Source organism: Hemibagrus wyckioides, unplaced genomic scaffold, assembly GCF_019097595.1.
Source record: "Hemibagrus wyckioides isolate EC202008001 unplaced genomic scaffold, SWU_Hwy_1.0 Contig20, whole genome shotgun sequence".
Lineage (NCBI taxonomy): Eukaryota > Metazoa > Chordata > Actinopteri > Siluriformes > Bagridae > Hemibagrus > Hemibagrus wyckioides.
In genome coordinates, this window is record NW_026690781.1 from 225498 (window position 1) to 297586 (window position 72089).

The 72089-nt window shown below is 39.3% G+C and overlaps 1 long non-coding RNA gene and 3 other non-coding genes across 4 annotated transcripts; all 4 read left to right on the forward strand.

The window, feature by feature from the left end:
* Window positions 1–15209: 15209 nt before the first annotated feature.
* On the forward strand, window positions 15210–17862 carry LOC131350091 (uncharacterized). The gene is made up of 6 exons (XR_009204130.1): window positions 15210–15226; window positions 15320–15568; window positions 16175–16272; window positions 16386–16595; window positions 16710–16787; window positions 17483–17862. It is a non-coding gene; the product is annotated as an uncharacterized LOC131350091 (long non-coding RNA).
* A 23531-nt stretch (window positions 17863–41393) lies between these two features.
* On the forward strand, window positions 41394–41465 carry trnah-gug (transfer RNA histidin (anticodon GUG)). The gene has a single exon. It is a non-coding gene; the product is annotated as a tRNA-His (tRNA).
* A 109-nt stretch (window positions 41466–41574) lies between these two features.
* trnar-acg (transfer RNA arginine (anticodon ACG)) lies at window positions 41575–41647 on the forward strand. Its single transcript has one exon. It is a non-coding gene; the product is annotated as a tRNA-Arg (tRNA).
* A 328-nt stretch (window positions 41648–41975) lies between these two features.
* Window positions 41976–42047, forward strand: trnae-uuc (transfer RNA glutamic acid (anticodon UUC)). Its single transcript has one exon. It is a non-coding gene; the product is annotated as a tRNA-Glu (tRNA).
* Window positions 42048–72089: the final 30042 nt, after the last annotated feature.

The window sequence follows — 72089 nt, forward strand, 5'->3', positions numbered from 1 at the left end:
TAAAACAACAGCCAAGTTCACTAGCAGCTTAACTAACATTAGGCTAAACATTATATTTATATTATATTTACCGATAAAATGTGTACAAATTACAACAAATAGACATGTAGATATAATTAGTCCAACTATTACAGTGTAATTTAAATCGGTAAAAATCGGCTAAAGTCCGCTAGCGCGCTAGCTAGCGGATCACAAGGCTAATCATGATTTAGTGTAAAACCAGTAGTCATGGTTGTTAAAAGTGACCTACTAACAGGGTAAATATTTCATTGTGGAAATAAAATAAATTCTTAAACCGAGCTTAATGATTTTATTGTGTAGTTTAAACCAGTAGCCAGGTTCGCTAGCACGGTAACTAGCATTAGGCTAATTCACGGCAAGATGAGGTGTCTTGTGTGCTACATAACATTAGACTGTAACACTGTCACTTTAACATGATTTATTGTAGAAACAGTGTGGCATTAAAGGATAAAGATCATCCTACCTTGAGGACACTGAGTGTGTTCAGCAGGAGCAAATTATAAAATGTAAAATATATAATTTGTAAATGCATTTTTACGGACTTCACTTCCTGGTTTCCGTACAGTTCGGTTTTTCTCGGAGGTTTTCGGTAGATGCCGTAAACAGGAGTTTTTTTTTTTTTTAAGGTCGTATCGTCTTTAAACTGGTCCTACAGCTTGAATTCTAACTGTACAGCTACATGCTGCCTTAAACTTCAGCTATGCTTCACTCCCTGGGCTTCCCGGACATTTCAGCTTATTATTATGATTATTATTATTATTTATTCATTATTGACTCTTGTTACTAGTTAGTGCTGGTTTATACTAGTTAGTGCTGGTTTATACTAGTTAGTGCTGGTTTATACTAGTTAGTGTTGGTTTATACTGGTTCTGAAGGTCGCAAGATTTGGATTATCTTTTGGCATTTTTGCTACACCCCTGTTTGGGATTTCTCTGTACTCCACTACTGGATTTGACTCCTACACCGACTCTACAGCGCAGCGATGATGAACTTCGGGGGAGGAGCCGAGCCTCAGCACCCGGATGTGGATCCCGAGCCCGGATGGAGCGGACTGTACGACCCCTGGAACGGTGAGTTACTGAGTTTCCTCTTTTTCCCTTAAGTATAAAGTCTTTTAAACACCGCGTTATTACAAAAAACCGCAATCAGGAATATCGTTTTATATGATTAGATGGTTTTGAGAAATTCTGTTCGGATAATCTTTATTCGGCTAATCGCTTTACGTACCCGATCAGTATGCTAAAGCTAGCGGACAAAATGGCAGACTCCAGTGAAACGAGCAGGGAAGAAGAAAACAGTGTTGATGTTTTCAGATATGTTAACATCAGCTTTTCATAAAAGTCCCAATGTTTACTTAACGTTTGTTAAAGTTTACTAAGTCAAGCCGAGGAGTATTAGCAAAGATTAGCTAGACGGCTAGTTAGCATGTAGCTAAGTAATTGTTTTTCAGTGTTCGTAGTTTTTTTTGATGGAGTGAATAGAATAAGTTAAAATACTTACAATAACATGAAGTAACTTATTATTTTAAGGATTTTTCATTGTCCGTGTTTGTCGAGTTGTTAAAGCGGAGAGAGAAAGGGGCTGTGAGGAAAGGCAGCTAGCTGAACAAAACCAATCGGTACAAATAAATGGAGCTAGTGTGGCAATGTAGAGTGCAGCTTAGGCAAAAATATCAAGCTGTTTGTTTCAATTCTGTTCAGCAAGGTTTTGTTTCTAGCTGTCGTGAATAAAATAGTTAGGAGTAGTGTAATTTACGATAAAGGGCGAATTTTTGAGAGGAGACACAATTGGACTCAAAGGGGATGTGAAGCACTGGAGTAAGAAAGTGCTAAAGTAATAGACTGTAATAGAAATGTATTTTAATCTGCATTTTTTGGGGGAAGATATTTTTAAGCATTGAAATAAGTGCACAGTGTGACTAACAGTGAAGCCGTGATACTGGAAGAGCCCTGTATAACACCTATAAATGCAGCTAAAATGTAAATACTGTAAATGTAAATAAAATAGTTTTTAATGCAGTGTTATAGGAAGATTACAGTAATATAACTTGTGTAAATACTTCTTGTTTTGATAGTGAGGCTTTCCTGCTGTATAAAACATACACAGTGCTATTAAAATAAAACCCCATCCCCTTTGAGGAGGCCACCACCTTCAGGGAGTCCACAGCCTTCAACAGTTCCTTTGCCCCAGCCTTATTTCAATATCGACATCCACAACATTGTGGCTGGTATGTACTATGCTCCTGCCACAATGATAACTCCTGTCCCACGCCAGGGCATAAGGAGGAGGCGGGACGAAGAGGATGGCAATCAAGAAGCCCCTCTGAGTAGACGGCAGCGTGTGGATCCTGATGGGGAGATGGAGTTCATCAGGATGCCTGGACTTGAGGATTTAGAGAGTTTAATCAGTCACATGTACAGTGAATTTACACAAGCTACTAATGCTACAATTAGTCTGTTTCTTCACAAATTAACTAGCAAACTAACTCACAGGTTTATTAACTTTTAACCATTAGAAAGAAAGGAGAGAAAAATTTACAAGGTCTCTCTCTACTACCTTATAAATTTGGCCATTTTAATGTTTTACATTTAACAGAAAATATTAGTTGTAATTAAACTTACATGAAACTAATTTATTGCAGAAGCTGTGGATTTGCTGGGAGAATCATCAGATACTCCCTCAGTCCTCCAGGTATGTGTCAGTAAAATATTTTAACTACATTTGAAACGTGTAGGCTGCTTTTGTCTAAGTGTTTGTGTGTGTGTGTGTTTGTGTGTGTGTGTGTGTCTTAAGGTTGTTGAGCCAATCCTGCTTCAGCTACCCACAGAAACTCACTCCACATCTTCATCTGTTGTTCTGGTAACCAAACCTGTCATTTATTTACTAAATCTGATCTCTGGATCAGCTGCTGGATCACCTGCTGTAATGTTGAGTACAACACTGCAGACTCCTCCAACTCCCAGTCTGGGGTATTGTACAGTGCTGCAGCTGAGATACAAACACACACACATCCTTCTTTACAAGTTCTAATGTTTAGTTTCTCTATTTCTAGGCAGTGGACGTTAAGGGATACTTCCTCGGGATGATAAGGGGTCCTGAGAGTGGATTTGCTGGTTTAAAACCACCAAGACGCGCTACTTCGACCAGCTGGTAATCACCATCTTTGTTACTCTGATGAAGAGAATTGATATTAATGATTATTAGATGAACACTTTTGAGAAGTAGATCTTGAGTTTCAGCTAATTGTCATTTGCAGGGATTCCCTTATCAGACCACCATCGAGGACCATTTCACTGCCATACAGGTGAGGGATTATCTGTTGTGGCGTCACAAAACTTTTGTTAGTTGCAGTGACTAATTGTGTTCACTTCAAATTGTTCTCTTAAGGCTGAATATGGGAAGGTTACAGAGCTCCTTTCCTGTAACCGGGTGGAAACCATCATGGAGCCACTTGAGGATTATGTGGTAAATTTATTGCAATGTCATGAAGTCTTTATTGTAGATAGTAACTCTTGGAATTTTGTACACATATGGGTCTGCAGTGTTCATTTATATATATTTTTTAATTTAACAGCAAACCTTTAAAAAGGTGTCCTGCACGTTCCTGCATGTGGCTAAAGATGGTCAGGTGAACACCTCCACCTGGGAGCAGGAGCAGGTTGACTCTCCCCACAGTGATTCAGAGGAACAGTACGACTCTGAGGTAATTCTGTGTTTCAGACCTGATGTGTATCTACAGATGCTGCTATTCCCCTGAATGGGAGGCTGTAACATTTACTGTGTGAGTTTTAATGATTTATTGCTAATGTGTCTTGCAGGAGAGTGAGGAGAGCCTTAGCCAAGAGGAGATGGAGGTGCCCTTTACTTGGTACGCTTCTCTTCACAGTTTAATGGTATAAAGGAGTAATGTATGTTTAATACACTAAGCATGTAAAGCTTTTGTTTCTTAGGGACCATCTTACAGAGAGAGGGGTAACTGATATCGGCCTGAAGCTGCATGCTCTCCGTGAGGCGTTCGCTGTGAGTAAAACCTTTGTTTAGCTGCTGTTTTTGCTCAGGGGAAGTTCACTCTGCTTTGACTTATATTATGTGCTGTCTTATATTCAGATTCATCTTACCTGCATCCACAATCAGAACTTCTTGTTCGTTATGGGGAAGAAGATTGTGATGCGTCTGGCAGCAGTTAACAACCAGGTGACTTCAGAATGATGATAGACTGTTTCCTTGTGCAAAATACTTTCAGTTACTGGGCTTGAAAATGATGTAGTTGTCAAACAAATGTGGTAATGAGTAATTAAGGAATAATAATTAAAATAACAAGCATCAAAAGCTAATTTTATAACAATCACAGCCTGCTAAAAAAAGGACATTCTTAGGATAAATATTAAAATAAAATGTACATAATGAAGAGGGCTCTGGGATATGCAGTAGTTGGACATTTGGCCCATGTCATACATCATCTGTGTATCTTTAGTAAAGTACTGGACATGCTGAGGCTTACATACTGCTTCATTTTAGGGTTTAAAATGAGTTTCCATGTTAAAAAAACTGAAGCCAAAGTGATTATTTTGTTTGTTTGTTTTAACAGGATGCAGGTCGTGTACAGCTGGACTACGAGGCTCTGATTCGTTTCCTGAAGACTCCTTCTTATCAGGACTCGATTGCAGCAGAGCTCTCCGGGTCCTATGTAAGCTTATAAATGCTTGTGTAACATGACAAATGTTTAAATCTACAAGATTTTGATGTGATAGAAAACAGGACTCCATTATGTAAAGCTAATTTCTTCTTGTAACTTTTCTCTTCTGTGCAGGTCTACCACTACAACTTCGTGGACATCTTTTTCGAGCTGCTTCTATTCGGCTATTTTACAAACAGCTCAATACCTGAGACAGTAAGAGTCTTATCAGGAGATTTAAAAGCCATGCTTGAATGTAGTTTCAGAACATGGTTTATTTTATCTCATTTTATTTTTCCATGTTGTTAACCCTGATATGACATGATATTAATGGAGCTTGTCGTCTTTCTTTCCTAAAGCTTAAGGGAGGATTCTTGGAGCGCCTGTTTGCACTCATCAGCATGTGGGAGGTAGACGTGTGGAAGCCTGCAGCAAGGACCTACTTTAAAGTGCTTATTGTAAGTGTCTAATATCTTCTGATGCTGTGATCCACAAATTTTCAGTATTGTATCCTAAACTCAGTGACACTATGTTGGATTGTGACAGTGATGATGTAATTTGTCTATAGGATCAGCTTACAGATCTCGCTGAAGTGCTGTTTACTCAGCCCCCGGAGTTCTACCAAGACCCAGCAGCCTTAGCCAGCAAACTGAGACCTTTCCTCAGACAGTGTGTCCAGAAGATGATGGACATTTTGTGGAAACTTATCATCCCTTATCAATGTATCCCTCTATCCTTGTCTATATAGATAACTGCTAATAGTAATTAGTATAAATAGTAGCTGCAAATAATATTGTAGTAAATAAACTTATAGTTGTATAGTGTTTATATAGTTTACTTTAATAAATGTTTTCATTTGCTCCTATTACCGTCTCATTCTGATTATTTTTAGTCGTCAGTATGTCTATATAATTTTCCTTTAAAAAGCAACACAACACTAAATGAACTTTTCACTCATATACAAATCCTTTTTAAAGAACTTCAGAAACTTTGGTTTACTAAAATGTGAAAAATGAAAAATAACATCCAACAAAATTCAGATATTTATAGTCTTGGAAAGTTTGTTTCCAAAATGTAGAAAAATCTGTAACATTTGGGGAATTGCACATTTACATTTAAGCATCCAGAGCACAGTTGTGTATAAAAAGTCTGAAATCTTGAGATAAAAATCTGAAAATCTAAATTGTAGAGGACTAAAAATGTGGATTTACAGTTTACACCAAATCACACCACTGTAGCACATCATTTATAATGCAGTTACTCTGAACTCTCAAGGTTACTCTTTAAGAAGAAATAGTTTATAATATCAGTAGTTTCTTTTCACCTCCACATTTTGATCCTGTTTTTGTGGGTAACTATTATTTTACATTTTGCAGTATTTTACATTTTGCATCTGAGGATGTGGACTTAAACTTTTTGTTTGTGTAGAAATGTAAAACTGTGGAATACAGAGGCAATTAAAGCACACATTCTAGAGTTCACTGTGCCTTAACCCATAAGAACCCAGACCCCTTTCTCCTTCAGGGAAAATGATGGGGGACATAACACAGACTAAATAGATGCCAAATAACTTTTTTTTCAAAATACCACCCCCTACTGTCAGGGATCTGTAATGTTACATAATAGCTGTATATTAGTCTTTCATTTCATACACTCTCTCTCTCTCTCTCTCTCTCTCTCTCACACACACACACACACACACACACACCATCTCTCTGGGTCTATGTAAACTGTAAGCTGATTATAAAGACACAAGCTAAGTGCTAACTGAGCTCTTCTCTTCTTACCTGGAAATAAAAATCAACAACATGGTGGCATATGTTTCGTATATTTATTTAGCTATTAAATAAAATAATAATTAATAACGACCTTATTTGACGAGGCGCAAGTGGTAAAATAATGTTAATAAAAAACAGGTCAATTCCATATTTTTAAACAGCAGAGTGCGCAGTACCGGATATTGATATGTACACCGACACGTCAATGCGTCCGCCATATTGGAAGGGGCGGAATTACTATTTCAAAACTGAATGCAATATTTAATCCTTGTCTGTGGTGGGATTCGAAACTTCGAGGGGAATTGGGAATTTTTGTCATTTTTGAGTAAAAAAAAAGCACATTAAAAAAAAAAAGACAAATCAGGCGCACCTCTCTTTGGTTTCTTACTTTCTTTCTTTTCTTCTCTTTTTCCCTCCTTCCCCACCCGAAACAGACTATTGATACGAGCGCGTTTTCTTGTTTCTTGTTTAATTGTCTACTGTAGTGTTTACTGTAGTTGTTCTACTTAGTGTGGTATGCATATGTTAGGGGATGAAATAATGTGTAAGGTTTATTTCTTTTTTTTATGAATGTATTTTTCTCCTTTTGTATTGTTGTATATTTATATTTGTATATTATTATGTATTGTTGTGTATGGGTTCTGCTGTGGCTCTAATGGCTATTTACAGATTGTAATTAACAGCCCGCTGCAATTGGCTGGTGGGGATGCGGTGGACACTGCTGCCCTTTTAAGAAGCGTACAATGACGAGTTGGAGCTATCGGTCGTTAGATCGGTGTTCAGGCACGTGGGTGCCAACGGAAGTGAATCTTCCGGTTGCGCTGTAGCGCGCAGGTGGTGTTGGCGTGAGTAATGGAACTCCCTTGGTGAAGGGAACGTGGACGGCTCGAGGCCGAAGCTGAGTAGACGAGTGACCGGAAGTGTGAGTGAGTCGAGGTGCAGCAAGTATGACGGTGACTGCGGGTTTCAACAGGACTGGATAGCACGGGGTTGCCCAGTCATAATGTGAGTATAATGTGAGTAGTGTTTGATCTTTTTCAAGCAGTTGATGGCTGAAGACCTGCATTTGTTTAACATTGTTTAAGGTTATAAGTAGAGACTGTGACAGAAGTTCAGGTCCAACATCCTAGCCTATAGAAACCCTTTTTCTTTTTTTCCTGTTTGTGCACTGTGGCACTGGCTTGGGGTAGACTGTGGTATATTGTATGCACAAGGGAATAGTAGTAATAGCTTTTTACATGTGAAGTGGGTTAGAGATACTGGCAGTGTTTTGTCTTCTCCTTTCCTAGTGGTAAGGTGATTGGAGCACCTGTAGCAGTGGAACTGAACCAGGACGATTGCTGCTGGCCAGCAAGACATCATACACAGACTGCATATGGACTGTATCATCTCCTGTGAATCATCCCTTTTTATGTGTTTGCTATTTTTAAAGTATCTTTCTTATAAATGTTTCTTATAAAGGAGTGCTACACAATTATGTAGCTTGGGCACATAGTGTGTTCAGTCTATTGTCATGTACACTGCACAGACAGCAAAACCTCCATGCAAGGAGGTGGTTTTGTAATATGTATTTCTTTATAATGTACTCGAACAGATCCCCCCCCCAAACACACCAGAGCAGTGGTTCTTCCCTCTGGAGACACAGTGGAGGGGGATTCAGTGACTCTGAGCTGTAGCAGTGATGCAAACCCTCCTGTTTCCAATTACACCTGGTTTAAGCAGAGTGCAGCTGCAGACACACTGCTGACAACAGGCCAGAATTACAGCATCAGCTACATCAGCTCCCAGGACAGTGGACTGTACTACTGCACTGCAGTAGTTTACATAGAATCAAACAATGTTTCTTTACTGCAATCTGTAATAATGAGATTTAAGTTTAATCAATTTTGCATTTACAGGCAACCATGGAATCAACCCCTCTCTCAACAGACATGGCATTGAGCTTTATGTAGCCATAGCTCTCGCTTAACAGGAAACCAGATGTAATCCAACATCTGGTGTAATGCTCTAATGGAGAACTGTGAATATGTTAAATATAAAATTCAAAGGTTTCATCGTATGCTAATTTTGTCCTTGGTTGCCAGTTCTTCATGATACTGTGGTTTAGGCATGCAGGTGAGGATGTGAAATCTGCTGGGGGAAGCCACCACCCCTGCTTTTGGAAAATTGATGAAACACAATTTCATGTGAATGAAACATTTCAGTTCTACATTTAACATTTCGACTGGAAATTTCTACTTATGATTTACAATTAACATTTATGTTTTAAATGTAGACTAAAATTTAAATAATATAAATGTTAAATCTAAATTTGATCTAAATCTTTAAATATTAATATTTATTTAACACAACATTTAACACTTGCATTTAAAATGTACAGTAAAATTACATGGGTATGGATATCACAATTAGATAGTGTGCTAACAACAGTGCTGATTAATTTCTCACTGTCTAACATCAGTATTTTTAGTATTTATTTATTTATTTATTTATTTATTTTTGCCTAGCTATAGGGAGTGTATAAGGGACAGAAAATTGTAAAATCAAAAAAGGAATAATGTTTATTAACTCATTTCTTATATTTTTCTGTTCTTCCTGCAATAGAAATATATCATTTTAAAAACTGTAAAATGTTTCTAAATATTTAGATTTTCATTTATATATATTTTTTTTTTACTCTATTTAACATAACATGAACAGTTTTAAGATTTAATGTAAATTTTTAAAATAAATCTAAATGTTAAATGTAATGTTTCACCTAAAGTTTCAATTAGAATTTTACATAAAAAGGAAAAAAAAAATTTAATCTCAATATTTAGTATAAATTATAAATAAAAATGTTAAATCTAAGAGTTTAATATAGAAAAGTTTTGTTCGATGTTCAAATTCTTATATTTGGTGCTCCACATGTGCTGTCTACATGTTAATTGCAGCAGTGTGATGACAGCATTTATATTTCAGTCACAAACATGTTATTTATTTCTCAAGGTTCAGAGAAGTACACAATCTTAAAGCCCATCATAGAGGGACTGTTGGTCTTCCTGGCATTAACACTCATTTTGAACCTCCAGAATAAAACAGACCAATAAATACTCATTTTAACTTCACATGTGCTTGTGGTTTCTCAGAAAGAGGAAGTGGAGCTCAGCTAATGGCCACAGCAGCACTGGTGAGAGTGGACAGGTGAGTGTGGGTGAAAGGAGGAGGGACTGTTTGATCATGTGATCATGTTCAGATATAAACTTTATCCTGTGCTAATTTTCAACCACGGTCTGCTGCTGTGTTTGCAAATAGGGTTAGGGTTAGGGACTTCCTCCACACACCAGAGAGGAAGAGGAAGTTCAGTACACTGCTGTGGACATTAGCAGGAGCACTGCTGCCATCCAGTGAGCAAATTATCATCATTACACCAACACTAACTGTGCTGCTCAGTCAACATCAAGTTTTTTAAGTGACCTCTATTTGTCCCACAGACTTGTGGCAGATGAAGCAGCTGATGATCCATCTCAGATCTACAGCAAGATCCAGGAAATCCTCATCTAAAAGCTAAAGAGGAGGAACTTCAGGTTGCTGGAAGAAAGCTGAGAGAGATGTGGTGATCTGTTCTGTAAATCTGTTTTAAACCGACATTGCATCCAAATCAAACAGCAGAAGAGGAATGACTTTGGTGTTTTATTACAGTATTATTGCTTGGATAGAGTTTTGTAGTGCTTACTGTAGTGCTGAATGCTGTTTTTAACCTTCAAATGATCCATACAGTTCAGGATTTTAGGAAATAGAAATTGAAATAAACAGTTTATTATCCACATTAAACATCTTTAGTTTATTTGTTTGCCTGTAATCTAGCCATGGGGTCACAGTACAGTGACTTCTGCGCCGGTCCCAAGCCAGGATCAATAATGAGGGTTGCATCAGGAAGGGTATCTGACGTAAAACATTGCCAAATTTAACCATGCGAATTGTCAGTACTCTGAATTTCATACCGGATCGGTCGAGGCTGGGTTAACAACGACCGCCATCGGCGCCGTTGACCTGCAGGGCGCTGGTGGAAATTGGGCTACTGTTGGTCGAGGAAGTAGAGGAGGGAGAAGAGTGCGTAGACTGAGAGAGAAGAGGGAAGGGAAGAGTGTAGGACTGGGAATAGGAACTCTGAATGTTGGTACTATGACAGGGAAAGGTAGAGAGCTGGCTGATATGATGGAGAGAAGGAAGGTGGATATACTGTGTGTACAGGAGACCAGGTGGAAGGGTAGCAAGGCTCGTAGTATAGGAGCAGGATTCAAGCTGTTTTATTATGGTGTGGATAGTAAGAGAAATGGGGTAGGTGTGGTCCTGAAGGAGGAGTTTGTGAGGAATGTTCTGGAGGTGATGAGAGTGTCAGACAGGGTGATGAGTCTGAAGTTAGATGTTGAAGTGGTGATGCTGAATGTTGTTAGTGGTTATGCCCCACAGGTAGGTTGTGAGTTAGAGGAGAAAGAGAGATTCTGGTGTGAATTAGATGAGGTGATAGAGACTATTCCAACAGGTGAGAGAGTGGTGATAGGAGCAGATTTTAATGGACATGTTGGTGAGGGGAACACAGGTGATGAGGAGGTGATGGGCAAGTTTGGAGTTAAGGAAAGGAACCTTGAAGGACAGATGGTAGTGGACTTTGCTAAGAGGATGGACATTGCACATGGACAGGACTGAAGAGAATAGACAGGAATACAAGGAGTTACAGCAGCAGGTTAGAGTTATTAAGGATAGAGATGGAAAGGTGCTCACAAGTGAGGAGAGTGTACAGAGGTGATGGAAGGAGTATTTTGAAGAGCTGATGAATGAGGAAAATGAGAGGGAAAAAAGAGTAGTCAGGGTGAACTCTGTGGAACAGAAAGTAGATAAGATTAGAAAGGATGAAGTCAGGAAGGCTTTGAAGAGGATGAAAAGTGGAAAGGCAGTCGGTCCTGACGACATCCCGGTGGAGGTCTGGAAGTGTCTAGGAGAGGCGGCAGTGGAATTTTTAACTAGTCTGTTTAACAGGGTTTTAGAGAGTGAGAAGATGCCTGAGGAATGGAGAAGTGTATTAGTGCTGATCTTTAAGAATAAGGGTGACATGCAGAGTTGCAGCAACTATAGGGGGATAAAGTTGATGCGCCATACAATGAAGCTATGGAAAGAGTAGTGGAAGCTAGGTTAAGGAAGGTAGTGAAAATTTTTGAGCAGCAGTATATCAATTGAAAGCCCACTAGAGGGAAGTTTTGCAATCATTCCCAGAGAATATTGCAATCTCCAACATTAAAAACTGAAAAATGCGAGTTCCACAAGGAAACCATCACCTTCTTGGGGTATGTGACCTTGAGGAGAAGGGTGGAGTTGGACATGAGCAAGGTGAAAGCTTTCACAGACTGGCCTGAGCCAACCATGGTCAAAGAGTTGCAACATTTCTTAGGATTTGCGAACTTCTATCGGTGCTTCAACTGCAACTACAGCCTTGTCGCTTAGACCACTAACCTCCCTTCTGAGGGGAAAACCTAAGAAACTCGGCCATATCTGCCTTCCAGACACTGAAACAGAGGTTCACCACTGTACCCATTCTCCACCATCCAGACCCCAAGAACTCCTTCGTGGTTGAAGTAGACGCATCCAGCTGTGGAATAGGGGCAGTTTTGTCACAGCACCATGGAGCCCCCAGGAAAATGCACCCTTGCGCCTTCTTTTCCTGGAAACCTACGCCAGCCAAAGCCAACTACAATGTGGGGAATCGGGAGCTGCTGTCCATCAAGGCAGCACTGGAGGAATGGCGACGCTGGTTGGAGGGAGCATATCATCCTTTCATTGTGCTAACCGATCATCGTAACTTGGAGTACCAATCTCATGGAGCTGCAGTAACCAGAAGTGTTTGCGGTGCTCTTCAGGTGTTTGGCGAACACACTACAGGACTGCCCACTTGATGCTGGAATACACCAGATGTGTCCTCAAGCTGAAGAGGTGGTAGGCTACAGCAGCTTCTGGAGTTCCCACTTGCTCTCTGCCTGCTCCTGAGCAAAGAGAATCATCACGTTACCTGCTGGTTCAAACCACCTCCTGTCTGTCTCCACCGCCACAGTAACACATGATGAAGACTTTTTTCTTTGTTTGTTTTTATCCATCAGTTTAATTCTTGATTTTATTCGGTCATACATTGTTGATTAACTTTCTAATACAGCAGCTCTGACATTTATTTTCTGCTGTAGTGCAAATTAGAAGTTTATATATATATAAAATACATTATGGATGATGCATTTTATCATGTATATGAGAGAGAGAGACTAAATTTGATCTAAAAGCACTGAAGTATGATGATTGGGCCACATTTTCTATGAGGTTTAAACACAGCTGTATTCAGACAATTGTCTGTGGGAAAAACACTAGCTATTGCTTCATATTTTCCTTTTACTTCACAACTGGTTTTGCAATTTTTTTTGCTGTGGTTTGACAAACAAAATTAAAAAATGGACTCCATCATGGTGTATTGGTGTACTTTTTACAATAAATACATATATAATACATATTTTCTAAATGTTCAATACTAACATTTAAATAGTGTATAGGTATAGGTTTATTTCATTCTTACGGTTAATGACAGGACAGGAACTTCCATCACACACTTTTTACTTCCCATTAATTACATGTTGACTCCCTCATAAGACACACACACCATCATCATATCACTGTCCACTTCCTCAAATGTATCTTTACAAGAAGATCCAAAAGTAAGAATACGTTCTTTCTAAGTGGAACTATAGACATTGAATCCAGAATGTTGCTGCTGCTGATCCTGTTGTTGAATATTACAGGTAGGGTTGCTCTTTTCGTCACCTGTTAATATGAACCTGTCTCTGTTATATGGTATATGTTGGCTCTGTGGGACTTTGTCTCAAAAGTCTAAACTAAAGAACTCCACATCCACTTAATCAGCCCTGAATAAAAATGTACTATAGGTGACAAGGGACAATTATTTGAGGTTTAGGGAGGTTAAAAGTGGCATCTAAAGACTCCTGTGACTGTTTATAAAAATCTGTAAAAAAGCAAAATCATATCTTTTGACAGTGAATAAGATTATTATTATTTTTTATTTTCATAAACTGTATATATAATACACTTTTGTTCTGTGTGTTGTGTTAATTATCTACAAGTAACCTTTCGGATGTGTAAAATATTTCACTGGTTTAAACCAATAATCCTCTGTGTATCTACACCACAGCTGCTGAGTGGTTGTGTAATTCGTAGTGGTATAATCCGTCATAGTTCACCAGACCTGATAGATGATATCAGTAACGAATCACAGTGACAATGACTGTATGTTTTATTTCTCTTATACCAGCGCACCCTCACCAGCTGCCATTTTTTCTACTCTTGAAGGAGAAAAGGGGAAAAAATGCAGCTTTGTTATGTTGCTGAGAGACTTTTTATCTTCCTCAAAGGAAACTGTGTTCATAACAAACATAAAGCTGTTTTAATTATATTTTAATATTTCATGTAAACGATTCAGTTTCAGTGTCAGGGATCCAGAACCTGAAAGTGTCATGCAGTCATGAGAAGATCTGTGCTCTGAGGGAGTCGTCTGTAAACCTGACGTGCTCTTACTCAAATATCAACATCACCACTGGATTCTGGTTCAGCTTCAAAGACTTTAGACTCCGACTACGCCGGACGTGTGAACTACACAGAGATGACAAACTCAAGATCAACAGACCCGAGAGAGAGAGACGCGGGGGAATATCGCTTCATGCTCATTACGGATAAAGGAGAGAAATACGTGAGCTCAGCTGGAGTTACTCTGACAGTTACAGGTAACAGAGCAGCTAGTCTGGAATAAACTGTGTTGTTGTACATGTCTGTGATGAAATATTCACCTTTAACTTCATTTAGATCTGCAGGTGATCCGTCACTACAAAAGTCAAGCTCTAATCTGCCACACTTCCTGTCATCTAACCTTTGCTGCTAATGTGTACTACTGGTACAAGGATCAATACATACAGGATAACAAAGACACCCAGGGAACTTTCCCTTTAAGCAATGATGAAGAAGTCAGTTACTCCTGCTCTGTTCACGGCTATAACAAGATTCGAGCTCCTTCTCTGTGTGAGTATTCATTTTGCTGCAATGAAATGATTTGTGGGTTAGTTTTGCAAAGTCCCTACATGGTCCCATAGAGAAATTTGCATAGATAATAAATAGGTTGAATCTAAAACATGTTAAGAGAAAAAACACTCACATACAACACTGTCCTATAAACGTAATGTCGAGCTGTAACTAATTTAACCTAATGTAAAACGGCAATGTGCAATTGTGAGAATCAATCAATCAATCAGCAGGTAGGCAGCGAAAGCTTACTCCTGTTATGGTTTATGAAAGAGGCTGAAGCTTTTAAAATCAATTTTAAACCATCTCTTCATGACCTGTTACCATTTCAGGTGTTGGAAGGAGCTGTATGAGGGTGACCTACCCAGACAAGAGAGTTTGGAACCTTTGGAAGGGTCTTCAGTGGAAATTGTGGAAAAAGTGCTTTCCAGTGGACAGAGTGTTAAAGAAGTATTCTGGCATTCTTCTAAGGACTTCAAGGACCTGATGCATGAGTTTACTAATCGAGTTGAATATGTGAAGCAAGACAGAAACTGCACTCTGAAAATGAACCAGCTGAGAAAGAAAGACTCTGGAGAATATCGGCTTAGAGTAGTTTATACATCTAACCGAATCTCGGGTAGACCTGGAATGGTTCTTAATGTTACAGGTTAATATCCCCCACTTAACTGTCTCTACATCTGGTCTCTCTGCATCATTGTACATCTGTTAAATCCCATTCCTTTATTTTGTGCACGTTCAGATCTGCAGGTAAGACTGAGTCACTATGCAGGGTCATCAGAAGAACGGACGACAGTAACGCTGAGCTGCATCACGTCCTGCACTCTGTCCAACAGCCCCACTTACCTGTGGTACAAGAACGGACAGCCTGTTACTGATAAACTCACCAAACACAACAAACTCTACCTCTTCTTCAGCGAAGATGCAGGGAACTACTCCTGTGCTGTGAAAGGACGTGAGGATCTTCGCTCTCCTGAACAAACTGTTAGACGTGAGAATCAGTCATTATCTAGAAGGTTGTGGTAGCTCAGGTTCTGGTGGTACTTAACTTTATCTTAAAAAGCTTTTTGCTTGGTTTGGATTTAGGTTTCAGTCAAATAAATAAAGAGGAAAATCCAGAATTGCTTATGAGGCATTGCACAATGTGTGTGTGTGTGTGTGTGTGTGTTTTTTTTTAAAGTATATACAGCACAGTGCTGTTGTTGAAATGTGGTTCTACTCCTGCTTCCTGCTTCAAAACAAATCCCTGGTTTATATTACGGCTCTCACTGTAATACCTCATTGTTTCATATCTATTAGAACTAAAACAGATTGCAAAAAAAATGTGTAATTGCTCATGTGGGAATGTTTTTTAATATAAGAAACATTTACGCAAGCAGTTTTCAGGTTCAACACTTTGTACTATCAGGTTTTCTACTATTTTTAGAAAAGAGAAGTTTATGTTTAAGTTTGCTTTTTTTTTATTGCAATTACTTGGTAACATTACCAGAGAACAGTAATCACTTTAATCACTTCTGCTTTTAAAAAAGAATTAAATAAATAATTTGTCTGTCAATAAGTTTTCCGGTAACACTAACAGTTGTCCCTGTGCTAAAAGAGAACCAAGCTGTAGTGTGGAAGCTGTATGCTGTATGGGGAGCTGCTGCTGCACTTGTTCCTGCTTCTCTCTCTTCTTATCGCCGTCCTGTGTGTTAAGTGAGTGACTGAATTCTTTTTGTATTCCAGAATCATAATCCAATGTTAAACATTAGACGAATAAAGCAGGAACAGATTGAACAGCCTGGTTTTTGTGTCCTTTGTGTGAACAGGAGGAAGAAAAGAGCAGAAAGAGACATTCAGCTACTGAGAGAACTTTTCACTTCGTGTTTTAATCTTCTTAAAGTTCCTATAAATCTGTTAATAAATAAAAACTAAAGAGGTTTTCTCTTCAATTCTCTCAGTGTGTTCCAACGCCTGGAGATGACACATACACAGCGCTGAACCTCATGACTGTGTCCCCAGAATATGACACACTGCAAGTAAGTATACAGTCTTTCTACCTGTGTGTGTGGGTGTGTATGAAGGAGAGTGTGTTGAGTGTGTGTGTGTGTGTGTGTGTGTATTGTTTCTTTAAATTCTCATGTCCCCACTAGAATATTAAAAGCTCTGCCAGTGACACTTACACCACCCTGAACCCTGCACCCATGTGCTCTGATTATGATACACTGAGGGTAAGTAAGTGTGTGTCTGCATGCGTCTGCGTGTGTCTGCATTTGATGTTCCATATGCTGAAGTTTAATTCAATCCAAACACAAAGTCAACAGTCTTACAACATGTTTCATGAATACGCAAATAATAGGCCAAAGGCTCATAACATACGCACAGAGAATAAAACTTTACATTGGACAGTATTGCTTTTGTCTTAATTGAGGGTCTGGTCTTATTTGTCTTTGTTTCTGGATTTGTGTTGGCTTGCTTTCTTTAATTGTTTTTAATATCGGAGATTTTAACTTGTATATGAATATACATAATGTGTATATGTAAGTGTAGTAAAGCGTGATGTTATATGTTTTGAAGTCAATTTAGGTTTACATTAGGTTTTTTTCATGAATAAATTTACAATCAGGAAGATGATAAGGATATAAATGTTTTCTCCCAAATTATAGGATTGTCATCAGTACGGCATTTTATCTGTAAATGCTTCTGTGAACAAATGAAATCATTTTCAGTGTGATAAATACACCCACGGTGTGTGTACTTATGTGTGTGTGTCTGTGCATCTGTGCTGCCATTGATAGAGTTTTTACTTCTCTAAACTCTTACACCAACATTATTATTTATGGCATTATTTATATTTTATATACATTATTTTAACATTTATTTATAACATTATTACATATTTTATCTTAATTTGTGCATTTTATAGAAGTGAAACAACCTGCAACCACAGTCTCTGGGAGTAAGTGTGTACTCTATAAGTGTGTGTTTGTGCAAAAGGATGTTTGTTTAAGGACTGAAGTTGCAAAAAGAATTTCTGTCTCATGTAAAAGTCATTCATTTGTGTCCGTTCACTCGGTTCTGTAATGTTGACTAAAATTGTTGTTAATGTCTTTGTATTTAGTTATTTAAACATTTTAAAACTTTGATGTCATTTGTTATTTTTATGTCTTGTAAACTAGAACAAAATGATGATAAAGTAAGGAATACACACCTCCCTGTACAGAAATTCTATTTTGCCTGATGTGTTACTGTCCAGTGTTTAAAATGTTTCTATGTACAAGAATAAAATTGAGCTTATGGGCGTTTTGGCAGGACAGAATGATGTACACATTTGAAATGATAACTGTGCTACCAAGGGGACCAGGGGACACAGGGTGCCAACCTAACACAGGGAACAGTCACACACACACACATTCACACACTTTGGACAATTTATAGATGCCAATCAACCTACCACACATCACTGGACTGTGAGAGATAATCAGAATACTAAGAGGAAAACTCCACACACATGAACACTAAAAAAATGTAGATAAGTTTAAATATCTAATAAAAGCTTCTAATAGCATAATAATAAAATATCTAATAGCAAATAATAGATTTGTGTCCTGATCACTCTTTAAGACAAATGGGATAGAGAAGTGTGCGTGTGTGTGTTAAAGGGGTGTGAATGTTGCTCAGACTCTCTCTATGGTCTTCATCATCTCCTGTACATGCTGCTTCACGATGCTCAGCACTGCAGAGGCTAAAGCTGCTGGATCTCTGTAAAGCTCCAGAGGCTGATAGAAAAGGTCCTCAAGCAGCACTGTCAGCATATTCTGTACAAACACAAACACACACACATTTCCAGCATGATACTGAAGAGATTGATCAGAGAATTTAAAGCAGGTTCTTTAGAACGTGTCTCATGGCATTAGAAAAAGTTCCTCCCTTACAGAAAGCCTTAAAAAGAGTTGCTCTGCCTCAGGCTCCCTGATGTCCACGTCCCACTGGCTGATGGCTAGAAACAGAGGCTGCAAAAATCCATGTACAACTTGGTACACACTTAGATCTCATTGACCTGAACAACTTTCACACTGCATGTCATTAAGTCTAATCCACAGGAAGTCAGTTATTTTGAGTTGTTTGCAAAACGCACCCAATGGAATTTGATATACTCCTCCTAGAGAATTGATACAACCGCCACCAAACCCAGGCTAATATGATCTCAAGACATTGATACAACCGCCACCAAACCCAGGCTAATATGATCTCAAGACATTGATACAACCGCCACCAAACCCAGGCTAATATGATCTCAAGACATTGATACAACCGCCACCAAACCCAGGCTAATATGATCTCAAGACATTGATACAACCGCCACCAAACCCAGGCTAATATGATCTCAAGACACTGATACAACCGCCACCAAACCCAGGCTAATATGATCTCAAGACATTGATACAACCGCCACCAAACCCAGGCTAATATGATCTCAAGACATTAATACAACCGCCACCAAACCCAGGCTAATATGATCTCAAGACATTGATACAACCGCCACCAAACCCAGGCTAATATGATCTCAAGACACTGATACAACCGCCACCAAACCCAGGCTAATATGATCTCAAGACATTGATACAACCGCCACCAAACCCAGGCTAATATGATCTCAAGACATTGATACAACCGCCACCAAACCCAGGCTAATATGATCTCAAGACATTGATACAACCGCCACCAAACCCAGGCTAATATGATCTCAAGACACCGATACAACCGCCACCAAACCCAGGCTAATATGATCTCAAGACATTGATACAACCGCCACCAAACCCAGGCTAATATGATCTCAAGACATTGATACAACCGCCACCAAACCCAGGCTAATATGATCTCAAGACATTGATACAACCGCCACCAAACCCAGGCTAATATGATCTCAAGACATTGATAATGCAAAGTTGATGAGTGATTTTTGATCTCAAACGGTTCAGCCGTGAGAAGCCCTTAAACTTATGGCGAATAAAACGAAACAGGAAGTGGCTAATAACTTCTGTGTACATTATGTGATCTACATGAAATCTTAGGATTATGTTAAGCATAGAAAGCTGATCACAGAGATATGACAACTGTGAGTCTCGGTCATAGCGCCACCAACTGGCAGCAGGAAGTGTGTCACTTTTTGAAATCTCTAATATTTTGTCCCTTACTTTCACCTGATTTGGTTCAAAATCAGTCAGAATAATGACAAGACATGGCTGATGTGAAACTGTGAAGGAATTTTTGATACCTTGAATCGTGTTACTATGGCTTCATGTTCACAATTTATATATACAGAGTCAACCAAAAAATGTATATACACTTCAGGAAAAGAAAAACAGTATGATGTATATTATGTTAGTGTAATATTAATAATATTATCATAATATCATCATATATATTAATCTATAATGTATAGCAATAAATTTAGTAATAAAATATTTAAATAAAATTTTTCTTTCCCTGGAATGTGTATACATTTTTCTGGGTGACTCTATATATACAGTATCTCATAAAAGTGTGTACACCCCTCACATTATTGTAAATATTTTATTAAATCTTTTCATGTGACAAGACTGAAGAAATGACGCTCTGCTACAATGTACAGTAGTGAGTGTACAGCCTGTATAACAGTGTAAATTTGCCGTCCCCTCAAAATAACTCAACACACAGCCATTAATGTCTAAACCGTTGGCAACAAAAGTGACTACACCCCTAAGTGGAAATGTCCAAACTGGGCCCAATTAGCCATTTACCCTCCACGGGGTCATGTGACTCGTTAGTGTTACAGGGTCTCAGGTGTGAATGGGGAGCAGGTGTGTTAAATTTGCTGTTATTGCTCTCACACTCTCTCATACTGGTCACTGGAAGTTCAGCATGGCACCTCATGGCAAAGAACTCTCTGAGGATGTGAAAAAAAGTATTGTTGCTCTACATAAAGATGGCCTAGGCTATAAGAAGATTGCCAAGACCCTGAAACTGAGCTGTCAGTCCTGTGAGCCATGTCCTGTGGTCCAATGAGACCAAGATAAACTTATTTGGTTCAGATGGTGTCAAGCGTGTGTGGCGGCAACCAGGTGAGGAGTACAAAGACAAGTGTGCCTTGCCTACAGTCAAGCATGGTGGTGGGAGTGTCATGGTCTGGGCCTGCATGAGTGCTGCCAGCACTGGGGAGCTACAGTTCATTGAGGGAACCATGAATGCCAACATGTACTGTGACATACTGAAGCAGAGCATGATCCCCTCCCTTCAGAGACTGGGCCGCAGGGCAGTATTCCAACATGATAACGATCCCGAACACACCTCCAAGACGACCACTGCCTTGCTAAAGAAGCTGAGGGTAAAGGTGATGGACTGGCCAAGCATGTCTCCAGACCTAAACCCTAAGGTGGGGGAGTGCAAGGTCTCTAACATCCACCAGCTCTGTGATGTCATCATGGAGGAGTGGAAGAGGACCTGGGCTGCTCTACACATCTCACTTTTTTAATGCATCATGAACTAGTGGAGATATATACACATCTAAATATTAAACACACAAATAAATAAATAAATAAATAAATAATGAATACATAAATAATAGACATGTAAGGTAAGCATGGCATGCAGGTAGTGGCCATGGGTGGTTGGTGTTTTTGGAGATGGGGGGGGGGGCTGGTTTTTTTGATAGATAGATAGATAGATAGATAGATAGATAGATAGATAGATAGATAGATAGATAGATAGATAGATAGATAGAGTTTTAGATGGAATTATTGGTCTGGTTATGGATGTGATTTAAGAAATATGAGCAAATGGGTTGATTATTCCACCCACTCCGGATTCTGTTTTAATTTCAGTGAGCAGTAGTTGCTGGCTGGAGAATATCCATTACGTTATACATGAATACTTACACGGATTACATGTCACAAACATTTCCTCTTTATGATCTGAGTAAGAGTTTCTTCCACATAATACACAAGTGATGCTGTTTTTCTATCTAACTTTTTTGAAATTTACATTTATCTTCATGTTTATGTTCATGTTTACATCTATCTTCAGCTTATTTGCACCTTGAATATATTTGTATATTTAATAGAGTTCACTGTTTACACTTACTCAGATATATATCCATTCAGAAGTTCAATTATTTTTCACTGGTTTATTTATATCTATTTATTATAAGTATACTGCTGGTACCATCACAAATCTGTTCTTTGTTGCACTGACTGAAATTACAATGTTAATACTGACGAGAGAAGAGAAACGGTATTTCGATTCCTCTGTATGTTTGTACATAAAGAAACCTTGATTGTTGCCCCTGGTTTTATTTATTCAGGGTTTGGACTGCACTGTAAATGAAGACTCCTCCTTAGCATGACATGTCAACTAATCAATCTGCACAGATTATAAAGTATTACACAGATTATAAAGTATTACACAAACTAAGCAGTAGAGGTGTATCTAAAGGGCAGGCCAGGAAGTTGGGGTGTCAGGCAATGAGGGTGCGGCTGCAGTACCAATTAGATCTGTGAAAATCAATGTCAAACATTTTAAACATGAAATTTAACTTAGCATTTAACTTACATGGCTATAGAGAAGACAGGAGAGGATGGGAACAGAAAGAGACTTGTGTTTACCACTGATTCAAAAATCATGATCAGTAGACTGACCCTTTCTCTGGTCAGCATGATACCTCATGTAGAAGGGGTGGGGAACAGCTTGGCACTAAGCAAAGGGAGGGTTGAAGGCTTTATCATATTATTTACATTACTATGATTACCATTTTATATTACCTCATTTTTTATTTACATCACACCCCAGTAACTGTATAGTGTATTGTAAGACCTTCATCTCGATTTATCACTTCAATGTGGAGATCCTTTCTTTTCTGACATTGTGTTTCTGTTATTCTGTTATATACGTAATATATGTCATATAATATATAATGTTGTTTTTCCACATTTTAGTAAACCATTTAAAAGGTTGTGAAATTCTTTAAAAATTATCTGTACATGAGTGAAACATTCTGTTTGTGTTTAAAGGAAATTTTTATACATATACTGATGACTAAAAATAATCAGAATGAGGCTGTAATAGGAACAAAAATATTTATTTAAGTAAAGCATATAGTCATTATACAAATAAGTTTATTCATAAACAGTTCTATTTATCTATATATTATCTATAATAATAACTTATGGGAATGGGGGAGTGGGATAGGAACAGAGGGATTGATTAAAAAGGGATAGATTAATAAGGGAAGAATGATCTTAAGTACAAGGGTTAAGCCCTTCTTCAGGTCCTGGGGTTCACTGTACAAACCTGTAGGAAAGAAAAGAGATTTTTTAAATATTAAGTTGATCAAAAATAGAAATAAAATGATTTCATACTTACATGTGGAGCCTGAGCAATGTAGGAAAAAGAAGTGAGAGAAAAGAAGATGAAATGAAACAGAGGAAAAAAAGATGAAGTGGGTAAGGAGAAAGACATTGCTCAGAGCTCCTCCAAAATGTCCATCATCAGCTGGACGTGCAGCTTGAGGAGTCGCTGAACTGTGGTGGCTAAGGCTGCTGGGTCACTGTAGAGCTCCAGAGGCTGAGTGAAGAGTACTTCAGCAAGCTCTGTAAGGTAATCCTATTGACAAATTCCACACACATCCAACATAGTGTCACTGAGTTTAAGATACAATCCTGAGAATTTGTGGATCGTGGCATCAGAAGATATTCAACACTTACAATAAGCACTGTGAAGTACAGCTCTGCTGCAGGCTCCCACACGTCCACGTCCCACATGCTGAAGAGCGCAAGCAGGCGCTCCAAGAAACCTCCCTTAAACTTTTGGAAAGAAAGACAAGCTTCATTAATGCCATGTCTTATCAGGTTTAAAAAATATGGAAAAAGAAAACCAGATCAAATAGACCATGTTCTGAAACTCAAACATTACTTAGAAATCTCCTGATAAGACACTTACTGGCTGAGGTTTTGAACCATTTATAAAGTAGCTGAAGAAAATCAGCTCAAAAAAAACATCCAGGAAGTTGTAGTGGTGGTCCTGCACAGAGTAGAAAAGATACAAAAATAAATTAGCTTTACATATTGGAGTCCTGTTTTCTATATTAGCAAAATCTGTTATCTTTAAACATCTGTCATTTCACACAGGCGTTTATTAGCTTACACAGGAGCTGAGCTCTGCTTTAATCGATTCCTGATTGGAAGGCGTCCTCAGGAATCGAATCAGGGCCTCGTAGGCCAACTGCACACCAACTGCATCCTGTTAAAGCAAATGAAAAAATCTCTGTAACTCACTTTGGCTATGGCTGAGAAACTGAAATTATTTCCATCACAAAAATGATACAGTCTTTCATCATTCTGAAGTCACCTGGTTGTTAGCTGCTGCCAGTCGCATGACGATCTTCTTTCCAACCATGAACAAGAAGTTCTGGTTGTGGATGCTGGCAAGCAGAGTCTGAATATAAGACAGCACACAATATAAAAGTTAAAGCAGAGTGGACTTTACCTGCGCAGTAACAGCAGCTGAATAAAGGTTTTACTCACAGCAAACGCCTCACAAATCGCCTCACGATTTCAGTCACCCCTCTGTCTGAAAGATGGCAGCTAAGAAACAAGAGATGTAAATGTTTAGTGTATATTAAACATACAATACACTGTTACATCATTAAAGAGTGAAGAGGATCGAACCAAATAAAGGGCACCTCCAACTCCTCTGGGTTAAGGTGCTCCTCACTCTCCTGCAAGCCAAATCATTAAATCATTAAAACTCACACAGTAAATTTTACAGTATCCGAATCAGGGGAATAGCAGCATATGTAGATACACATCAGGTCTGAATGTCTGAATTACCTCAGAAGAGTAGAGCAGGAAGATCATGAGTGCTTCTGATCACAGCAGTTTCATACTAATATTCTGTCACTTAGAAAAAAACAGAAAAACAGGTGAAGGGTCTTGAGGTTGTTCTGTGGGCAGCAGCTGGATGTTCGGCTCAACAAACTTAAAACACACAAACACAATTAGTCACTGCAGTTCATAACATTTTGTGATGCCACAATGAATAATCCCTTACCTGAATGCCAGTGAAACTCTCCTTATCACTGGTATAATAAGGGAATCCCTGTAAAAGACAATTAGATGAAACTCAAGATCTACAACCACATTTCACAAAAGTGCTCTTCTAAAAATCATGTCAGTTGAAAAATGTCCATTCTCTTCATCAGAGTAATAAAGACTGTGATTACCTCGCGAGTCAAGCAGTGTGTCTCTGCGCTTTCAAACCAGCAGAGCCGACTCTCTGGACCCCTCATCATTCCAATGATGTCTCTGCTTATGTCCACTGGCTAGAAATAGAGAAACAAAACTTAACATTAGATCTTGTAAAGAAGGATGTTTGTGTGTTTGTATCTCAGTTACAGCAGTGTAGAATACCTGGGAGAGGGAGGAGACTACAGACACACACTGAACATCACGGCAGGCACTGTCCGGCTCATCAGCATCGAGCGGCTGTGAAATGTAGAGCATGAAGATCATAAGTGCTTCTTATCATATCAGATTTATACTAACATTCTTTACAGTAAAAACAACCTTGTAAAATCCATTGATTGGCTTTAGGAAATAAATGAAGGATTTTCTTACCAGAATGACAGCTGAAGGTTCTTCGTGTGGTTCGGTGGGCAGCAGCTGCAGGATTGGCTCAATGACCTTAACACACACACACACACACAAACACACACACACACTTAGAAAAAAGTGGCCTGTAGGTTTTAAATGAAGTTAAAATATTACTATTTAACTGACACATACCTGGAGGACAGAGGGAGTATCTGCTGATTCCTCCAGCACATCCACAGGCTCTGCAATAGATTATTTTTCTGTGACTCAGAATTATGACTCTTCAATTACACAATATCAAACTTTCCTATTAATGCATAAAAGTTAATAAAGCAATGAGTTTGATAATTAGTTAACTTGTGAAGAAACAGAAAAATTGTAGCAGTCAGATTGTGTAAATTCACTGTACATGTGACCTGATTAAACTCTCTAAAACCTCCTGCCCCTGTCCACCACCCAAATCTATAAAAAATATTATACTGTATAATTATTAAAACCTTTATACTCACTATGATATTGTGGAAATGAAACGATTAGTGAAGTTCTCTAGGTAGATACCATACACTACTCAGCCATAACATTATGACCACCTGCCTAATATGCTGTTGGTCCCCTTTTTGCTGCCAAAACAGCCCTGACCTGTCGAGGCATGGACTCCACTAGATCCCTGAAGGTGTGCTGTGGTATCTGGCACCAAGATGTTAGCAGCAGATCCTTTAAGTCCTGGAAGTTGCGAGGTGGGGCCTCCATGGATTGGACTTGTTTGTCCAGCACATCCCACAGATGCTCGACTGGATTGAGATCTGGGGAATTTGGAAGCCAAGTCAACACCTCATTCTCATTGTTGTGGTCATCAAACCATTCCTGATCCATTTTTGCTTTGGGGCACGGTGCATCATCCTGCTGAAAGAGGCCACAGACATCAGGAAATACCGTTACCATGAAAGGGTGTAGATGGCCTGCAACAATGCTTAGGTAGGTGGTTCATGTCAAAGCAACATCCATATGGATGGCAGGACCAAAAGGTTTCCCAGCAGAACATTGCCCAAAGCATGACACTGCCTCCGCCAGCTTGCCCTCTTCCCATAGTGCATCCTGGTGCCATGTGCACACACACCCGTCCATCCACGCCATGTTAAAGAAAACTTGATTTATCAGACCAGGTCACCTTCTTCCATTGCTTCGTGGTCCAGTTCTGATGCTCACGTGCCCATTGTTGGTGCTTTCAGTGGTGCACAGGGGTCAACATGGGCGCTCTGACTATGCAGTCCCATAAGTAACAAACCGTGATTTACTGTGTATTCGGACACCTTTCTATCAGAACCAGCATTAACTTCTTCAGCAATTTGGGCAACAGTAGCTCGTCTTGTGGATCGGACCACATGGGCCAGCCTTCACTCTCCACGTCCATCAGTGAGCCTTGGCCGCCCATGACCCTGTCACCGGTTCACCACCGTTCCTGCTTTGGACCACGTTTGATAGATACTGACCACTGCAGACCGGGAACACCCCACAAGAGCTGCAGTTTTGGAGATGCTCTGATCCAGTCGTGCAGCCATCACCATTTGTCAAACTCGCTCAAATCCTTACACTTTCCCATTTTTCCTGCTTTTAACACATCAACTATGAGGACAAAATGTTCACCTGCTGCCTAATATATCCCACACACTAACAGGTGCCATGATGAGGAGATCATCAGTCTTATTCACGTCACCTGTCGGTGGTCATAATGTTATGGCTGATCGGTGTACATCTGTAACCATGCCCTTTAGCGCGAGAGCTGATTAATCAGTAGTCTAAGCATGATTTAGTATAAAACCAGTAGTCAGGGTTGTTAAAAGTCACTTTTTAATGGGGATGAGTATTATATTATGGAAATAAACTAAATTCTCGTTACCCGAGCTCATCAACTCGGTTCAGGATTTTAGTGTGTAATTTAAAGCAGCAGCATGTTCACTAGCAGGTGAACTATTATTAGGAGAAATATCATATTCACATTAATATAACCAATAAAGTGTTAAATAATTACAACAAATATACAAGTTCTCTCGGTAGATATGATTAGTCCAAATATTACACTGTCATTGAAATCGCTAAAAATCGGCTAAAGTCCATTAAAGTCCAGCTGCTGAATCACAAAGCTAAGCACGATTTATTTTATTAAAACCAGGAGAAGGGGTTGTTAAGAATGGACTTCTAATGGGGTAAATATTTCATTGTGGAAATAAAATAATTTCTTAAACCGAGCTTAATGATTTTATTGTGTAGTTTAAACCAGTAGCCAGGTTCGCTAGCACGGTAACTAGCATTAGGCTAATTCACGGCAAGATGAGGTGTCTTGTGTGCTACATAACATTAGACTGTAACACTGTCACTTTAACATGATTTATTGTAGAAACAGTGTGGCATTAAAGGATAAAGATCATCCTACCTTGAGGACACTGAGTGTGTTCAGCAGGAGCAAATTATAAAATGTAAAATATATAATTTGTAAATGCATTTTTTACGGACTTCACTTCCTGGTTTCCGTACAGTTCGGTTTTTCTCGGAGGTTTTCGGTAGATGCCGTAAACAGGAGTTTTTTTTTTTTTTAAGGTCGTATCGTCTTTAAACTGGTCCTACAGCTTGAATTCTAACTGTACAGCTACATACTGCCTTAAACTTCAGCTATGCTTCACTCCCTGGGCTTCCCGGACATTTCAGCTTATTATTATGATTATTATTATTATTTATTCATTATTGACTCTTGTTACTAGTTAGTGCTGGCTTATACTAGTTAGTGTTGGTTTATACTAGTTAGTGCTGGTTTATACTGGTTTATACTAGTTAGTGCTGTTTTATACTAGTTAGTGTTGGTTTATACTAGTTAGTGCTGGTTTATATTGGTTTATACTAGTTAGTGCTGTTTTATACTAGTTAGTGCTGTTTTATACTAGTTAGTGTTGGTTTATACTAGTTAGTGCTGGTTTATATTGGTTTATACTAGTTAGTGCTGTTTTATACTAGTTAGTGCTGTTTTATACTAGTTAGTGTTGGTTTATACTGGTTCTGAAGGTCGCAAGATTTGGATTATCTTTTGGCATTTTTGCTACACCCCTGTTTCGGATTTCTCTGTACTCCACTACTGGATTTGACTCCTACACCGACTCTACAGCGCAGCGATGATGAACTTCGGGGGAGGAGCCGAGCCTCAGCACCCGGATGTGGATCCCGAGCCCGGATGGAGCGGACTGTACGACCCCTGGAATGGTGAGTTACTGAGTTTCCTCTTTTTCACTTAAGTATAAAGTCTTTTAAACACCGCGTTATTACAAAAAACCACAATCAGGAATATCGTTTTATATGATTAGATGGTTTTGAGAAATTCTGTTCGGCTAATCTTTATTCGGCTAATCGCTTTACGTACACGATCAGTATGCTAAAGCTAGCGGACAAAATGGCAGACTCCAGTGAAACGAGCAGGGAAGAAGAAAACAGTGTTCATGTTTTCAGATATGTTAACATCAGCTTTTCATAAAAGTCCCAATGTTTACTTAACGTTTGCTAAAGTTTACTAAGTCAAGCCGAGGAGTATTAGCAAAGATTAGCTAGACGGCTAGTTAGCATGTAGCTAAGTAATTGTTTTTCAGTGTTCGTAGTTTTTTTTTGATGGAGTGAATAGAATGAGTTAAAATACTTACAATAACATGAAGTAACTTATTAGTTTAAGGATTTTTCATTGTCCGTGTTTGTCGAGTTGTTAAAGCGGAGAGAGAAAGGGGCTGTGAGGAAAGGCAGCTAGCTGAACAAAACCAATCGGTACAAATAAATGGAGCTAGTGTGGCAATGTAGAGTGCAGCTTAGGCAAAAATATCAAGCTGTTTGTTTCAATTCTGTTCAGCAAGGTTTTGTTTCTAGCTGTCGTGAATAAAATAGTTAGGAGTAGTGTAATTTACGATAAAGGGTGAATTTTTGAGAGGAGACACAATTGGACTCAAAGGGGATGTGAACCACTGGAGTAAGAAAGTGCTAAAGTAATAGACTGTAATAGAAATGTATTTTAATCTGCATTTTTTGGGGGAAGATATTTTTAAGCATTGAAATAAGTGCACAGTGTGACTAACAGTGAAGCCGTGATACTGGAAGAGCCCTGTATAACACCTATAAATGCAGCTAAAATGTAAATACTGAGTTTTTAATGCACTGTTATAGGAAGATTACAGTAATATAACTTGTGTAAATACTTCTTGTTTTGATAGTGAGGTTTTCCTGCTTTACAAACCATACACAGTGCTATTAAAATAAGGTTTTCTGCTTCCTTTTATGAGATGTTATTAGATGTGTTTCATTGTCTGTTCATCTTCTTTGACACAGGGAGACGGAGGGAGACGTTTGTGTTTCCACAAGATGAGCTCAACTATAACAGAGAGCTCAGCGCTAACGAGGACGACAACAGCCGACCTGCTCAGCAAAATGAAGCTGGAGATGGTGGTGAACATGAGGTGTCAACGAGGAACCTGTCCCCTGATAGAAGCCCATCCCCACCTGTGAGAGGCCTCTCTCCTCTCAGGACCCCATCCCCTGTGAGCAGTCCATCCCCTTTCAGGACCCCACCCCCTGTGAGCAGTCCATCCCCTCTCCGGACCCCATCCCCTTTGAGGAGGCCACCACCTTCAGGAAGTCCACAGCCTTCAACAGTTCCTTTGCCCCAGCCTTATTTCAATATCGACATCCACAACATTGTGGCTGGTATGTACTATGCTCCTGCCACAATGATAACTCCTGTCCCACGCCAGGGCATAAGGAGGAGGCAGGACGAAGAGGATGGCAATCAAGAAGCCCCTCTGAGTAGACGGCAGCGTGTGGATCCTGATGGGGAGGTGGAGTTCATCAGGATGCCTGGACTTGAGGAAGTCTACAGTAGATTACAGTAATATAACTTGTGTAAATACTTCTTGTTTTGATAGTGAGGCTTTCCTGCTGTATAAAACATACACAGTGCTATTAAAATAAAACCCCATCTCCTGGACTTGAGGATTTAGAGAGTTTAATCAGTCACATGTACAGTGAATTTACACAAGCTACTAATGCTACAATTAGTCTGTTTCTTCACAAATTAACTAGCTAACTAACTCACAGGTTTATTAACTTTTAAGCATTAGAAAGAAAGGAGAGAAAAATTTACAAGGTCTCTCTCTCTCTCTCTCTCTCTCTCTCTCTACTACCTTATAAATTTGGCCATTTTAATGTTTTACATTTAACAGAAAATATTAGTTGTAATTAAACTTACATGAAACTAATTTATTGCAGAAGCTGTGGATTTGCTGGGAGAATCGTCAGATACTCCCTCAGTCCTCCAGGTATGTGTCAGTAAAATATTTTAACTACATTTGAAACGTGTAGGCTGCTTTTGTCTAAGTGTGTGTGTGTGTGTATGTATGTGTGTGTGTCTTAAGGTTGTTGAGCCAATCCTGCTGCAGCTACCCACAGAAACTCACTCCACATCTTCACCCGTCCTTCTGGTAACCAAACCTGTCATTTATTTACTAAAGCTGATCTCTGGATTTTACAAGTGACAGAATGTTTGAAAGTGTTAGTGTGAAACTGCTATGATAAAAAACACTGATGATCCTCATCTTCTACTTTTCACAGCCCCTCAGTGCTGGTGAGCTGAACAGCACCTGCTGTAATGTTGAGTACAACACTGCAGACTCCTCCAACTCCCAGTCTGGGGTATTGTACAGTGCTGCAGCTGAGATACAAACACACACACATCCTTCTTTACAAGTTCTAATGTTTAGTTTCTCTATTTCTAGGCAGTGGACGTTAAGGGATACTTCCTCGGGATGATAAGGGGTCCTGAGAGTGGATTTGCTGGTTTAAAACCACCAAGACGCGCTACTTTGACCAGCTGGTAATCACCATCTTTGTTACTCTGATGAAGAGAATTGATATTAATGATTATTAGATGAACACTTTTGAGAAGTAGATCTTGAGTTTCAGCTAATTGTCATTTGCAGGGATTCCCTTATCAGACCACCATCGAGGACCATTTCACTGTCATACAGGTGAGGGATTATCTGTTGTGGCGTCACAAAACTTTTGTTAGTTGCAGTGACTAATTGTGTTCACTTCAAATTGTTCTCTTAAGGCTGAATATGGGAAGGTTACAGAGCTCCTTTCCTGTAACCGGGTGGAAACCATCATGGAGCCACTTGAGGATTATGTGGTAAATTTATTGCAATGTCATGAAGTCTTTATTGTAGATAGTAACACTTGGAATTTTGTACACATATGGGTCTGCAGTGTTCATTTTTATATATATTTTTAATTTAACAGCAAACCTTTAAAAAGGTGTCCTGCACGTTCCTGCATGTGGCTAAAGATGGTCAGGTGAACACCTCCACCTGGGAGCAGGAGCAGGTTGACTCTCCCCACAGTGATTCAGAGGAACAGTACGACTCTGAGGTAATTCTGTGTTTCAGACCTGATGTGTATCTACAGATGCTGCTATTCCCCTGAATGGGAGGCTGTAACATTTACTGTGTGAGTTTTAATGATTTATTGCTAATGTGTCTTGCAGGAGAGTGAGGAGAGCCTTAGCCAAGAGGAGATGGAGGTGCCCTTTACTTGGTACGCTTCTCTTCACAGTTTAATGGTACAAAGGAGTAATGTATGTTTAGTACACTAAGCATGTAAATCTTTTGTTTCTTAGGGACCATCTTACAGAGAGAGGGGTAACTGATATCGGCCTGAAGCTGCATGCTCTCCGTGAGGCGTTCGCTGTGAGTAAAACCTTTGTTTAGCTGCTGTTTTTGCTCAGGGGAAGTTCACTCTGCTTTAACTTATATTATGTGCTGTCTTATATTCAGATTCATCTTACCTGCATCCACAATCAACTTCTTGTTCGTTATGGGGAAGAAGATTGTGATGCGTCTGGCAGCAGTTAACAACCAGGTGACTTCAGAATGATGATAGACTGTTTCCTTGTGCAAAATACTTTCAGTTACTGGGCTTGAAAATGATGTAGTTGTGTATTTTGGTGTGATTTATACACATTGATTTGTACATCATGACTCTTGGACGCTTTATTATGTCCATTTTATGATGAAACAGGAAAAGACTTTGAAAATCATCTGTCATTTTCTGATCATGTTAAATATCAACACAACTAGACTGAAATATACAGGTAAGATATGCAACTAATTGTAACATGAACAGAGCAAGATATAAACTGATATCTACTGGTTTCCTGTCAGGGTTGTGGACTGTTTTCTGGCCACTAGAGACCCCCACTGCCTTTTTGTTGGTGTCCAGTCTCTGTCATTATGTCTAATAGGTGTCTCCTGTGCTTTGTTTAGGTTTGTGTATTTAAGTCACATGCTTGATTCACAAGTAACGGATGAATAATTATTTCAAATAATGTCTCTATAATTAATCACTTGTTATAATAGTACTTCAAATCAGATCAAATAAATAAATAATACAATGCAGATATTATATTTCTCTGATCCACCAGTGTGTCTCTACATCCTTATTTGACAAGAAAAAAGGCCATGATATATTTACACCACACTGTCTGGGAGCCAAATGCTGTTGTGTATGTATAGATAGATGAACAGCTCTTGTGTATATATAGAAAAAAGTGTAGGTTTTGACATGACCGATAAATGTGGACTGAGAGGCTGGGTGTGGCGACTCACCCCCACAAGGCAGTGGCACATGTTGGCATAAGTGACGGAAGTTGGGTTCAGAAATGGCTTTTTCGAAGATGAGGTCCACGACTCCTTTAAGTCTCTCCTCTGTTCTTTCATGAGCTGCTGGAACATCTGTAACATCAGTTTATTCAAGATACTGCGCACTTTCTGGACGAGCTCCTGGGTCTTGACCATTTCCTGGTCATCTTCGTCGCTGCGGGACTTTTTCCATCGCTGGCTTCCAGGCTTTCTCAGCCTTGTCCAGTTGCATGTCATCATTCAGAGACACGCTGGTGGTGATCTTGTTTGGATTTTTAAGCTCAAACAGCTTATAGATGACAAAAACAATTGAAATGTTTATTTAAAACTGATAGGCTGTGACTTTAATTAATGCACCAAATAAAAGACTGATCAACCCTCAGATACTCCAGACTATAATGTTGCAATTAATAAAGCTATCTGGTGTTTTAAAGTTCCCTTTGTGAGACTTACAGGTCCTCGACCTGCTCCAGGGCAATAAAAAGTGATACATTAGCCTGACGCTTCATACTGAGTAAAGCACTGTGCTCCTATAGAGCGTCATGTCACTAACTGTCATGTTTACCTTGTCCAGAACGACGCCGGGGATGTCCGGAAAACCCTCGGGTCTGTGCATGCTGGCACTGACGAAGCGTAAACGCAGCAGGAATTCCCGATTGTACTTCTTCCTCTCTTTTGGGTTACTAGGAGAGGCAGAGGGATGAGGCTCTGAAGGCTGGACCTCAACAGGAGCAGGCTCAGGAGTGTTCTTTGGCTCAGTCTCCATTGGGGGTGTGGTTTGTAGAGGGGCAGGAGTCTCCACAATGTCACCCCCTGTAAGCGTCTGGTGGTCAGACAAGAAATCACCAAAACTGATGTTGGCTTTCTTTGCCTCCTCTTTCTCCTCTTCCGTCAGGGGAATGAAGAATCTGACCGGTTCCCTGGGCTTTTTCTGGGATCGAGTCTGAAGGAAAACACACACAGGATCAATGTAATGTTCATCATAATGTATGAAAACAGAAATAAAGTAATATTACAGACAACACCACTAAAGCAGCTGGATTTGTTTCTTTTCTTCTGTGTAGTAGTATTTTTGTAGTACACTGAAATTGTCCAGCTCAGTATTCAGCTCTGAAGCAGAGGCAGTGTTCAGCTCCGCCTCCTTTGTGGGTGTGTTTTTTGGAGGTACAGGATCCCTCACAGTGATGCTGCATTCAGGCCTTTTAGGAGGTGTCGTCAGTAAAGATGACATTTTAACTCCATAGAGCTCGGCCATCATGTCTCGATTGCAGTCATTAGGGTCCGTGATTATAATCTGTAAGGAATTAGGATAAATGCTTGATTCATGAGCACAGAACATGACCGTGATAAAACCAGCCAGATGTCTGCTATTCTAGCAAAACTTTATTTGATTCATTACCAGTTTGCACTCCCTTTTCTGCAGAAGATGACCTTCATACTCAGCTGGAAAAAAAAAACAGTCCCAACATGTAAGTAATAACACCTCAGGCCCTGTCCCGAATCAGAAAAAGTTCAGCCCTATACATAATAAATTTATATTTTACCAATGAAATATTTTTAATAATGATAATAAAAAATCCGTTACCACTCATGACACCAGCATTTCTGTCCTGAACTTCCACGGGACTGGCCATTTGACACGGCTGCATCTGCCGAAAAAAAGTGCACAGTTCAATTAAATACACAAACCTAAACAAAGCACAGGAGACACCTATTAGACATAATGACAGACTGGACACCAACAAAAAGGCAGTGGGGGCTTTTAGTGGCCAGAAAACAGTCCACAACCCTGACAGGAAACCAGTAGATATCAGTTTATATCTTGCTCTGTTCATGTTACAATTAGTTGCATATCTTACCTGTATATTTCAGTCTAGTTGTGTTGATATTTATCATGATCAGAAAATGACAGATGATTTTCAAAGTCTTTTCCTGTTTCATCATAAAATGGACATAATAAAGCGTCCAAAAGTCATGATGTACAAATCAATGTGTATAAATCACAACAAAATATGGATTTTAATTAAAACACTTAAGAGAAACATTATTTCAGACTTTTGGATAACAGCTGGATAGACTTTTATTTGATAATTATGTGCAGTATTGAGATTAAAATTTATACTTGATTTGGATTGGTCAGAAGGTGTTCAGCATGGACCTGATAGCAGTTCAGGTTTCAAATCAAATCTCTCTTTTTTAAGAATGTCCTCTTTCTGATTATCGTCTACTAAAAACAGTCTATAATATCTATATAGTCATAATTCGGGGGGTGGGAGTACACTACATTTTTATAACTTATTGAAAAAAATTTTAATCTTAAAAATGTAATATATAAATATTTACAGAAATGCATGAATCAACAACAATGCAAATTATATTAATATAATTATATTATTAATGTAAATTAGACTAATACACAGGAAATAAAAAAACAACATTAATAATCTATAGATCCTATACATTTAACAAAAACTAAATGTAAAAACCAGCAGACATTTTCTACAATTCTACAATCATTAAAATGTTTACATTTATAGATTATGATAGAGATGAGACTAATGCTGAAATCTAGGGGTGAAATACTTACCACACATACTTACCACAGATACATACCTTACATCATGAATACGAGGTGATGAACATGAGGTGAAGACTGAGCTTTTTAAAGTTACATCTCGTTCACAAAAATACTAACTACCCAAGTGGGGACTAGGACAGGTGTCCTGATGAACTCCACCTCCCCATCAGGATCCACAGGATGCCGTCTACTCAGAGGGGCTTCTTGATTGCCATCCTCTTCGTCCTGCCTCCTCCTTATGCCCTGGCGTGGGACAGGAGTTATCATTGTGGCAGGATCATAGTACATACCAGCCACAATGCTGTGGATGTCGATATTGAAATAAGGCTGGGGCAAAGGAACTGTTGAAGGCTGTGGACTCCCTGAAAGTGGTGGCCTCCTCACAGGGGATGGGGTCCTGAGAGGGGATGGACTCCTCACAGGGGGTGGGACTAGGTGATTCCCCTCACTCTCAGGTCGGTGACTTGTACAGAGTGAGAGGCACCCTGAACCAAAACGGCTACCACAGCATTCTGCAGCGCCATGCAATACCCTCTGGTATGCATCTAGTTGGTCAGGGGTTCATCCTACAGCAAAATAATGACCCAAAACATAAGTCCAAGCTATGCCAGAACTACCTCAGGAAAAAAGAACAAGATGGTAAGCTTGAAAACATGGAGTGGCCAGCACAGTCTCCAGACTTAAACCCCATGGAGATGGTTTGGGATGAACTGGACAGAAGAGTGAAAGCAAAGCTACAAGTGCCACACATTTATGGAAACTTCTGCAACAGATTTGGGAAGAACTTTCTGAAGAATATTTGATTTCTATTGTAGAAAGAATGCCACGAGTGTGTTCAGCTGTTATATCTGCCAAAGGTGGCTACTTCGATGAGTCAAAAGTTTAGAATACATTTTGGTCTAAAATTGATTCCATGATTTCTTTTTTAACTCCAATTGCTTATTTGTACTATGCTTTCATTTCAGAGTGCAATGAGACATTAAACTGAATAATTTTCAATAAAAAAATGGAAAAATTGGAGTGTTCTAAAACTTTTGACCAGTAGTGTATATATATATGCATAAACTTTTAAGCCATAACATTATGACCAGCTGCCTAATATTGTTAGTCCTCCTTTTGCTGCCAAAATAGCCCTGCAGCCCTGACCCATAGAGGTGTGGTCTTCACTAGATCTCTGAATGAAATTTATTTATTTATTTTTATATACACTATATTGCCAAAAGTATTCGCTCACCCATCCAAATAATCAGAATCAGGTGTTCCAATCACTTCCATGGCCACAGGTGTATAAAATCAAGCACCTAGGCATGCAGACTGTTTTTACAAACATTTGTGAAAGAATGGGTCGCTCTCAGGAGCTCAGTGAATCCAGCGTGGAACTGTGATAGGATGCCACCTGTGCAACAAATCCAGTCGTGAAATTTCCTCGCTCCTAAATATTCCACAGTCAACTGTCAGCTGTATTATAAGAACCTGGAAGTGTTTGGGAACGACAGCAACTCAGCCACGAAGTGGTAGGCCACGTAAACTGACGGAGCAGGGTCAGCGGATGCTGAGGCGCATAGTGTGAAGAGGTCGCCAACTTTCTGCAGAGTCAATCACTACAGACCTCCAAACTTCATGTGGCCTTCAGATTAGCTCAAGAACAGTGCGCAGAGAGCTTCATGGAATGGGTTTCCATGGCCGAGCAGCTGCATCCAAGCCATACATCACCAAGTGCAATGCAAAGCGTCGGATGCAGTGGTGTAAAGCACGCCGCCACTGGACTCTAGAGCAGTGGAGACGCGTTCTCTGGAGTGACGAATCGCGCTTCTCCATCTGGCAATCTGATGGACGAGTCTGGGTTTGGCGGTTGCCAGGAGAACGGTACTTGTCTGACTGCATTGTGCCAAGTATAAAGTTTGGTGGAGGGGGGATTATGGTGTGGGGTTGTTTTTCAGGAGCTGGGCTTGGCCCCTTAGTTCCAGTGAAAGGAACTCTGAATGCTTCAGCATACCAAGACATTTTGGACAATTCCATGCTCCCAACTTTGTGGGAACAGTTTGGAGCTGGCCCCTTCCTCTTCCAACATGACTGTGCACCAGTGACCAAAGCAAGGTCCATAAAGACATGGATGAAAGAGTCTGGTGTGGATGAACTTGACTGGCCTGCACAGAGTCCTGACCTCAACCCGATAGAACACCTTTGGGATGAATTAGAGTGGAGACTGAGAGTCAGGCCTTCTCGTCCAACATCAGTGTGTGACCTCACAAATGCCCTTCTGGAAGAATGGTCAAAAATTCCCATAAACACACTCCTAAACCTTGTGGACAGCCTTCCCAGAAGAGTTGAAGCTGTTATAGCTGCAAAGGGTGGACCGACGTCATATTGAAACCTATGGATTAGGAATGGGATGTCACTTAATTTCTTATGCGAGTCAAGGCAGGTGAGCGAATACTTTTGGCAGTATAGTGTATGTATATATTCATTCAGAGATCTAGTGAAGACCACACCTCTATGGGTCAGGGCTGCAGGGCTCTTTTGGCAGCAAAAGGAGGACTAACAATATTAGACAGGTGGTCATAATGTAATGGCTTAAAAGTTTATGCATGTGTATACACCACTGTTCAAAAGTTTTAGAACACCCCAGTTTTTACAGTTTTTTATTGAAAATTATTCAGTTTAATGTCTCATTGCACTCTGAAATGAAAGCATAGTACAAATAAGCAACTGGAGTTAAAAAAGAAATCATGGAATCAATTTATAGACCAAAATGTATTCTAAACTTTTGACTCATCGAAGTAGCCACCTTTGGCAGATATAACAGCTGAACACACTCGTGGCATTCTTTCTACAATAGAAATCAAATATTCCTCAGAAAGTTCTTCCCAAATCTGTTGCAGAAGTTTCCATAAATGTGTGGCACTTGGTTGCTTTGCTTTCACTCTTCTGTCCAGTTCATCCCAAACCATCTCCATGGGGTTTAAGTCTGGAGACTGTGCTGGCCACTCCATGTTTTCAAGCTTACCATCTTGTTCTTTTTTCCTGAGGTAGTTCTGGCATAGCTTGGACTTATGTTTTGGGTCATTATCTTGCTGTAGGATGAACCCCTGACCAACTAGGTGCATACCAGAGGGTATTGCATGGCGCTGCAGAATGCTGTGGTAGCCGTTTTGGTTCAGGGTCCCTCTCACTCTGTACAAGTCACCGACCCTGGATCCAGCAAAACAGCCCCAGACCATCACACTTCCTCCTCCATGTTTGACAGTTGATGCCACACACTGTGGAACCATCCTTTCTCCTACTCGACGGCGTACAAAGATCCTGCGTGATGAACTGAAGATTTCAGTTTTTGATTCATCAGTCCATAATACCTTCTTCCAGTCTTCAGTAGTCCAATGGCGGTGTTTCATGGCCCAGGCAAGCCTCTTTGTCTTATTCTGATGTCTTAGTAATGGCTTTCTTGCTGCAACTCGTCCTGTCAAACCTGCAGCTCAAAGTCTTCTCTTCACAGTTGAAACTGAGACTTGCTTACTACGACCACTATCAAGCTGTGCTTGAAGCTGTTGTCCTGTGAGCTGCCTATCACACAAGCTGTTAACTCTCAGAAATTTGTCCTCTGATTCAGTTGTGGCTTTGGGTCTGCCAGACCTCTTCCTGTCAGAGTTTGCCCCAGTTTCTGAGTGCCTTTTGATGGTGAAGGAAACTGTACTCACTGACACCTTGACTTTCTTTGCAATTTCTCTGTAGGAAAGACCTACATTTTTAAGTGTTATGATGGTCTGTCTCTCTTTCGTTGTTAATTGCCTTTTTCTCGCCATTTTTGTAGCGACACGCTACTTTCTGCAGTACAATACTGTTCAACTGATGCTCACGAGGGTATGGTACCACAGTGTGTTCCAACACTGCTTTTATGCAGACAGAGGGGGTTGTAAGTAATCCAGAAAAGCTGGAAGACCTGGAGGAATTAGTAGCACCAGCTTTCAAGGCTTGATCAACCTCCATTGCTGCAGAACAGCTTTAAATTGTTAACCCATTTTGTGTTCCCTGAAAAAGGCCTTTTTGTATAATTCTGAAATGTACATTATTTTTCAGTTTTGGGTAACCTTACCTTTTTTTTAACCTCTGGCAGTTCACCACTTACCTTTGTACCATTTCAAGCTATTCATTGGACTTGAACGACTTGAATTGCAATAAATAACTGGAAAAATTGGGGTGTTCTAAAACTTTTGACCGGTAGTGTATGTGTGTGTGTATATACACACTTTACTGTGCAAACAGTGTGTATGTGTAAAAATAAGAATTAATAAGAAAGAAAAGCTCAGATATTTAGAGACAGACCTTTTTTATTTATATATCTATTATATAAGTCAGTATGAGTGAGAGTGAGGGGAATCACCTAGTCCCACCCCCTGTGAGGAGTCCATCCCCTCTGTACACCATCATGGCACCTGTTAGGGGGTGGGATTAGACAGCAAGTTAACAATTTTGTCCTCAAAGCTGATGTGTTAGATGCAGAAAAAATGGGCGAGCATATGGAGAAGGGCCAAATTGTGATGGCTATACGACTGGATCAGAGCATCTCCAAAACTGCAGCTCTTGTGGCGTGTTCCCAGTCTGCAGTAGTCAGTATCTATCAAAAGTGGTCCAATGAAGGAACATTGGGTTATGGCAGCGACTGAGGGCAGGACTAGCGAGAAAACTTGAACACAATCAAAGGGGGCTGAACACAAATGCAGATAACCAGATCACAGTTCTGGAGAAATGTTTACTTATCTTTAATTAGATAATAATGCAAGTCAAATAATCCACAAAACAAATCCAAGTCAGCTCAAAAGACTTGACAGTAGTTCCAAAGAATAAATCCCCAAAATCCACAAGGTTAATCCAAAAGCATACAAAAGGTTCACAGGAGTCTAATCAAAAAACAAAGTCAATACTTCCAAAAAGTCATTCTAATTAGTCCACAAAATAAATCCATAAGGCATTCAAAAGAGCACTTGTCAATCAATCAAAACAAAGAACTATACCAGATGCACAAAGTCTTTTAAGGACAAGGCCATAAAACAGAGCACACGGCTGACCTAGACTTAATCAAGGTACAGGAAACACTAAGCAAAGTATTTGTGGAGGAAAAGGGTGACTTAAATACACAAACCTAAACAAAGCACAGGAGACACCTATTAGACATAATGACAGAGACTGGACACCAACAAAAAGGCAGTGGGGGTCTCTAGTGGCCAGAAAACAGTCCACAACCCTGACAGGAAACCAGTAGATATCAGTTTATATCTTGCTCTGTTCATGTTACAATTAGTTGCATATCTTACCTGTATATTTCAGTCTAGTTGTGTTGATATTTAACATGATCAGAAAATGACAGATGATTTTCAAAGTCTTTTCCTGTTTCATCATAAAATGGACATAATAAAGCATCCAAAAGTCAGAATGGACAAACCCATGTGTATAAATCACACCAAAATATGGATTTGAATTACAACACTTAAGAGAAACATTATTTCAGACTTTTGCATAACAGCTTGATAGACTTTTATTTGATAATTATGTGCAGTATTGAGATTAAAATTTATACTTGATTTGGATTGGTCAGAAGGTGTTCAGCATGGACCTGATAGCAGTTCAGGTTTCAAATCAAATCTCTCTTTTTTAAAGAATGTCCTCTTTCTGATTATATATATACAGTTATACAAACCAAAAAATAGTGTATGTCAAATATGTACAGAAGAAACTGAATCTGAGTTTAGAGACTAACTAACTAACTAACTAACTAACTAACTAACTAAATATAATCACAATCGTTTACATCAGCAAACAAAACATTAATATAAATTATGTATACACAGGCCAGAGGGGCGCCAGAACGCATATCACAACATGTAGCAGCTCCTTTTACCAGCCGGCCCAGGTGCATGGAATGCCGTGATCGTATAGTGGTTAGTACTCTGCGTTGTGGCCGCAGCAACCCCGGTTCGAATCCGGGTCACGGCATTGGCTTTTCCACATCACCGTTGAACGCTAGGCATGGCTTTTGACCGCTGGCTGTTTGTCACTTGAAAAGCATAAAAAGGTAGGACCCCGCTCCCCTTAAAACTCACATGGGCCAGTGGCGCAATGGATAACGCGTCTAACTACGGATCAGAAGATTCTAGGTTCGACTCCTGGCTGGCTCGGCTGCCTTTTAAGAGCCCAAAGGTGTGCCACAAATTCCATCTGCCGAATTGCTGGCAGAGTAACACCTCCCACAATCCCTGAAATGCGGAGAGTCCTGTACTGGGAGGTACGCTGGTTTTCTGCACCAGGAACACCAGCCCACGCTCTGTCTAGCGGCTGATCTTCCGCTGGAGTGACAGCTCGAGTAGCTGGATATTCGGTCAGCACTGGCCGATTTTGTGCTCTGCAATGCAAGGTTCCCATACAAAGCTCTGGATGATACCGCACTGGAGCTCAAACTGCTTGGTGGTCGAGTAAAATGCTGATCTCAACTCTCCTGGGGCGCCCTCCCATATGGTCTAGCGGTCAGGATTCCTGGTTTTCACCCAGGTGGCCCGGGTTTGACTCCCAGTATGGGAACGTGACTTTATTGGATTGCCCGCAGAGCTGGCAAGGAGTTCACCAAATCGCTCAGTTAATAACGGCTGGGAACGCTTCCTCAACGGAAACCAAAAACGATCACTGATTGCAGCCAGCAGCATGTTGGTGTTGTGTTCATTTCGATTCACAGCGCAAAACGTTACATAACTGATTTGTCATCACTTATTTATTTGTAGGCTCCCCCTAAGGCTCCCATGGGCCAGTGGTGCTACCTGAAGAACGATAGTCTGGGTCAGCCGGCCAATCACAGCTCACCCGGGAAATCTTTCTCCAATCACATCGGCCCGTTACATCTTTCTTCCCCAATCCCTGCGCTGAAAAGATGGACAGACAATGATGGCCGCGCCCATAGCGAGCCAATCGAATCTCTCGCAATTTTATCGTTCTCCGCTAATCGCAACAATGGCCCGCCCACGGCAATCGATGGATCTTGCGCGCTAATGATGTGTCATTCAAGTCAAATGTATTCGCATAATTACAGTGTCATCCATCAATCTAACCTAACACTAGCCTACAATCTCCACAGAAGGTTGATCTGAAAAAGAGACCTCAGTCTGGGAATTCCTCCACATCTAAGAGTACATCCCCTACCCTGACTCCATCGCCATCCCCAACTCCTAAGCCTCTAATTGGTGAAACCCTGTCTTCTGCTTCTTCCCAACCATGTTCTAAAAGTAGTGGTGGCTCCAGCAGTGGCAGCATCACTGATGAAGGTCAGTGCAAATAAAGATGATCAGACTTTATGGTGTGTAGGAATGTACTCTCATTCACACTATTGCAGTTATACAGTAGACATACTGATGACTAAAAATAATCAGAATGAGACGGTAATAGGAACAAATGAAAACATTTATTAAAGTAAACTATATAAACACTATACAACTATAAGTTTATTTACAACAATATTATTTGCAGCTACTATTTATACTAATTACTATTAGAATAAGAATGTCCTTTTTTAGCAGACTGTGATTGTTATAAAATTAGCTTTTGATGCTTGTTATTTTAATTATTATTCCTTAATTACTCATTACCACATTTGTTTGACAACTACATCATTTTCAAGCCCAGTAACTGAAAGTATTTTGCACAAGGAAACAGTCTATCATCATTCTGAAGTCACCTGGTTGTTAACTGCTGCCAGACGCATCACAATCTTCTTCCCCATAACGAACAAGAAGTTGATTGTGGATGCAGGTAAGATGAATCTGAATATAAGACAGCACATAATATAAGTTAAAGCAGAGTGAACTTCCCCTGAGCAAAAACAGCAGCTAAACAAAGGTTTTACTCACAGCGAACGCCTCACGGAGAGCATGCAGCTTCAGGCCGATATCAGTTACCCCTCTCTCTGTAAGATGGTCCCTAAGAAACAAAAGATTTACATGCTTAGTGTATTAAACATACATTACACCTTTATACCATTAAACTGTGAAGAGAAGCGTACCAAGTAAAGGGCACCTCCATCTCCTCTTGGCTAAGGCTCTCCTCACTCTCCTGCAAGACACATTAGCAATAAATCATTAAAACTCACACAGTAAATGTTACAGCCTCCCATTCAGGGGAATAGCAGCATCTGTAGATACACATCAGGTCTGAAACACAGAATTACCTCAGAGTCGTCCTGTTCCTCTGAATCACTGTGGGGAGAGTCAACCTGCTCCTGCTCCCAGGTGGAGGTGTTCACCTGACCATCTTTAGCCACATGCAGGAACGTGCAGGACACCTTTTTAAAGGTTTGCTGTTAAATTAAAAAATATATAAAAATGAACACTGCAGACCCATATGTGTACAAAATTCCAAGAGTTACTATCTACAATAAAGACTTCATGACATTGCAATAAATTTACCACATAATCCTCAAGTGGCTCCATGATGGTTTCCACCCGGTTACAGGAAAGGAGCTCTGTAACCTTCCCATATTCAGCCTTAAGAGAACAATTTGAAGTGAACACAATTAGTCACTGCAACTAACAAAAGTTTTGTGACGCCACAACAGATAATCCCTCACCTGTATGACAGTGAAATGGTCCTCGATGGTGGTCTGATAAGGGAATCCCTGCAAATGACAATTAGCTGAAACTCAAGATCTACTCCTCAAAAGTGTTCATCTAATAATCATTAATATCAATTCTGGTCGAAGTAGCGCGTCTTGGTGGTTTTAAACCAGCAAAAACCACTCTCAGGACCCCTTATCATCCCGAGGAAGTATCCCTTAACGTCCACTGCCTAGAAATAGAGAAACTAAACATTAGAACTTGTAAAGAAGGATGTGTGTGTGTTTGTATCTCAGCTGCAGCACTGTACAATACCCCAGACAGGAAGGTAAAGGTGCGTGCAGAGAGGAACTGGATATTTCGGCAGGCGCTGATCAGCTCACCAGCATCGAGCGTCTGTGAAATGAAGAGCATGATGAACATAACTGCTTCCTATCACAGCCATTTTATAATAACACAAGTAACATTCTCTCACTTTCTTTACAGTCAAAACAACCCTGTGAAATACAGTGATCAGCTTTAGTAAATAAAGGAAAGGTTTGGTTACCAGAAGGACGGGTGAAGATTCCTGGTCATGTTCGTTTGGCAGCAGCTGTAGGTTTGGCTCAACGACCTTAAAACACACAAACACAATTAGTAACTGCAATTAACACAATTTAGTGATGACACAATGAACAAGCCCTTACCTGAATGCCAGGGAAATTGTAATCACAGTTGTTATGAAAAGGGAATCCCTGCAAACGACAATTAGATGAAACTCAAGATCTACAACCGCATTTCATTTAAGTTCTCTTTTAATAATCGTTAAAGTGGAATCTCTTCCTGAGAGTAATAAATAGCGTGATTACCTCGAGAGTCCAGCAGTGTGCAGTTTCAAGCCAGCAGAGCTGACTCTCTGGACCCCTTAATAACCTGAGGATGTCTCTCCTAAGGTCCACTTGCTAGAAATAAAGAAACAAAACTAAACATTAGAACTTGTAAAGAAGGATGTGTGTGTGTTTGTATCTCAGCTGCAGCACTGTACAATACCCCAGACTGGGAGTTGGAGGAGTCTGCAGTGTTGTACTCAACATTACAGCAGGTGCTGTTCAGCTCACCAGCACTGAGGGGCTGTGAAAAGTAGAAGATGAGGATCATCAGTGTTTTTTATCATAGCAGTTTCACACTAACACTTTCAAACATTCTGTCACTTGGAAAATCCAGAGATCAGATTTAGTAAATAAATGACAGGTTTGGTTACCAGAACAACAGCTGAAGATGTGGAGTGAGTTTCTGTGGGTAGCTGCGGCAGGATTGGCTCAACAACCTTAAGACACACACACACACACACACACACTTAGACAAAAGCAGCCTACACGTTTCAAATGTAGTTAAAATATTTTACTGACACATACCTGGAGGACTGAGGGAGTATCTGACGATTCTCTCAGCAAATCCACAGCTTCTGCAATAAATTAGTTTCATGTAAGTTTAATTACAACTAATATTTTCTGTTAAATGTAAAACATTAAAATGGCCAAATTTATAAGGTAGTAGAGAGAGAGACCTTGTAAATTTTTCTCTCCTTTCTTTCTAATGCTTAAAAGTTAATAAACCTGTGAGTTAGTTAGCTAGTTAATTTGTGAAGAAACAGACTAATTGTAGCATTAGTAGCTTGTGTAAATTCACTGTACATGTGACTGATTAAACTCTCTAAATCCTCAAGTCCAGGCGTCCTGATGAACTCCACCTCCCCATCAGGATCCACACGCTGCCGTCTACTCAGAGGGGCTTCTTGATTGCCATCCTCTTCGTCCCGCCTCCTCCTTATGCCCTGGCGTGGGACAGGAGTTATCATTGTGGCAGGAGCATAGTACATACCAGCCACAATGTTGTGGATGTCGATATTGAAATAAGGCTGGGGCAAAGGAACTGTTGAAGGCTGTGGACTCCCTGAAGGTGGTGGCCTCCTCAAAGGGGATGGGGTTTTATTTTAATAGCACTGTGTATGTTTTATACAGCAGGAAAGCCTCACTATCAAAACAAGAAGTATTTACACAAGTTATATTACTGTAATCTTCCTATAACACTGCATTAAAAACTATTTTATTTACATTTACAGTATTTACATTTTAGCTGCATTTATAGGTGTTATACAGGGCTCTTCCAGTATCACGGCTTCACTGTTAGTCACACTGTGCACTTATTTCAATGCTTAAAAATATCTTCCCCCAAAAAATGCAGATTAAAATACATTTCTATTACAGTCTATTACTTTAGCACTTTCTTACTCCAGTGGTTCACATCCCCTTTGAGTCCAATTGTGTCTCCTCTCAAAAATTCGCCCTTTATCGTAAATTACACTACTCCTAACTATTTTATTCACGACAGCTAGAAACAAAACCTTGCTGAACAGAATTGAAACAAACAGCTTGATATTTTTGCCTAAGCTGCACTTTACATTGCCACACTAGCTCCATTTATTTGTACCGATTGGTTTTGTTCAGCTAGCTGCCTTTCCTCACAGCCCCTTTCTCTCTCCGCTTTAACAACTCGACAAACACGGACAATGAAAAATCCTTAAAATAATAAGTTACTTCATGTTATTGTAAGTATTTTAACTTATTCTATTCACTCCATCAAAAAAAAACTATAAACACTGAAAAACAATTACTTAGCTACATGCTAACTAGCCGTCTAGCTAATCTTTGCTAATACTCCTCGGCTTGACTTAGTAATCTTTAACAAACGTTAAGTAAACATTGGGACTTTTATGAAAAGCTGATGTTAACATATCTGAAAACATCAACACTGTTTTCTTCTTCCCTGCTCGTTTCACTGGAGTCTGCCATTTTGTCCGCTAGCTTTAGCATACTGATCGTGTACGTAAAGCGATTAGCCGAATAAAGATTAGCCGAACAGAATTTCTCAAAACCATCCAATCATATAAAACGATATTCCTGATTGTGGTTTTTTGTAATAACGCGGTGTTTAAAAGACTTTATACTTAAGTGAAAAAGAGGAAACTCAGTAACTCACCGTTCCAGGGGTCGTACAGTCCGCTCCATCCGGGCTCGGGATCCACATCCGGGTGCTGAGGCTCGGCTCCTCCCCCGAAGTTCATCATCGCTGCGCTGTAGAGTCGGTGTAGGAGTCAAATCCGGTAGTGGAGTACAGAGAAATCCGAAACAGGGGTGTAGCAAAAATGCCAAAAGATAATCCAAATCGTGCGACCTTCAGAACCAGTAAAAACCAACACTAACTAGTATAAAACAGCACTAACTAGTATAAAACAGCACTAACTAGTATAAACCAATATAAACCAGCACTAACTAGTATAAACCAGCACTAACTAGTATAAACCAATATAAACCAGCACTAACTAGTATAAACCAGTATAAACCAGCACTAACTAGTATAAACCAGCACTAACTAGTAACAAGAGTCAATAATGAATAAATAATAATAATAATCATAATAATAAGCTGAAATGTCCGGGAAGCCCAGGGAGTGAAGCATAGCTGAAGTTTAAGGCAGCATGTAGCTGTACAGTTAGAATTCAAGCTGTAGGACCAGTTTAAAGACGATACGACCTTAAAAAAAAAAAACAACTCCTGTTTACGGCATCTACCGAAAACCTCCGAGAAAAACCGAACTGTACGGAAACCAGGAAGTGAAGTCCGTAAAAAATGCATTTACAAATTATATATTTTACATTTTATAATTTGCTCCTGCTGAACACACTCAGTGTCCTCAAGGTAGGATGATCTTTATCCTTTAATGCCACACTGTTTCTACAATAAATCATGTTAAAGTGACAGTGTTACAGTCTAATGTTATGTAGCACACAAGACACCTCATCTTGCCGTGAATTAGCCTAATGCTAGTTACCGTGCTAGCGAACCTGGCTACTGGTTTAAACTACACAATAAAATCATTAAGCTCGGTTTAAGCATTTATTTTATTTCCACAATGAAATATTTACCCCATTAGAAGTCCATTCTTAACAACCCCTTCTCCTGGTTTTAATAAAATAAATCGTTCTTAGCTTTGTGATTCAGCAGCTAGCGCGCTAACGGACTTTAGCCGATTTTAGCGATTTCAATGACAGTGTAATATTTGGACTAATCATATCTACCGAGAGAACTTGTATATTTGTTGTAATTATTTAACACTTTATTGGTTATATTAATGTGAATATGATATTTTTCCTAATAATAGTTCACCTGCTAGTGAACATGCTGCTGCTTTAAATTACACACTAAAATCCTGAACGAGTTGATGAGCTCGGGTAACGAGAATTTAGTTTATTTCCACAATATAATATTTACCCATTTAAAAGGTGACTTTTCACACCCCTGAGTACTGGTTTTACACTAAATCATGACTAGACTAGTGATTTAGTCAGGTCTAAAGGACTTAGTTACAGATGTATGTTATCTACCTAGAGAACTTCGCTAATCATTTCATTTACACAGTTAGCATCATGCTAGTTATCGTGCTAGCGAACTCGGCTACTGGTTTAAATGACACAATAAAATCCTTAAGCTTGGTCAAGAATTTATTTTATTTCCACAATGAAATATTGACCCTGTTAGTAGGTCACTTTTAACAACCCTGACTACTGGTTTTACACTAAATCATGATTAGCCTTGTGATCCACTAGCTAGCGCGCTAGCGGACTTTAGCCGATTTTTACCGATTTAAATTACACTGTAATAGTTGGACTAATTATATCTACATGTCTATTTGTTGTAATTTGTACACATTTTATCGGTAAATTTAATATAAATATAATGTTTAGCCTAATGTTAGTTAAGCTGCTAGTGAACTTGGCTGTTGTTTTACATTACACACTAAAATCCTGAACGAGTTGATGAGCTTGACCAACGAGAATTTCATTTATTTCCACAATATAATACTCATCCCCATTAAAAAGTGACTTTTAACAACCCTGACTACTGGTTTTATACTAAATCATACTTAGACTACTGATTAATCAGCTCTCGCGCTAAAGGGCATGGTTACAGATGTACACCGATCAGCCATAACATTATGACCACCGACAGGTGAAGTGAATAAGACTGATGATCTCCTCATCATGGCACCTGTTAGTGTGTGGGATATATTAGACAGCAGGTGAACATTTTGTCCTCATAGTTGATGTGTTAAAAGCAGGAAAAATGGGAAAGTGAAAGGATTTGAGCGAGTTTGACAAATGGTGATGGCTGCATGACTGGATCAGAGCATCTCCAAAACTGCAGCTCTTGTGGGATGTTCCCGGTCTGCAGTGGTCAGTATCTATCAAACGTGGTCCAAAGCAGGAACGGTGGTGAACCGGTGACAGGGTCATGGGCGGCCAAGGCTCACTGATGGACGTGGAGAGTGAAGGCTGGCCCATGTGGTCCGATCCACAAGATGAGCTACTGTTGCCCAAATTGCTGAAGAAGTTAATGCTGGTTCTGATAGAAAGGTGTCCGAATACACAGTAAATCACGGTTTGTTACTTATGGGACTGCATAGTCAGGGCGCCCATGTTGACCCCTGTGCACCACTGAAAGCACCAACAATGGGCACGTGAGCATCAGAACTGGACCACGAAGCAATGGAAGAAGGTGACCTGGTCTGATAAATCAAGTTTTCTTTAACATGGCGTGGATGGACGGGTGTGTGTGCACATGGCACCAGGATGCACTATGGGAAGAGGGCAAGCTGGCGGAGGCAGTGTCATGCTTTGGGCAATGTTTTGCTGGGAAACCTTTTGGTCCTGCCATCCATATGGATGTTGCTTTGACATGAACCACCTACCTAAGCATTGTTGCAGGCCATCTACACCCTTTCATGGTAACGGTATTTCCTGATGTCTGTGGCCTCTTTCAGCAGGATGATGCACCGTGCCCCAAAGCAAAAATGGATCAGGAATGGTTTGATGACCACAACAATGAGAATGAGGTGTTGACTTGGCTTCCAAATTCCCCAGATCTCAATCCAGTCGAGCATCTGTGGGATGTGCTGGACAAACAAGTCCAATCCATGGAGGCCCCACCTCGCAACTTACAGGACTTAAAGGATCTGCTGCTAACATCTTGGTGCCAGATACCACAGCACACCTTCAGGGATCTAGTGGAGTCCATGCCTCGACAGGTCAGGGCTGTTTTGGCAGCAAAAAGGGGACCAACAGCATATTAGGCAGGTAGTCATAATGTTATGGCTGAGCGGTGTATGGTATCTACCTAGAGAACTTCACTAATGGTTTCATTTCCACAATATCATAGTGAGTATAAAGGTTTTAATAATTATACAGTATAATATTTTTTATAGATTTGGGTGGTGGACAGGGGCAGGAGGTTTTAGAGAGTTTAATCAGGTCACATGTACAGTGAATTTACACAATCTGACTGCTCCAATTTTTCTGTTTCTTCACAAGTTAACTAATTATCAAACTCACTGCTTTATTAACTTTTATGCATTAATAGGAAAGTTTGATATTGTGTAATTGAAGAGTCATAATTCTGAGTCACAGAAAAATAATCTATTGCAGAGCCTGTGGATGTGCTGGAGGAATCAGCAGATACTCCCTCTGTCCTCCAGGTATGTGTCAGTTAAATAGTAATATTTTAACTTCATTTAAAACCTACAGGCCACTTTTTTCTAAGTGTGTGTGTGTGTGTGTGTTTGTGTGTGTTTGTGTGTGTGTGTGTGTTTGTGTGTGTGTGTGTGTGTGTGTGTGTTTGTGTGTGTTTGTGTGTGTGTGTTTGTGTGTGTTTGTGTGTGTGTTAAGGTCATTGAGCCAATCCTGCAGCTGCTGCCCACCGAACCACACGAAGAACCTTCAGCTGTCATTCTGGTAAGAAAATCCTTCATTTATTTCCTAAAGCCAATCAATGGATTTTACAAGGTTGTTTTTACTGTAAAGAATGTTAGTATAAATCTGATATGATAAGAAGCACTTATGATCTTCATGCTCTACATTTCACAGCCGCTCGATGCTGATGAGCCGGACAGTGCCTGCCGTGATGTTCAGTGTGTGTCTGTAGTCTCCTCCCTCTCCCAGGTATTCTACACTGCTGTAACTGAGATACAAACACACAAACATCCTTCTTTACAAGATCTAATGTTAAGTTTTGTTTCTCTATTTCTGGCCAGTGGACATAAGCAGAGACATGATTGGAATGATGAGGGGTCCAGAGAGTCGGCTCTGCTGGTTTGAAAGCGCAGAGACACACTGCTTGACTCGCGAGGTAATCACAGTCTTTATTACTCTGATGAAGAGAATGGACATTTTTCAACTGACATGATTTTTAGAAGAGCACTTTTGTGAAATGTGGTTGTAGATCTTGAGTTTCATCTAATTGTCTTTTACAGGGATTCCCTTATTATACCAGTGATAAGGAGAGATTCACTGGCATTCAGGTAAGGGATTATTCATTGTTCATTGAAATAGATCTTGAGTTTCAGCTTTTTGTCATTTGCAGGGATTCCCTTATGAGTCCTCCATAGAGAACTGTTTCACTGTCATACAGGTAAGGGATTAATCGTTGTGGCATCACAAAACTTTTGTTAATTGCAGTGACTAATTGTGTTCACTTTAATTTGTTCTCTTAAGGCTGAATCTGGGAGGGTTACAGATAGGGCTGGGTATTGTTCAAAATTGTCCGATATCGATACCGATGCTGATACCTTGACTTTGATACCGGTTCCTGAACGATACTTTTTTCGATACCAATTTTATGAAATCCATTTTAACAAAAGTACATTACACATTACCTCAGAGAAACTTGGTTTTATTTTTTTTATACAGATTCAAAGACTCTCCTGAGCCACTCCACAAGGAAACAAAAAAGCATAAATGAACAAAATGTAACCAACACAATACACAACCCTAACCCCAATACACAGTTTTAAGTCAATACATGTTGCTTACTACTGCTTAAGATCTTTAAATAACTCATCAGTCCTTCAAAAAAAATTAGCATGTCTGCTTTTTCAGGAGACAGACAAGCTCGCTCCTGACTAATAATGTCCCCAGCAGTAGAAAATTTACCTTTAACAATAAAGTTTGTGAATGCTCTGTGGCATTCATCTTGCTTTTCTTCTTCATTTTTCCTTTTTCTGCCAGTGTGAACGGATTAACACTTAATGGTCTCCTAATTCCAGGGTCAGCAGGAGCAGCTATAACATTAATGTAAGGGGAGAGGGAGAAAATAAAACTGTTAATGCAGTCAACCTTAAGGATAAGCACGCTTTAACAACATAAATACTTTAATGTGAGTTAAACGTGATCAGTTTCTATTAACCTTAACATTTTTAGCATAGATTTAGCTATCTATCTATAGCCATCCAAAGAAAATCTAACGTTACGTTGGTCACTATATAACGTTAGTACAAAGTCGCCGCGCACAGAAAGAAACATAAATAGATGCATGTCGCACTACAAGTTAGCCAACTGTGTTTGCTTGTTTGCTAAAAGTTAAGCTTACCTGTCGGAGTCCCAGTCATAACGCCGCTGTCTTCATCGGTAGTTGTGGAGAAGAGCCCATGTGGTGGGCATGTCGAAGAAGGCTCTGGGGCAGAAAAACACAGAGAGGATGACCGCATCGGCTCGGCCTTCTTGCAGTCGAAGATGGAGCAACTTTCTGCTCTTATGTTTATTCCGTGCACGATTAAGTGCTTCATCAGATTTGACATGTTGTCGGTCTTGGCAGCAATTATTTTGTTGCAAATGTTGCATCGCACGCTTTTGTCATCGAGCTTGGTGAAATGCAGCCATACTTTCGACCTATAGTATCGAGGCAATTCGGTCGCTGCTTAAAAAGTATCGAATTCGATACCCAGCCCTAGTTACAGAGTTCATCTCCTGTAACCGAATGGAGACATCATTCGTCGTGCCACATTATTTTGTGGTAAATTTATTGCACTGTCATGAAGTGTATCTTGTAGTTAGTAACTTTTAGAATTTTGTCAGTTGTGCTCCATCTTTTCTTCCTCTGTTTCATTTCATCTTCTTTTCTCTCACTTCTTTTTCCTACATTGCTCAGGCTCCACACGTAAGTATGAAATCATTTTATTTCTATTTTTGATCAACTTAATATTTAAAAAATCTCTTTTCTTTCCTACAGGTTTGTACAGTGAACCCCAGGACCTGAAGAAGGGCTTAACCTTAGCATTTAAGATCCCTCGTCCCTTAATAATCATCCCTTATTAATCTATCCCTCTGTTCCTATCCCACTCCCCCTATTCCCATCAATAGCCTATAGATTGTAAATACATGTATAGAATTGTTTAGAAATAAACTTATTTGTATACTTCTTATAGACTTTGCTGAAATAAATGTTTATATTTGTTCCTATTGCGGTCTCATTCTGATTATTTTTAGCCATCAGTATATGTATAAAAGTTTCCTTTAAACGCAACACAAACTGAATTTTTCACTCATATACAGATCATTTTTACAGAATTTCACAACCTTTAAATGGTTTACTAAAATGTGAAAAATAACAAATATATTATATATTTGTTATTATATTATATTCAGTGTTGGGGAAAGTTACTTTTAAAAGTAATGCGTTACAGTATTGTGTTACTCCCTAAAAAAGTAACTAATTGCATTACTTAGTTATTTTTTATAAAAAGTAATGCGTTACGTTACTTTTGCGATACTTTTTCTTAAATTTGACCAGTAGACTCGTTCTCTTTTCATTTTATACACATAGAAACCTATATGTGTTACATTACAAAGTAAACTCACAGTCCAAGTTAATAAAGACATTAAAGAGTGCAATATAGTCTTCCTAAAGTCATTCTAAAATTAGATCAATCTGCAAATGTTTTCTTCAGGTCTGCCTCCATTTCTATATATGCCTTGTCCAAAAAGCTTGTAAAGGTTTTGCGATCGGAGAGCACGGCCCCTGTCCATTTCCCTGATGTTGCTGATGATATTACAAAATGTCGGCGCCTCCACAGTGAAGAGTGGCTGCATCTCCTCAACAATAAATGCAGCAACCAATTTACTGAGTTCAGTCAAACTAATTGTTTTACCTGGTGGTGAACTGAAATCTAGCTTTTGTTGTTCAGCAGTAGGCGGGGTATTTTAATACTGACATACATGGTTTGTTTATGTAAACTAATGTTAAATAATATCATTTAAGGCGACCATAATGTACAGCATTATTGATTGAGACATTTCCCATATGAGTAACATAGTTATTCTACCATAATTTAAATCATATCTAAGGCTGGGTTTGATTAGGAGTGGGATTATTAGATAGATGAATTCAGACCCTTGCTGTGAAACATCACCCCCTGGACACAGGTGGACACAGCGTCCCTCATTTATTCCAAGTGTAGGGTGGCTTGAGTTCAGACACCATTAGTCAGGTGTGACAGCATTAATCATACTGCAGAATTCCTCTTCACTAAACAGCTTACGAGACAGATACCCCCTGCTGAAGAAATCTGTTTGCTTCACTTTTGTTCAGTCAGAATTCTTCAAATCTGTATTTGGCATACATTTCTTAAACCTGTTGTATTTTGCTGACATTTTAGGTCAGAAATTAAATAACTTCATGCTCAAGGGCAGGGAATAAAAAATACAGTGAAGGAAAAAATTACTTGAACCCCTGCTGATTTTGTACATTTGCCCACTGACAAAGAAATGATCAGTCTGTAATTTTAATGGTAGGTGTATTTGAACAGTGAGAGGCAGAATAACAAAAAAATCCAGAAAAACACATTTCAGAAAAGTTCTACATTGATTTGCATTTTAATGAGTGAAATAAGTATTTGATCCCCTATCAATCAGAAAGATTTCTGGCTCCCAGGTCTCTTTTATACAGGTAAGGAGCTGAGATTACAGTAGGAGCACTCTCGGGGAGTGCTCTTAATCTCAGCTTGTTAACTGTATGAAAGACACCTGTCCACAGAAAGAAGCAATCAATCAGATTCCAAACTCTCCATCATGGTCAAGACCAAAGAGCTGTCCATGGATGTCCAGCAATTATTACCAATTTGGTCCCAGAATTTTGATCCATAACTTTTTTTTGGCTATAAATCTTTTTTATAAATCTTTAAATGTTTTTCCACTGTGACAAAGAAACAGATCAAGCCTTGTCCTTTGGTTGCACTTATCGGACTTCCTCCGAGTGTCACCGGTTTGTCCGGATGTTCTGCAAACGCTTTTGCTTTTTTAACATTATTAGCTAGATGGCATATTCTTCTGCTATGGAAACAAATTCTCCCTCCATCTTTTGATGACTGGCAGTAAGATGTTATGAGCTTCATTCATTTGGATAAAATTAGGTACACAATAAAGGGCAATACTGGCATATTTTCTGAAACCTGGATCCATTAATTATTATTTTTTCTGATTATGTGAATTCTTCTTCTATAGTTGGTCAGTCTAATCATTAGGATGTCCTTATAATTGTGGCTTGATCTTGATCAAAAGTGTATTGAGTACAAGTATGTGCACTGTGTATACATAATTTATATTAATGTTTTGTTTGCTGATATAAACAATTGTGATTATATTTAGTTAGTTGGTTAGTTAGTTATTTTCTAAACTCTGATTCAAACTTTCTTCTGTACATAATTGACACACTTTATAATTATATATTGAGGGGTTTTTTTTGGTTTGTATAACTGATTGTGGGGAAAAAATGTTGTTTCTATTCTCCTGTATCTTTATCCTTTTATTATTATAAAAGTTCAATGAACAGATCAAGCAAAAAAGAAAGAAAGAATGAAAATGACTGAAATAAATGAAAGTTTCATAGTGTTATTGGAGTCTCCCTCCCTATATGGTACATTGTGGTGTAATTTATACATATTGATTTGTCCATTATGACTTTTGAAGGCTTTATTATGTCCATTTTATGATGAAAAAGGAATATAAACTGATATCTACTGGTTTCCTGTCAGGGTTGTGGACTGTTTTCTGGCCACTAGAGGCCCCCACTGCCTTTTTGTTGGTGTCCAGTCTCTGTCATTATGTCTAATAACCAGAGGTGGACAAAGTACACAACTTCCTTACTTGAGTAAAAGGACAGATACTACTGGTCAAACATTACTCCATTACAAGTAAAAGTTGTAAAGACAGGTTTTTACTTAAGTAAAAGTACAGAAGTACTAGTTTTTAAAAGTACTTAAGTATTGAAAGTAAAAAGTAAATGTCAACGCATTGTTTTTTGTTGCACTGTTGTATGCAATACTTAGAGTACCTTTTGTAGCAACCTTGTGAATATACTGACCAGTTTGTAGTATCTGTTGAATTAAAAGCTTTTAGAATGTTACAAAACCTATAGAAAATAAACAACTGAATTGACAAAAAAGATGGGTATAATCATTTTCATTTTTATTTAACACTCCTACCACCCCAACAAAAAAGTACAGGTACATCTCAAAAAATTAGAATATCATGAAAAAGGTCAATATTTTTTGTCACTCAGTTCAGAAAGTGAAACCCATATATTCTATAGATTCATTACACATAGAGTGAAATATTTCAAGCCTTTATTTCTTGAAATTGTGATGATTATGGCTTACAGATAAGGAAAACCCAAAATTCTGTGTCTCAGAAAATTAGAATATTGTGAAAAAGTTCAATATTGGAAAGTCATGGTGTCACACCCTAATCAGCTAATTACCTCAAAACACCTGCAAAGGTTTCCTGAGCTTTTAAATGGTCTCTCAGTCTACAGCAACACTGCTTTAACAAAGAGTTATATATATTTCCACATTTCATTTACATCGTTTTAATATGCATTTACACCATTCTCAAGGCTCCTCCCTCCTGTGTGCAATGCATTGTGGGCAATATTATCCATTAGAGTGTGCATCGTTCTGCACTTTGAATTTCTACTGGAAGTAGTAGACCATCCAGGAATTTTTGGAATACTCTTTTCAGTATACTACGATTTAGAGCATACTAATTCTAATTTTGAATACTATTTAGGACTATTTTTTACAATTTCATAGTATGAGAATTTGGACGCAGAATACGTTTTTGTGTGTTAACTAACATCATTACCAATGTGTTGGTGGTGTATAATATACAAAGCATATCTTCGTCCATTTTGCCAGCAATTGATCAATTGAGTTCAAAAAATTACGGTAAACCACTGAACTTTACGACAGGTGATGCTACAAGAGTGAAAAAAATCATCCTCTGAATAACGTAACTACTTTCTACTCGATGACCTGGACAGAAATGTAGTGGAGTAAAAAGTAGAATATTTGTCTTTCAAATGGAGTGAAGTTAAAGTAAGAAGTATCCAGAAAAATAACACAAAAGTAAAGTACAGATACTCAAAAAGTGTACTTAAGTACAGTACTCAAGTAAATGTACTTCTTTACTGTCCACCTCTGGTGGCAAGTGGTACTGGTTTTTCTATCCTTGCTAATGGGGCAGGTCTGGCTCTTCCTTCTCTTGATCCCCCTGGCATCCTCTGGTTAGTTCCTTGTGCAGCTTTCTGGTCTGCATGTAGCATGAAGCTCTCTCACTAAGTTGACAGAGGCTTGATTTTGGGGCAACCACTGTCATTTTTCAATGTGGGGATTCACCAGGGTCCTCACCAGCTCCTCCAAAAAAGCCTCCTCTTGTAGGGTTTTCCCATGTTCCTTCCAGGAAATATTTACACATGCATTGTATGCTGAGACTTCCAGTATATTGTAAAAGACAGCCATTGGCCATCTTTTGGTCTTCCGTTTACATGTGAAGATGGCAATGACCTTGTCTAGATTATCAATTCCTCCTTTGTTTTTGTTGTAACTCATAATCTTGTCTGGCTTTTTGTCCTCCCTACTGCTCGCAGCAGCATTCTTGTCAGGAGCGGACATCACAAAAACATTTTTATTTTTTCTGGGACGGTATGACACAATTGTAGTTGACTCTGTAAATGCAAACTTAGAGGAAAGACGAACCCTGTCTTTTATTCCAAGAAGTGCAAGTGCAGGTTTATTTTTCTTGACCATTACCACTATGACAATGTCACTTTGCTCTCGGTCTCAGTATCACTTTTATTTACAAAGATATGGTCAGTAACCTAATAGACACTGAACCTCTTGCTCATGTTGAAACAGACTGATGCTGCTGCAAAATGAAACTGATAACACACATGAGCCTTATTTATAGATAGAAATGTTCAGAGAATTCTGTGCATATTGTTCACACCCCATCCCCAAAAATGATATAAAATATTCTGTGAGAAAAGTTGTGTTCCCTCGCGGTCAGGTGTCCCCATGGAAGACAGGGTGGGTGGGGGAAGGGGTAAGCTGTGTCTGTGTGCTGGGTAATTGAGCCAAATTTGATTCACAGATCAACCCATAACTTTTATATGATGCATGTATGCATATAACAGTCAATATTCTCAGTGGGTCATATTTCCCCCGTAGCACCATAGAGGTCACTTTTTTTTAAAGACCTTTAGAATTTACTAAAATGGTGACAGTTTCTTCTGTTGTGTTAAAATAGCTGTCTTTGAGGACATCATGAAGCCTTGTTCCAACAGAAAAGGTAAATAGTGTTTTTTACATATCTTAACTTGAAAACGGGTCGAATTTGATCCTAACACAATATAAGGGTTAACAAAGCTCTATTGAGATATGACTCACTTCCTGTTTAGGTCTTTACCATAGAATTGTATTGGATTCCACCAACATCCACCTAGGGTTTCTATAGTCTGTCATAAAAAATGAAATTGCCATGGAAATTTATTGGGGAAAAATTATTATTTTTGGTCAAAACCCTCTGTAGATGAAACAATACTACATTTGGTGGTGATAAGATCAGTCTAGTTCACAAAAGCGTGTTTTTCAGATAATTCAAAATGGCGGAAAATTCAAAATGGCGGTAAATTCAATATAGCTCACTTTAAGCCCAGTGGGTGCATTGGTATCACTGTGACACAAAGATTCAGATCACAACTCTAGGACAAACAATTCAAAGGTTATAAGCAACAAAGTACAAGTTTGGCCTGTTGGTGGCGCTACAGAGATTTAGAAAATGGCCTCTGTTGCAGTTTGCCGACTGTGAAAGTTTTTTGTCTTCAAAATGTCCGAGTTGTGATTAAAACCGAACAATTTTCTTCTGGTGTCACACTGATGAACATTAAGGAGATTGAAACTAGACTATTATTATTATTATTATTATTATAACTTCTCTGTAATTTTATTAAACACTTTAATTAAACATTTTCTTTTCTTTTCTTTCAAAAGCAATTATAGCATTTATTACAGGTCTAGAAACAAACTGTACATTACAGACAGAAAACAGTACAAAGCATTGATAACATAATATTTCTTACCAAAAAAAACCTTTCATGCTATATTTCAGTTAAATAAAATGCACTTTTAGTAAAAGAGAGAGAGAGAGAGAGAGAGAGAGAGAGAGAGAGAGAGAGAGAGAGAGAGATAATATAGCACAGAAACAATTAGATACATTAAAGCAAAGACATTAGACATTCCTGCAAGAATAAATATATATAATGTCTTTTTACTGCATATAAATACAGTTTGTGGTGCACACACACAAATACATTTATTAAAGCCACTATCCAAAAATATATATTATTCAATTACTATTTCTAAACATCTACATATTTTATTCCCCCGTTTATTCAGTCCTGATTATACAAATTTAATTATACAAAGTAAATAGTCCCTTGATCCTATATTCTATGAGCTGTTTGATTGGGTAGACTGCACACACTCTGTACAATCTGCAACGATGCTCGATCTCTGCTGTTTATTTACTAACAGCTTGCATTTACTCAGTATTCTCACTAGGTGGCAGCAGCGGGTCTTTTGTATTTCACCTCAGCGTACTGGACACGCTCGTATTCCTTTGTGCCACCAGTGGTCAGAGACGAGCCCTGAGTGCGGGAGGAGAAGAGAATGCTGGAGTAGTGAACATCATCCTGATGTGTGACACATACCTGTCCACTCTGGAGATCCGGGTCTTCAGTGGAGCTGTGACTTTGCCCTGATTTGGACTTTCTCCTCCTGAGAAAATTGAAAGCATTTTAAGCAAATGCAATGTGTCACTGATCCTGAAAATGATCTAACTCTGTACATACCACATCCACAGAGTTCCCACGATGATTATTAATAAAATTCAGTTTGTTATAACGTGTGAGATTGTGTATAAATGTGAGAGTATTTTATCCACAGCAGAAGGTACATGTGAAGCAGTTCAGGGGAAGGGAAGAGAAGTGGAAGGCCATTAGGTCCAGTTACTTACCTGGTCTGGGGAAAGGGCAAGTCCTACAAAAAGCATGTAGATCAGTTAAAAGCAACAAAATGAATGAATACTGAGCAGGATGTGGAAGAGCTGTCAGACAAAACGTCTGTGACACTTCAGGAACAGGGTTAAGAGCAAGTGAAAATTCAACAGTAGTATCAGAAATATCTCAAAGGTCTGTTAACATTAAGCCTTTCTGTGTCTGAAGAGTATGCCAGAGGTTAAATCTGTAAAACCCCAATGAATCTGGATAAAGATGCTGTGGATTTTTTGTTAAGGGTTTATTTATTTATTTATTTATTTATTTTGGTTGGCTGTTGTGTTATTTGGGAAAGTGGTACAGTGAGTGTAGTGTATTAAATATAATACAAAAAAAGTAAAAAAAAATATGTTTTGGGATGAGTTGGAAAAGTAGTAAATTGTTATTGTCTGTTTTTAAAGACAAATGTGTTGATATAGTCTAGGACGTGTATGTACAAAAAGAAAGTAGAGCCATGGTGCCATGTGATGTGAAGGGTGTGCTTGTGTATGCACTATGAGGTACATGGTGTTCATGTCAAGTCTGTTAATAAACTTCAGTTCATGTTATAATGTGGTTTCTTCCTCAGCTCAGAAATTCCAGATGTCCACCCAGCCACGACACTACTGTAGTTCCATTTTGACAACTATGATGCAGTTCTGTCTTTTGTGCTTGTTAACAACAATCACTGGAACTTGCTGGTTTGTAATTCTTTCTTGTTGATTTATTTTATTCTTTTTCATTTTGTATTATTTGTCTTTTAATCCACACCATTTCACAAGTAGTGAACAAAATATATTTCTGACTCATAATGCTTTTCCCTTTTTTTGGGGAAAGTATATTCACACATTGACGATTGATCAGATAGATAGATAGATAGATAGATAGATAGATAGATAGATAGATAGATAGATAGATAGACTTTATTGATCCCATGAGTGATATACTGTATATATATATAAACAGTAACAATCATTTTTGGAAAGTTCTAGTAACCACAGCTGCCAGTGTTTTTCACCACAGATGGACCAGTTTGTTTTTAATAATGTATAATCTAAAATAAAAATAACACATAATCTAAAACAAAATCTGTGTGAAAGAAAAAATAAGTGTTGTGGTTAATTATTAAATGTTGCAGAAAGGAAATACAAACTTGTTATCCAAACCCTGGTGTCTATCTGACCACAACATCTCTCTGACAGCTTTTCCTCCATATTTAGAGCTGATGCTGCTTTGAACTCTGAAGTTTCTTCCTCATGGTGCATTAGTTCCTAAGTCTCATCTATGAACTGATCACTTGACCAACATGCTGCAATCACCTTTGTGAATGAACTTGAACATGTACAATTAAAATCACATCTTGAGCTTCACTTGTTATCAGTTTATTTGGCATTACAACAACACCAGATCATTAGTTCTACAGATTTAACAGGTTTAGACTGTTGGCTAGAAAGTATTTGCTTGTGAGAGGAAAACAGTGGAATTACTTCTGAACACCAAAGTTCCAGCAGATGGAGAATTTCTACAGTGTAATTATATGAGAAATAAATGAGAAATGCTTATGATGTGTTATAAAAAAAAAAGACACTGGAGACACAGGAGTATTGAACAAAAAAAATAATTTATTAACTATTTATAACTATTTACAAGCAATGATGAACTTTAAACTTATTACAGATATTAACATATTTTATACCACAACAAAATGCTTGAATCTAATTGAAATGTGTGCATTATTTTAAAACATTTTAGTACGATCACGTTAGCATTATTTTAGTAGCATTTATTATACGTTAATATTAATAATAATTATTTCTAAAATAAATAAGTGTATGCCAGACATAATCTGAGACGATGAATGAATTTAAAAACTGATTGTTGTTTAATAAAGTGATTCTTAAAAAGGTTGATGTGACATTTTTATGAAATGCTTACTGTATGTAACATTAATGTTTAATAAATGAAACATTGCTATCATTGGCAAATCGCTGTGGTATAAATATCTTAATAAACTCTAAACTTGGGGGTGGGGGTGTTTAGGGGGTTTAGAAGGAATGGGGGGATTCGGGGGGTGGGAGTACACTACATTTTTATAACTTATTGAAAAAAATATTAATCTTAAAAATGTAATATTTACATATTTACAGAAATGCATGAATCAACAACATTGCAAATTATATTAATATAATTATATTATTAATGTAAATTAGACTAATAACACAGGAAATAAAAAAACAACATTAATAATCTAAAGATCCTATACATTTAACAAAAACTAAATGTAAAAACCAGCAGACATTTTCTACAATTCTACAATCATTAAAATGTTTACATTTATAGATTATGATAGAGATGAGACTAATGCTGAAATCTAGGGGTGAAATACTTACCACACATACTTACCACAGATACATACCTTACATCATGAATACGAGGGGATGAACATGAGGTGAAGACTGAGCTTTTTAAAGTTACATCTCGTTCACAAAAATACTAACTACCCAAGTGGGGACTAGGACAGGCGTCCTGATGAACTCCACCTCCCCATCAGGATCCACACACTGCCGTCTACTCAGAGGGGCTTCTTGATTGCCATCCTCTTCGTCCCGCCTCCTCCTTATGCCCTGGTGTGGGACAGGAGTTATCATTGTGGCAGGAGCATAGTACATACCAGCCACAATGCTGTGGATGTCGATATTGAAATAAGGCTGGGGCAAAGGAACTGTTGAAGGCTGTGGACTCCCTGAAGGTGGTGGCCTCCTCAAAGGGGGTGGGGTCCTGAGAGGGGATGGACTCCTCACAGGGGGTGGGGTCCTGAGAGGGGATGGACTCCTCACAGGGGGTGGGACTAGATGATTCCCCTCACTCTCACTCATACTGACTTATATAATAGATATATAAATAAAAAAAGGTCTGTCTCTAAATATCTGAGCTTTTTTTCTTATTAATTCTTATTTTTACACATACACACTGTTTGCACAGTAAAGTGTGTATATACACACACACATACACAACCGGACAAACGTTTTAGAACACCCCAATTATTCCAGTTATTTATTGCAATTCAAGTCGTTCAAGTCCAATGAATAGCTTGAAATGGTACAAAGGTAAGTGGTGAACTGCCAGAGGTTTAAAAAAAAAAGGTAAGGTTACCCAAAACTGAAGAATAATGTACATTTCAGAATTACAGTTGAAACCAGATATTTACATACACTTCAGAAAAAAACACAAAAACTTTTTTTTCTTTACTGTCAAACATCAGAGTAAACTTTTTCTGTTTTAGATCAATAAATATTAACATATTTTTTGCATTTGTTAAATGTCAAAATCGAGCGAGGGAGAATTTTTATGTATTTTTTATCACTTCATCGAAGTCAGAAGTATACATACACTAAGTTTATTGTGTCTTTAAACAAAAAGAAAACTCCAGATGATTCCATTCTAAGCTTAAGAAGCTTCTGATAGGTTAATTGATTCCATTTGAGTTAATTGGTGGCACACCTGTGGATGCATATAAAGGCACACCTCAAACACAGAGCCTCTTTCTTTGACATCATGGGAAAATCAAGAGAAATCAACCAAGACTTCAGGAAAAGAATTGTGGACCTCCACAAGTGTGGCTCATCCTTAGGTGCAATTTCCAGATTCCTGAAGGTCCCACGTTCATCTGTTCAGACAATAATACGCAAGTATAAAAAACATGGGAATGTACAACCATCATACCGCTCAGGGAGGAGACGGATTCTGAGTCCCAGAGAGGAACGTTTTTTGGTGCGAAATGTGCGAATCAACCCCAGGACAACAGCAAAAGACCTTATGAAGATGCTGGCTGAAACTGGTAAGACACTGTCATTATCCACAGTAAAACAAGTCCTGTACCACCATGAGCTGAAAGGTTTCTCTGGGAGGAGAAAGCCATTACTTCAAAACCACCATAAGAAAGCCAGACTACAGTTTTGTCCCCTGCACATGGGGACAAAAATCTTAATTTCTGGAGACATGTCCTGTGGTCTGACGAAACAAAAATTGAACTGTTCGGCCATAATGATAAACGGTATATTTGGAGGAAAAAGGGCGAAGCTTTGAAGCCTCAGAACACCATCCCAACTGTGAAGTATGGGGGTGGTAGTATAATGTTGTGGGGCTGCTTTGCTGCAGAAGGGACTGTTGCACTTCACAAAATAGATGGCATCATGAGAAAAGAAAATTATGTGGATATATTGAATCAACATCTGAAGACATCAGCCAGGAAGTTAAAGCTTGGGTGCAAATGGGTCTTCCAAATGGACAATGACCCCAAGCATACCTCCAAATTAGTTACAAAGTGGCTTAAGGACAACAAAGTCAAGGTATTGGAGTGGCCATCACAAAGCCTTGATCTCAATCCTATGGAAAATTTGTGGGCGGCACTGAAAAGGCGAGTGCGAGCAAGAAGGCCTACAAACCTGACCCAGTTACACCAGTTCTGTCAAGAGGAGTGGGCCAAAATTCCAGCAAACTATTGTAGAAAGCTTCTGGAAGGATACCCGAAACGTTTGGCCCAAGTGAAACAGTTTCAGAGCAATTCTACCAAATACTAAGGAAGTGTATGTAAATTTTTGACTTATATTTTTGACTTTTTTTGACATAAAATTCTTCCTCACTCAATTCTGACATTTAACAAATGCAAAAAAATGTTAATATTTACTGGTATAAAACAGAAAAAGTTTACTCTGATTTAATGTTTGACAGTAAAGAAAAAAAGGTGTTTTTTTCTGAAGTGTATGTAAATATCTGGTTTCAACTCTATACAAAAAGGCCTTTTTCAGGGAACACAAAATGGGTTAACAATTTAAAGCTGTTCTGCAGCAATGGAGGTTGATCAAGCCTTGAAAGCTGGTGCTACTAATTCCTCCAGGTCTTCCAGCTTTTCTGGATTACTTACAACCCCCTCTGTCTGCATAAAAGCAGTGTTGGAACACACTGTGGTACCATACCCTCGTGAGCATCAGTTGAACAGTATTGTACTGCAGAAAGTAGCGTGTTGCTACAAAAATGGCGAGAAAAAAGCAATTAACAACGGAAGAGAGACAGACCATCATAACACTTAAAAATGTAGGTCTTTCCTACAGAGAAATTGCAAAGAAAGTCAAGGGGTCAGTGAGTACAGTTTCCTTCACCATCAAAAGGCACTCAGAAACTGGGGCAAACTCTGACAGGAAGAGGTCTGGCAGACCCAAAGCCACAACTGAATCAGAGGACAAATTTCTGAGAGTGAACAGCTTGCGTGATAGGCAGCTCACAGGACAACAGCTTCAAGCACAGCTTGATAGTGGTCGTAGTAAGCAAGTCTCAGTTTCAACTGTGAAGAGAAGACTTTGAGCTGCAGGTTTGACAGGACGAGTTGCAGCAAGAAAGCCATTACTAAGACGTCAGAATAAGACAAAGAGGCTTGCCTGGGCCATGAAACACCGCCATTGGACTACTGAAGACTGGAAGAAGGTATTATGGACTGATGAATCAAAATTTGAAATCTTCAGTTCATCACGCAGGATCTTTGTACGCCGTCGAGTAGGCGAAAGGATGGTTCCACAGTGTGTGGCATCAACTGTCAAACATGGAGGAGGAAGTGTGATGGTCTGGGGCTGTTTTGCTGGATCCAGGGTCGGTGACTTGTACAGAGTGAGAGGCACCCTGAACCAAAACGGCTACCACAGCATTCTGCAGCGCCATGCAATACCCTCTGGTATGCACCTAGTTGGTCAGGGGTTCATCCTACAGCAAGATAATGACCCAAAACATAAGTCCAAGCTATGCCAGAACTACCTCAGGAAAAAAGAACAAGATGGTAAGCTTGAAAACATGGAGTGGCCAGCACAGTCTCCAGACTTAAACCCCATGGAGCTGGTTTGGGATGAACTGGACAGAAGAGTGAAAGCAAAGCTACAAGTGCCACACATTTATGGAAACTTCTGCAACAGATTTGGGAAGAACTTTCTGAAGAATATTTGATTTCTATTGTAGAAAGAATGCCACGAGTGTGTTCAGCTGTTATATCTGCCAAAGGTGGCTACTTCGATGAGTCAAAAGTTTAGAATACATTTTGGTCTAGAAATTGATTCCATGATTTATTTTTTAACTCCAGTTGCTTATTTGTACTATGCTTTCATTTCAGAGTGCAATGAGACATTAAACTGAATAATTTTCAATAAAAAACTGGAAAAATTGGGGTGTTCTAAAACTTTTGAACAGTGGTGTATACACATGCATAAACTTTTAAGCCATTACATTATGACCACCTGTCTAATATTGTTAGTCCTCCTTTTGCTGCCAAAAGAGCCCTGCAGCCCTGACCCATAGAGGTGTGGTCTTCACTAGATCTCTGAATGAATATATACATACACTATATTGCCAAAAGTATTCGCTCACCTGCCTTGACTCGCATAAGAAATTAAGTGACATCCCATTCCTAATCCATAGGGTTCAATATGACGTCGGTCCACCCTTTGCAGCTATAACAGCTTCAACTCTTCTGGGAAGGCTGTCCACAAGGTTTAGGAGTGTGTTTATGGGAATTTTTGACCATTCTCCCAGAAGCGCATTTGTGAGGTCACACACTGATGTTGGACGAGAAGGCCTGGCTCTCAGTCTCCGCTCTAATTCATCCCAAAGGTGTTCTATCGGGTTGAGGTCAGGACTCTGTGCAGGCCAGTCAAGTTCATCCACACCAGACTCTTTCATCCATGTCTTTATGGACCTTGCTTTGGTCACTGGTGCACAGTCATGTTGGAAGAGGAAGGGGCCAGCTCCAAACTGTTCCCATAAAGTTGGGAGCATGGAATTGTCCAAAATGTCTTGGTATGCTGAAGCATTCAGAGTTCCTTTCACTGGAACTAAGGGTCCAAGCCCAGCTCCTGAAAAACAACCCCACACCATAATCCCCCCTCCACCAAACTTTACACTTGGCACAATGCAGTCAGACAAGTACCGTTCTCCTGGCAACCGCCAAACCCAGACTCGTCCATCAGATTGCCAGATGGAGAAGCGCGATTCGTCACTCCAGAGAACGCGTCTCCACTGCTCTAGAGTCCAGTGGCAGCGTGCTTTACACCACTGCATCCGACACTTTGCATTGCACTTGGTGATGTATAGCTTGGATGCAGCTGCTCGGCCATGGAAACCCATTCCATGAAGCTCTCTGCGCACTGTTCTTGAGCTAATCTGAAGGCCACATGAAGTTTGGAGGTCTGTAGTGATTGACTCTGCAGAAAGTTGGCGACCTCTTCACACTATGCGCCTCAGCATCCGCTGACCCCGCTCCGTCAGTACTTTTGGCAATATAGTGTATATAAAAATAAATAAATAAATTTCATTCAGAGATCTAGTGAAGACCACACCTCTATGGGTCAGGGCTGCAGGGCTATTTTGGCAGCAAAAGGAGGAATAACAATATTAGGCAGGTGGTCATAATGTTATGGCTTAAAAGTTTATGCATATATATACACTACTGGTCAAAAGTTTTAGAACACTCCAATTTTTCCAGTTTTTTATTGAAAATTATTCAGTTTAATGTCTCATTGCTCTCTGAAATGAAAGCATAGTACAAATAAGCAATTGGAGTTAAAAAAGAAATCATGGAATCAATTTCTAGACCAAAATGTGTTCTAAACTTTTGACTCATCGAAGTAGCCACCTTTGGCAGATATAACAGCTGAACACACTCGTGGCATTCTTTCTACAATAGAAATCAAATATTCTTCAGAAAGTTCTTCCCAAATCTGTTGCAGAAGTTTCCATAAATGTGTGGCACTTGTAGCTTTGCTTTCACTCTTCTGTCCAGTTCATCCCAAACCAGCTCCATGGGGTTTAAGTCTGGAGACTGTGCTGGCCACTCCATGTTTTCAAGCTTACCATCTTGTTCTTTTTTCCTGAGGTAGTTCTGGCATAGCTTGGACTTATGTTTTGGGTCATTATCTTACTGTAGGATGAACCCCTGACCAACTAGATGCATACCAGAGGGTATTGCATGGCGCTGCAGAATGCTGTGGTAGCCGTTTTGGTTCAGGGTCCCTCTCACTCTGTACAAGTCACCAACCTGAGAGTGAGGGGAATCACCTAGTCCCACCCCCTGTGAGGAGTCCATCCCCTCTCAGGACCCCATCCCCTGTGAGGAGTCCATCCCCTCTCAGGACCCCATCACCTGTGAGGAGGCCACCACCTTCAGGGAGTCCACAGCCTTCAACAGTTCCTTTGCCCCAGCCTTATTTCAATATCGACATCTACAGCATTGTGGCTGGTATGTACTATGCTCCTGCCACAATGATAACTCCTGTCCCACGCCAGGGCATAAGGAGGAGGCAGGACGAAGAGGATGGCAATCAAGAAGCCCCTCTGAGTAGACGGCAGCGTGTGGATCCTGATGGGGAGGTGGAGTTCATCAGGACGCCTGTCCTAGTCCCCACTTGGGTAGTTAGTATTTTTGTGAACGAGATGTAACTTTAAAAAGCTCAGTCTTCACCTCATGTTCATCACCTCGTATTCATGATGTAAGGTATGTATCTGTGGTAAGTATGTGTGGTAAGTATTTCACCCCTAGATTTCAGCATTAGTCTCATCTCTATCATAATCTATAAATGTAAACATTTTAATGATTGTAGAATTGTAGAAAATGTCTGCTGGTTTTTACATTTAGTTTTTGTTAAATGTATAGGATCTTTAGATTATTAATGTTGTTTTTTTATTTCCTGTGTATTAGTCTAATTTACATTAATAATATAATTATATTAATATAATTTGCATTGTTGTTGATTCATGCATTTCTGTAAATATTTATATATTACATTTTTAAGATTAAAATTTTTTTCAATAAGTTATAAAAATGTAGTGTACCCCCACCCCCCGAATTATGACTATATAGATATTATAGACTGTTTTTAGTAGACGATAATCAGAAAGAGGACATTCTTAAAAAAGAGAGATTTGATTTGAAACCTGAACTGCTATCAGGTCCATGCTGAACACCTTCTGACCAATCCAAATCAAGTATAAATTTTAATCTCAATACTGCACATAATTATCAAATAAAAGTCTATCAGGCTGTTATCCAAAAGTCTGAAATAATGTTTCTCTTAAGTGTTTTAATTCAAATCCATATTTTGTTGTGATTTATACACATTGATTTGTACATCATGACTTTTGGACGCTTTATTATGTCCATTTTATGATGAAACAGGAAAAGACTTTGAAAATCATCTGTCATTTTCTGATCATGATAAATATCAACACAACTAGACTGAAATATACAGGTAAGATATGCAACTAATTGTAACATGAACAGAGCAAGATATAAACTGATATCTACTGGTTTCCTGTCAGGGTTGTGGACTGTTTTCTGCCCACTAGAGACCCCCACTGCCTTTTTGTTGGTGTCCAGTCTGTCATTATGTCTAATAGGTGTCTCCTGTGCTTTGTTTAGGTTTGTGTATTTAATTGAACTCTGCACTTTTTTTCGGCAGATGCAGCCGTGTCAAATGGCCAGTCCCGTGGAAGTTCCGGACAGAAATGCTGGTGTCATGAGTGGTAACGAATTTTTTATTATCATTATTAAAAAATATTTCATTGGTAAAATATAAATTTATTATGTATAGGGCTGAACTTTTTCTGATTCGGGACAGGGCCTGAGGCGTTATTACTTACATGTTGGGACTGTTTTTTTTTTCCAGCTGAGTATGAAGGTCATCTTCTGCAGAAAAGGGAGTGCAAACTGGTAATGAATCAAATAAAGTTTTGCTAGAATAGCAGACATCTGGCTGGTTTTATCATGGTCATGTTCTGTGCTCATGAATCAAGCATTTATCCTAATTCCTTACAGATTATAAACACGGACCCTAATGACTGCAATCGAGACATGATGGCCGAGCTCTATGGAGTTAAAATGTCATCTTTACTGACGACACCTCCTAAAAGGCCTGAATGCAGCATCACTGTGAGGGATCCTGTACCTCCAAAAAACACACCCACAAAGGAGGCGGAGCTGAACACTGCCCCTGCTTCAGAGCTGAATACCGAGCTGGACAATTTCAGTGTACTACAAAAATACTACTACACAGAAGAAAAGAAACAAATCCAGCTGCTTTAGTGGTGTTGTCTGTAATATTACTTTATTTCTGTTTTGATACATTATGATGAACATTACATTGATCCTGTGTGTGTTTTCCTTCAGACTCGATCCCAGAAAAAGCCCAGGGAACCGGTCAGTTTCTTCATTCCCCTGACGGAAGAGGAGAAAGAGGAGGCAAAGAAAGCCAACATCAGTTTTGGTGATTTCTTGTCTGACCACCAGACGCTTACAGGGGGTGACATTTGGAGACTCCTGCCCCTCTACAAACCACACCCCCAATGGAGACTGAGCCAAAGAACACTCCTGAGCCTGCTCCTGTTGAGGTCCAGCCTTCAGAGCCTCATCCCTCTGCCTCTCCTAGTAACCCAAAAGAGAGGAAGAAGTACAATCAGGAATTCCTGCTGCGTTTACGCTTCGTCAGTGCCAGCATGCACAGACCCGAGGGTTTTCCGGACATCCCTGGCGTCGTTCTGGACAAGGTAAACATGACAGTTAGTGACATGACGCTCTATAGGAGCACAGTGCTTTACTCAGTATGAAGCGTCAGGCTAATATATCACTTTTTATTGCCCTGGAGCAGGTCGAGGACCTGTAAGTCTCACAAAGGGAACTTTAAAACACCAGATAGCTTTATTAATTGCAACATTAAAGTCTGGAGTATCTGAGGGTTGATCAGTCTTTTATTTGGTGCATTAATTCAAGTCACAGCCTTTCAGTTTTAAATAAACATTTCAATTGTTTTTGTCATCTCTAAGCAGTGTGAGCTTAAAAAGCCAAACAAGATCACCACCAGCGTGTCTCTGAATGATGACATGCAACTGGACAAGGCTGAGAAAGCCTGGAAGCCGGCGATGGAAAAAGTCCCACAGCGACGAAGATGACCAGGAAATGGTCAAGACCCAGGAGCTCGTCCAGAAAGTGCGCAGTATCTTGAATAAACTGATGTTACAGATGTTCCAGCAGCTCATGAAACAACAGAGGAGAGACTTAAAGGAGTCGTGGACCTCATCTTCGAAAAAGCCATTTCTGAACCCAACTTCCGTCACTTATGCCAACATGTGCCACTGCCTTGTGGGGGTGAGTCACCACACCCAGCCTCTCGGTCCACATTTATCGGTCATGTCAAAACCTACACTTTATTCTATATATACACAAGAGCTGTTCATCTATCTATACATACACAACAGCATTTGGCTCCCAGACAGTGTGGTGTAAATATATAATGGCCTTTTTTCTTGTCAAATAAGGATGTGGAGACACACTGGTGGATCAGAGAAATATAATATCTGCATTGTATTATTTATTTATTTGATCTGATTTGAAGTAGTATTATAACAAGTGATTAATTATAGAGACATTATTTGAAATAATTATTCATCCGTTACTTGTGAATCAAGCATGTGACTTAAATACACAAACCTAAACAAAGCACAGGAGACACCTATTAGACATAATGACAGAGACTGGACACCAACAAAAAGGCAGTGGGGGCCTCTAGTGACCAGAAAACAGTCCACAACCCTGACAGGAAACCAGTAGATATCAGTTTATATCTTGCTCTGTTCATGTTACAATTAGTTGCATATCTTACCTGTATATTTCAGTCTAGTTGTGTTGATATTTATCATGATCAGAAAATGACAGATGATTTTCAAAGTCTTTTCCTGTTTCATCATAAAATGGACATAAT